General features: G+C 41.5%; 2 protein-coding genes and 1 long non-coding RNA gene across 3 annotated transcripts in view; all 3 read left to right on the top strand.

Moving 5' to 3' along the window:
• Positions 1-28406: 28406 nt before the first annotated feature.
• Positions 28407-51934, top strand: kcnj10a (potassium inwardly rectifying channel subfamily J member 10a; the record flags this gene model as incomplete). The annotated part of the gene is made up of 6 exons (XM_084042488.1): positions 28407-28781; positions 41698-42075; positions 43360-43571; positions 44825-44956; positions 45610-45787; positions 51546-51934. Exons 2-6 carry the CDS (start codon positions 41700-41702, stop codon positions 51932-51934), a joined length of 1287 nt encoding a protein of 428 aa, XP_083898614.1. The 5' UTR covers positions 28407-28781; positions 41698-41699.
• A 3657-nt stretch (positions 51935-55591) lies between these two features.
• Positions 55592-61773, top strand: LOC311034904 (uncharacterized protein). Its single transcript, XM_084042936.1, has 5 exons — positions 55592-55963; positions 57680-57976; positions 59201-59455; positions 59848-59996; positions 60262-61773. Exons 1-5 carry the CDS (start codon positions 55930-55932, stop codon positions 60688-60690), a joined length of 1164 nt encoding a protein of 387 aa, XP_083899062.1. The 5' UTR covers positions 55592-55929; the 3' UTR covers positions 60691-61773.
• A 9250-nt stretch (positions 61774-71023) lies between these two features.
• Positions 71024-72089, top strand: part of LOC311034797 — a 1584-nt gene continuing 518 nt past the window's right edge. The window contains exon 1 of the long non-coding RNA XR_014599633.1: positions 71024-71061. This is a non-coding gene — a long non-coding RNA (uncharacterized lncRNA). The remainder of the gene's footprint in view (positions 71062-72089) is intronic.

Raw genomic sequence — 72089 nt, 5'->3', positions numbered from 1 at the left:
CGGACAAGCACAAAAACTCATTGGTGGCTGTATACAGACTTGCACAGACAGCTATGGTAACTCACTTCTGTCACTCTAGGGTAGGTACCCTCACAAAAATATGCAGTAATCCTGGTCTCTATACTGCCTTCCCCTGGTCAGCTGCGGCGCCTGATGGAGGGGAAAGGAACTGGTTGGAATAACGTGTTCCTTCCACGCGCTACGTCTAACCAGTGAACCTCCCCCCTGTCGGGTGATAAGAAGCGGCTTGCTAGCTCTCATGCATTGAAGGAGGCATGAGCTCGGCTCTAGGCTCTCCCTAGACTGGCAGAGGGAGTGGAGCGCCCAGGATTACTTAGACAATTGGCACTGGGTGAAAAAAACTTCTGTCACTCTAATGTTAAATAATGCACAAATGTCATGAAGATAATATAAAAATGATGTGCTCAGCTGAGAGACTAATGAATAGAATTGATAACGAGAACTATAATGAACAACAGTTTAATGATTTTTTTTGTCTAATTGAGAACCAATCAATGCTCACATGACTTAGGAAATGGCTTAATGTGTTTTTGTTATTGCTATTAGATAAGACATTGTAAAATGATTTAGCACATGGCACAGTGGCACACACTGTATTGAGTGTGGGTTGTTAGTCATGTGCCAGTCCGTAATGAATCCTCAGTTCCCTGTTTTGATTGTCGGGTTCTTTATGGCTTAGAGGAAAGGATGGAAGGAAAGTCACCTGGACTCAATGTTCTGTATGCAAAATGCCTCAATAAATCTTGTGTAACAGTGTAACAATGTGTAGTACACATGTGCAATTTTGTAAAATAGGCATTGCAAAATGGGCATGCTCGAGGCACAAGACACAAGACATTCTACTCGTCTGTACAATGCTCCGCAAGCAGCTGACTGTTTCCTTCCAGAAACACCATGTCATAAGTGATTTGCAATTGCAGAATTTAGGGAATTACGAAGTTCTTCTGAATATGTTCAAATTCACAGTCATTGTTGGTTGCATTTCTATAGAGCACCTTCTCAAAAGCACTTTACAATGCGCAAATACATTCACTCATTCAAGCACACATTCACACACTGTGGGAGGAAGCAACCGTGTAAGGCACCAACCTGCCCGTCAGTAGCAGTTAGGGGCTCCTTGTCTTGATCAAGGGCATTTCAACACAAAGTAGGATTCCCAGAAGGCCGCCCTACCTCCTGAGTGGCTGCTGCAGTCAGTCTAATGCTTATAAGTTATGCTTATGGTGACATTGCCAGGGCAGGCAAACAAAATCAACAAATACACTTTACAATGTAAAGTGTGTACATACTGTACCACAATGGCAGAGCACAGTTATACATTGCGTGTTACACACGGTGCACATTCACACATTGATGCCTGAGGCAACAATGCAAGGCACCAACCTGCTCATTGGAAGCAGTTATGGGTTCAGTGTCTTGCTCTTGACACGCAGTCAGGAGGAGACAGAGATGGAACCGATGACCTTCCCTTTTGCATGGGTGAATTCTTCCAGCTTATGGGTTCAGTGTCTTGCTCAAGGACACTTAAGTTTGACACGCAGTCAGGAGGAGACAGAGATGGGAACGATGACCTTCCAGCTCGCAGACGGCCACTCTACCTCCTGAGTAGTCTTGTGTAGCCAGATCATCAGAGATCTCCACCAGCTGATCATCTGTGCAGATTCATTGAATGGGTGACACCATAATAGGCAGCCTTAAAGACTTTGCATTAGTTCCACACAGTAGTAGCCCATTCACAAAATTTAGATTCCATTTATCAATAGGCAGAGACTCTGATTGTCAGGCTACTGAGACTACACATCTAAAGCTGTATCTGTTTATTAAGTAAAAAAAATGGTTTCCCCAAATGACAAGTCATCCTTCATAAAGAATAAATAAAGATGTATTCCCCTCCCACTCCCCAGAGATGACACAAAATTACACAAAATAATAATAACAACAACAGCAACAACAACAATGCTATAAAGCGAGTACTATAACAATATGTAAGCTTTTTCACATTTATGTGTCTATCAAATGAAAAACGTTCTAGCAGTAGTACTGTTGGTGATGATAGCAACATCAACATTAATGGCAACTGCACCAGCAGTAGTCATTGTTGTTCTAAATAATGAAATGAAAATGATAATGACAGAAAAACCAAAACAACTACTACAACTACAACACTATTACAACACTACTGTTTTTTTTTGTTTGCTTCTCTGGCAATCTAAAAATATGTAGTTGAGAAGGAAGCCTCTGAGTGACAGATGTATTCTTTTCCTGTTTAATCTTCTCTCTATAGCAATGTATCTCTCAACAGTGGGTCAACAACACCCTAACGGTGCGTTTTAACAGCGGGCAACTCTCGGGCGATGCCGGCAACATCGCCCAAAAGATAATGAAAGTCTATGAGAGCCGGCGATCGGGCGAAGTGGGCGGGGGGGCGATGAAAGATGGATTTTCTTTATATTTTTGGGCGATGTCGCCCAGTATTGCCCGCTGTTAAAACGCACCGTGAGTCAGGGGTGGGCAAGATTTCTTTCCAGGGGACCATACTGACTTCCATAAAGTGAGTGAGGGGCCACACAATTGAATTGAAACTTCTAACACATAGTGCTGAATAGTGTTAAAACTGCATGGATTTGGTAGACATTTTAGACTACTTTACAATAAGGTACTTGCTTTCACAACAATAATTTTCAGTTTCAAAATGTTGTAACTGAAAATTGTTCTGTTCTTGTTTTTTTTTTTTACAGCTGTACTGTATCACTCTGGTGTACTCTGGCCTTACAATGAAAAGATGACTTTCATAAAACAATCCAGCTTCTTATCTGTTATGCACCACTCCATAGGTCACTGATCAAACACATTGCATTATGTTATAAATATAGACTCAAGGTTGACTGTTTCACACTGTTACAATATAAACATAAAACATTCAAGTACATACGGATGGAGGAATGCAGGTAGGTATAGTAGGCCTACTCAAATGGTAAACATAAATTACTATTAATTGGACATTCTAGAATCGTTTAAAAATGTACCCATAGGGGTACATTTTTACACTCTCAAAGTTAAATTAACACTCAGGATTTTACAGTGTATGCTATTTGCTTGTGATGTTGAAATGATGTTTTGGTCGGTCCTCCTCAGATAATAGGTGGCCTGAGTTCTTTGAAAAAAAAAGTTTACCCACTTTTTGCAAAAATGTTTTGATAATAAACAATTATCAAATAACCTATTATAATTAAATAACCTTCGCGCGCGCGAACGGGACCGCGCGCGTGCACGCGGGGGGTCGCGGGAAATAATATCATTATTTTGGGGGTCACGGCCTGAAAAGGTTGAGAACCCCTGCACTAAGCTACAGCAAATAAACAAAAGAATAAATCCATGACAATCCTAAGCATAATTATTCTAAGCTGAACTTGATGTAATTATTACGTAAGCCAAAAAAGGCAACAATTGCAGTAAATAAAATCCATATATTACATAATATTACACAATTGCACGTACACAGGCCTACTGTATTTACAGTATGGGGCCCTCCTGACTGACCTGTCAAAGTCTAATGTCAGGATATTGCAAGTCATGATGCGTTGTTTAGTCAAAACATCCGTCCACAACAACACTGATGAGGTCTATTCTGACGCGGTTGTTGGACCTTGGGTTGATGTATATACCACACACACACACACACACACACACACACACACACACACACACACACACACACACACACACACACACACACACACACACACACACACACACACACACACTTTATTATTACTATACATTTTAGGATGGCAATTTTTTTTTTTTTTTTACAATGACATACAGTTTTCTTGTACCCTAATCCTAAAGCTTGAGTTGTACTGTACTTAGTTGCACACTGGTTTTGAGCACCAAAAAAAGCCAATCTACGATGTGTCAAATGCCTAAACCTAAGCCTAACACTAAACCTTCTACAGGTGCTACTATTATTATTGTTGGCTTATGACTATTTTTTTTAGATTTGTTTTCATGTTAATGTTTTTGTTTTTACAGTTCTCACACACTCACTCTCTCTCACACACTCACTCACTCACTCACACACTCGCACACTCGCACACACGCACACACACACACACACACACACACACACACACGCACACACACACACACACACACACACACACACACACACACACACACACACACACACACACACACACACACACACACACACACACACACACACACACACACACACACACACACACACACACACAACACAGTGGTGATTGTCACTGTGTTATGACTTCCGTCCGGTTGTTTTTCCAGAGTCAGGAAAGGTCATATTTGATTAGCATCAATCAACAAAAAATTGGAGGCAGGGTCTGACCCCATTATCCCACCCACCTCTCTTCTCCTCCCCCTCTCACAATTTGACCAATGAGAACTCACTACGCCTCTGGCTGGTCCAATGTCTGACCACTGCGTGATGCCTCAAGGTAACCCGTTTGGCTTTTTTTCCCGCAATAAGAAATCAATAAACCTAACCTGCAAAAAAAAAGTTGGTTACATCAGAGGCCGATAAGAAAGAATGGGTCAAATATGCTTAGATAGGAATACAACTGGCTCAAATGTACTCTAATGCATCCTCTGTCTGTTTGACTCAATTAAGGAAATTACATGTTATTGAGACTCATTGCCCCAACGCTGTGTTTAAAGGTAGTGTATTAAAGTTGTTTTTGTTCAAATATGTGTTAAATAGCTCTATATTCTGATAGTAATCATTGCTATATAGACTGTTTGTTCAGTAACAGACGTCTCTCCAGCTTTTTAGAAAACAGAAAATGCCTTTTCAGGTCGGGATACCAATTTTATCCAATCAGGAGAGAGAACTCACACAGGATAAAGGATAAACAAGGGAAATTGGAAGTGATGACAAACTGGAACACTATAAAAATGAAGCTGATCCTGATTCTCGCTCCTGATTGGCTGAAATTTGGCTACCCACCGGAAAATGTATTTTCTGTTTATTAAAGAGCTGGAGAGACAGGGAGACCCCTTTTACTGAATGAACACTCTATAGCAATGATTACTATCACAATATAGAGCTTTAACAAAAAAAACTTTTGTTTAAACCAAAAAATATCACTTACCCTACCTTTAAAGCGGTACTAGTAACTTTTTTTTAATGAATAAAAGTTAATTTTGTCAATATAACTTATACAATTAGGGTGGTTGTATTTTGTCTCCCTGCTCTTCTATTGAGACATTTAGTTCATATCAAAGGCCTAGACACAGGATCTGACGCAAATTTTTACCTGATGGTCAAGATTCAATTTATCGCCTGAGCAAGTGGACAGGCTCTATTAGCTCAATGGTAAGAATTTCAGGACTTGCGCAGGAAACCGGGTTCAAATCTGGGGTAGAAGAGGAAAGTTTCATAGCGCAGCTTTAACTGAGAATATATAATATATGCTTTCTTTGTCCTGTAACCAGCATCGTAGTCTTTTCTCCTGCCTAGCTCTAAAACTGTGGAATCACCTCAGTCAGGAAGGACTGCAGACTCAGGGTATGTTCACACTAACACTGTGAAAAGCGCTGTCTAGAGCACCTTTTCTGCTGAAAAAGAAAAGAAGAATAGCCCTTACATATAGCCTGGAGGTGTGTTTGGGGTCATTGTCTTTGTTGAAGAACAAATGATGTTCCCACTAAGCACAAACCAGATGGGATGGAACGTCGCTGCAGTGCCTTGAATTTTGAGTCAAAATCACCAACAGTGTCACCAGCAAAGCACTGCCACACCATTACACCCCCTCCTCCATGCTTCACGCTGGGAACCACACGTGCAGAAACCATCCACTCACTTTCTCTGTGTCTCACAAAGACACGACGGGTGCAACCCATAAATCTCAAATTTGGAATCAGACAAAAGTGCAGATTTCCACTGGTATAATGTCCATTCCTTCCGTGTCCAAAAAAGGGACACTGCGTGACATATGTGGAATTCACATAATCGGAACTCATACTATTTTTCAGTACAAACAAGGCTAATAAATCATAAGATAATTATATTCATGCCACTGCAGGTGTCATTCATAAGTAGCCTAAATGGAGTCAGAGTGGTAGTCCATAATAGAAGTGCCTGGACAATTATTCTAGCAACTGACAGTTGCTTCTTGAACGATTGGACTTTGCAAAGGAAGAAGTAGAATTATTTGCCAGGCGAGTAGTAAAAATTGTGCTAACAAGTTCCGGTAGAATATATATATACTATATATATATGTAATAAAATGTTGCAGTAGTTTGTTAAAGGTAACAAAACATAATGCCTAGAAGAAAGAGAGGGAAGTGGATATCTCCCTGGTACAAAGGTGAGTCTTGTAAGGCATTATATTGCCACTGTGGTGACCAGCAACAGTTCAATAAATGGTTAGAAGACAGGGGTAAAGAATTTCCACCATAAAATGTCAAGTTAGACTATAAATATAACTTGGAAAAGGAATAATTTTATTATGTTAATAGTGCATGTGTAGCTTCTGAACGGGAAATAAATAATATCAATCAGGTGATTTGCACAATGTTTGAAAAGGCAATGAAAGCATCCTTTGGCCCATGGCCAAGACCCAATTCCATTTCATTTGAACAACAACGCTAAGTATTTAAAGATGCAACTTTCAGATACAAAGATTACAGCGAACGGCAGTTCCCATAAATGGCCTCACTATGGAAACTCTTGTTGTGTTCATGAGATATAATCTTCATGTAAAGCAGGAGAGGGATTAACATTGGGTTACCCCCAGTAAAGTTACCACGGGAATGAAAGTGCATTCCATACTGCTTAATTGTGATGTGTTGTTCTCTACCCTGGTCGGGTTGAGGAGAAACCTAGTGAAAAGGGGGAGATTCCAATGGGAAAATACATGTAGTGAAGGCCATCCCCTCTGGATACATGAAAAAGGGACAACAAATGCTGTATCACTAGAGGGTACCAATAAACAGACTCTGTGGCTTCATTTCAGGTCATTAGCAGCTAGTAGAAAAATCAGACAAGGGATTAGTAGAGAATAATTTATCATTAGACAATAAACTAATTGAGGGGAATAAATTATCAGCATAAGTTTGACTCAATACAACTTAATACAACAAAATGGGAACTATTTGTTGCAGCCCAGTGATAGAAGTACAGCTCAGCTATATATTTTTTATTTTGACCAGAAAACAGTCTAACTTAAACCCTCTAAAGACTTATGTAGGGTCCATTTTTATGGTTAAACACACTCAGGATTTTCTGAGGCCATAGTACTGCACCTTGTCAAATGACCATGCTGTATATTAGACACAGACATGAAAGCTTGATAGTACACTGTATGTACAGTATCTACCATAAGAAATGCAGATCTAGGTTACAGCGATGTACAATTAAGATAAAGTCACTCCCACAAGCCCATATCATATTGAACAGCTCCATGGCAAAAGGGTTCTTTGCTCAGCTTTCATTCCTTGTATCACAGCAAAATCCTCAGTGTTATTAGTAAAAAAGTTGACCCTCTCACGGGTTCCTCACGGGTCAATTTTTACACTCTCCGAGTTCAAACTAATGCTGAGAATGTTTCTGTATACAAACATTGGTTAAGCATGTAATTATGACCCCATCAAACCCAGCTGGGTGTGTGTTATGTATTACTGCCCTGCATTCCCAGATACTTCATTGGAGCCTGTTACATAAAGGCACAACAGAGCCTCAGTCCCTGTTTAAATGCAGGAGAAAGGGGAAGTGATGCAAGCTGGAATGTTGTCCCAAAGCAGGTGAACTCACTGTAAAGCCTCTTTCTACAAGGAATGACATTGCTGGATAAAAAATAGCCGGCAATGGCCGTGTATGTACTGTATAGTCTCTCACACATTGTCCTCCTTAATGAATAATTTCCTTATAAAACCTGATTTATACTTCACTATGCACCTGTGTCCCAGAAATGGAAATACTATAACAGATACAATTTTGGCATGGGACACCATTGCAAGAGTTTATCAAATCATGTTTTCGACTCAAGGACATGGGATGATCTAATAGCTGAGTGGTAAGATGGGTATCACATGGGCTCTAATGCCTGACAGTAATTCACCGGTTCGATTCCCAGACCGACGGACCATTTTCTGCATGTCACTCCCCTATTCTCTCTCTCCGCTATGTATCAAATAAAAACGGTGTTCTTGTGGGGTGCTTGTATGTCTGTCTGCGTGTTGATTTAGGGGCAGCAGTGGCTCAGTGGGTAGAGCGTCCATCCTCGGAAGGTCCCTGGTTTGATCCTCGGCTTCTCCGGGTTTTGTGTCAAAGTGTCCCTGAGCAAGACAATTTACACCTAACTGCTCCCCTGTGAAGTCACCTGAGCACCTCACTGCTAGGTCTAATGCAGAGAAGTAATATCCCCTTGAAATTCACAACAAATACCCAAAAATAACCAAAAAAATACATTTCTTTCACCCTGAAAATAAAAAAAAGGCTCCAACACCCTTATTCTTCTTATTCTACAAATACCCTTTGATGTGGCTTGGATGCATGCATGCATGCTCGCTAAGGTTGCATGCATGTGGTTTTGAATTGGCATGTATTTCGTATGCGGTGCATGTACTGCATCAGTGCACACAGAGGGCTGCAAAGGTTCCTTTATAGCTCAATAAGCTCATAAATTATCTGTGATTTCTGACAACGAGGGTATCATCTGATTTAAGTCACATGGTGGATCACATGACCAAGTAAATTTAGACTAGGTGATTCAATCTGAAACGTAACGATATAATCGCGACACAGCCAGAATGCTTGTCCCTGATTTTTTGCAGCCCAAGCAACTTTAAAGGCGAAATCCTAAAGGGTTTCTGAATTCACTCTGTGAGACAGACAACCAGTTTGCAGGGTTTGGGTTGTTTTCGTGCGTGCGTGCGTGCGTGCGTGCGTGTGTGTGTGTCTGCCTGTTTTGGGTTGACTTTCTACCCATAAAAAATATTTCCTCCTTTTCATAGCAAAACGTTTTAATAATAATCACAGAAACCTTTCAATTTAACTCTTTCTTTCTCTTTCTTTTCTTCTTTTTACAAATCAAACCCTTTTCCTGCATGTCCCTCCCCTTCCTCGTACCTAGGGTACAGTTGTACAGAAGTTATTGTCAAGTTAAGTTAATGAGAACAGAGGTTATCATCAACTCAGTCCACAGGTTAATGAGAAAACAACTGTTTACCACTTCATGAACAGATCAGGTGTGGGGTTTATCGCTAAAGGATAGATAGTTTTAGGCTCATGGTCAACTCGGAAATACTTCATTGCATTGTCTGATCTGGCAAAGCATCAGCATCAGAGACTGAACATTAACAAATAAAGTGCGTGATGATGCCTTTTCACAAAGGCCTGCACCACAGCAGAGCCTAACGGGACATAAAAGAACAAGGGACCATTTCCAAATATGAAAAACACGAAACAAAAACCTCACATTATGTCCCTTCATGATGCACACACCTCTGTTGTTGCAAGATGCGGAAAGAATGATGCAAATAAACATAATTATGTGCCACCTAGGACTGACAAAAATCCATCCTTGAGCGTCTGTGGCCTACAATTTCCCATCGTTTTTGCAGTGTGTTCTACACCATTTGCCGGCCAGTCATCGGCCATTAGCTTGTTGAATCAGTGGCTTTTTTTGTGCCAAGGACCCCCAAAATGATATGTATTTGGCTGCGCGGACCCCCCCATCTGAAAATGTTTTGTGCCAGGGACACCCCCTCCAGAACAGAAGATTTGTGTTAAATTAAATTCAAAATTATTCACACTTTCAAGATTTTTCTAAAAAATCCCAAAATAGCAGATGTACAAGCTTCCATTACGGCACGAAGCTTGTATATCTGCTATTTTTAAATGACCAATGCTAAAATGACATGGTTTTAATGGGTTAAAATGCTCAGATTGTTTGTTTTTCCTTTTTCTTCCCATGAAGCTAGATCTTCTCATGCAGGTGAAGAACATACAGTATTGTACATGCAAGTCCCCCAACAGCTGACCATCAGCTGTCTTTACAGCGTTCCAACGCAACCTTTACCAGATTGGCTTGTGAGTGTCATTGCCCTGAAGGACCATGTCAGTATTCTGGCATGTTTAGCTTATTGATTATGACTCACCGTGTACTTGACAACATTCCAAAGCATACCGTGCTTTGCTTGGACTTTCAAGGAAACCAATGTTTTCCATTCATTTCCAGTATGCTATGAAAATCTACTTGCAGAGATATGACATTTGCTAACTTTCACTAAATCATAATTTCCTGTCAAAGTTATGTTATCATTGAATTTTACTGCATTTATTGTGCAGAATGATTGGAAAGGAAGGTCTAGTCCCTGGAGAAAAGATTGATTTACATATTATGCAATTCCAACATAATTTCTTATTGCTCAGTGATGTTTTGCCAATATTGACCCATTTATTCACGTGCATTTGGCAACATTTTTATGGGATTTTAAAGAAAATGCATAATGTAAGACGGGGTCTAATTACAGCATGACTTCTATGTGGATTCGATACGATGCGACTGCCTTTCAATTCCGGTATAAATTAAAGTTTTTAAATGTTTACTTTCAATTTAAAAAAAATGGAAAAAAATAAATAGATACATTGGGGTGTTACTTCCTTGTCCTACTGGCAGTGTACACCTGTGCACAATTGGTCCTGTGGTTTGCGACATTAGGACACACCCCACACCGGGGTTTATGTTTATGTACGATACATGGCCAAAGCTGTGAATAGGCACTAACATGTTCGGGTGGTGGTATGGTCCTTTGAGGCAGCGGTTCTCAACCTGTGGGTCGGGACCCCACATAATTTTGGAGGGGTCCCCAGATGACAGTGACCTTTTTAATACCAAAAAAAAAAAAAAAAAGACCATCACTGCATCAAAAGTAATCAGACTCCTCTGCTCTGGAGGCAAAAGGTCATGAGCTGAATGCTCATGGCCATTTTATCTGCAATTTGAGATGGATTATCAAAGCACGGTTTGATGTTATCTCAGGTCACATGTGAAGGGAACAATGACGAAACTGTGTTCTCTACACAGTCCGTGGTGTGAACAGCTGTGACAGAGAGGTAGCCTAAGTGATCCACGTGCTTTAATGCACGCCACTGCATTTCTGGGGGCGTCTACTCTAGCAGCATATCGGAAATAATGAAATATGAAAAGGTTGAGAATTATAGAATGCCAAGAAAAAGGAATGAAAGCATTTTCAGGGCCATAACATTTATTGTGAGATTTATCATTGTAAAGAATAACATTAAAAATTGTATTAAAAAATGTTGGTTCTCAATCCCCTTGGCTAAGAAACTCGGTCAAGGGGTCGAGAACCAAACAATTAACATGAAAATGGAAGCGAGAGCACACACGTACCGGCCTTCCTTCACTAGCTCCCTGTAAGTTAACAATCGATTTAAAGATAGTTTTGTTTACCTACAAATCATTAAGTGGGTTACGTCCAACCTATCTCTCTAAGTTTTTACAACCACTTGATGATCATGGTGATCATCAAGGTCACTCAGGTTTGATGACCAATTGCTTCCGGCTGTCCCGTGAGGTCAAGGTGAAGCCTGTGCTTTTGCAGTTGTAGTCCATAAACTCTGGAATGAGTTGCCTCTGCATGTAAGACTGGCCTCTACGCTGCCTGGTTTAAAATCTCATCTTAAAACCCAAACCCATTTAGTCCCAACCCATTTAGTGTGTACTGTGTGGGCTTTGAAACAAAACATGGTCCAGTAACAGCCTTGCTTCCCTGTGCAGTAACTTGGAGTAACTTGGACCATTCATGGTGATCATGCTGACTAAACTCATTGCTTATGAAGCATGGTGTTGACTCACAGTTGATGCACCGTTGCAAGGAGGGAAGCCTGGCTTATTCAAGACACAAGATTCATCTCAAGAAAACGGCGGTGATTAAGATATTATTGTAAATGAGATTCCCATGCTCCATCACTTAAGTCAACTGAGGCCAATACGGAAGCAGTAGTATCTTCAGCTGAAAGGAGAGAACGTGGCAGAAGGAGCTGGTGTTGACCCAGGTTCATTCATGATGCTGAGTGAGTCATCTCTACTGGTAAAGAGCAGAGCCATTGACCTATGAATTCTACCACCATTATACTACTGCACAGATTATGTAAATGCCTATAAACTTACTTGGGTCACCTCACCTCATCTTGTTTTCCATTCTTTACAGCAAATTATTTTCTTTTTGCTCCCTACAAGAGAACAAGAGTGTCACCTCAACGTTACCTGTAATTGTTTTGTGACAATAAAGTTGGCTACTTGTTTCTTCTGCCACATTTAGTTCACTATATGTTTTTGATCATAATATTCCTTGTTTGTCTCTTTGGGTTCGCACACACCTAAACCAGCCATGTGTGTTGCTGTGTGCTGCTGTTGTGTAACTCCACCAAAGTCAGCAAGTCAGTGGCCTGTAGTGTACATTTTACTGTAATTGGCAAACGTTGTTTGTGTTTGTGATTTTGACACTAAGGTGAGTAATTACAGATAAAGATGACTAACAACCTACACAACAAATACATGCTGTATTATGCATGATGTACATACTCAGTGAAAGTCAGAGCTGGCATCCACTGTTCTATGTCTATAAAGCAAGGTCACACAAAGAATACAGTACCGTAATTTTCGCACTATAAGCCGCACCTGAATATAAGCCGCAGCAGCTAAATTGAATGATTTGTACATATATAAGCCGCACTGGACTATAAGCCGCGGGTGTAAAATCCCTAGATTTAGGAGGTCCCCTAGTGGCCGTTAGCTATAAAAATCCATAGATAAGCCGCACCGTTATATAAGCCGCAGGGTCGAAAAATGGGAAAAAACGTCGCGGCTTATAGTCTGAAATTTACGGTATATATATACTGTACATACAATGTAGTAACTATGCTATGTGCCGTATAGTGTCACAGCTGTCATATAAATAAGGAATGGAGCACAAGAGGGAACAACTAGTTATAACCAATAACCCCACGGCCATAAGGATCCTCAGTCAAACATGTTCCTCGTTCAAATGATGCCAGTAAACTGGTCGATGTACCACAGCTACCTCTGCTACATTAGCAGTAAAACACAAGTTGCATAAAATGACATAATGACATTATGACAGACCATCTTGTAATTATGTCATCATGGCCAATGGGTTTACTGCTGTGCTAAATACTGTGTCTGAGTGTGATGGCCGTTGTTAGCCTGACAGTACATTACATTTGACAACAGAATTCACCAGACAGACACCTCCTCCTGACCCACAGGACAATTTCAATGGTGTTAAAGTATGTACAGTAATTGCACAGGGTCCAAGGACCAAATTAAACACTGTCAGTTGACCACTTTCAACCTAGTGTCCCTATTTTGTACAATGGAAACAAGCTTCTGCTTTTTTGTGACTTGATCCAAGATTAGCGCTTTTAAGGTGCATTGTTTGCTTTTAAATTGATGCCAAAAGAATACTCTATTCTAATTATATACTCTAAATATCTATTTTCGGGATGTCATTATAGGCAACAAAAAAATAAATAAATAAATTATTTCAATACATCCACGAAATCACTGTGTGTGTGAGTGAGTGAGTGAGTGTGTCCCTCACACATTTCGAGACCCGAGTGACATAATACTAATACTGACATCATAGTCTGGCCTGGACTCCATATTTGGCCACGGCTGAAACAGAATTCCATGTATGGGCATAAAAGGGACAGACAGACGGGTACAATGGGCATAGCATAACAGAAGGGCGTTCCCAGTGGGTATCGTTCCAACGGGCATCATTCCCAACGGGCATTGGTGGCCTAGTGAAAATACATTTCACACATTTTCAAAAGGTTTTAAAAAAGGTTTTAAAAAAGTTAAAAATGTTCCAAATGCTTTCATTCAGACATTTTCTATTTAATTGTGGCATTACATAAGCTGCAGATGTCTTATCTCGATAAAGGAAAACCGAGCCAAAGATGCAGTACTGTTAACGAAGCTTAGAGGAGATAACAGAAATAAAAGATGATAACGCTGAAATGTCACATGTGGAATTCAGATGAGGTTCAGAAAGGTTCAATGCCGTGAAGTTGTTGAAAGAGCTTGACGTTTGTTTGAAGTGAATTAATGCACACTTTCACACACACACACACACACACACACACACACACACACACACACACACACACACACACACACACACACACACACACACACACACACACACACACACACACACACACACACACACACACACACACACACACACACACAAACACACACACACACACACACACACACACACACACACACACACACGATAGCATGCATTGATTACATAAGACCCGGGCCAAATATTTGCCAAGGATTCTGTTTTTGTTTTGACATGGTTAGGGGGTTACTAGAGTGGTGGCAATTACCAGCACAGTTGAAAGGCATGCTGATATTCACAGGAAACTACACGCAATACAGCAAATTAACCACTTGAACCCCAGCATCCCTATTAGGGGAACATTCACCAAAAAGTGTGACGAAGAGATATGGTGCAGACAGAAAAAAAAACATGTTTGGGTTGTGGACCAATATTTATGTGTTGCAAGAAAATGTCCCCTTTGTTTCTCCGTTTCCTACATTTAATATATGTTTCAAAAGATTAAAAAAAGTTTTAACAAAACCAAACTTTTCATCAATTTAAAACATTTTTCAAAAGTATTTCATAAATAAAATATTCTTTTTTAAAATAATTTCCATCTATTTTCACTAGTTTCCCGTGCAAACGTCTAATTTCTATTTTGGGTCACAAGCTAAAAGATTTGGGAACCACTGGAATAGAGGGTTTATGTGGCTAGCTGCAAATACTGCTATAGAGCCATGTCTGGTTCACAGAATACTGTACAGTACATGTAAAAAAAAAAACACAGGGGATTATGTAAGTGATCAACAGACTGTCACCTTACTGCTGAGAATACATGTGAAAAGAGCCACATGACTACACACACACACACACACACACACACACACACACACACACACACACACACACACACACACACACACACACACACACACACACACACACACACACACACACACACACACACACACACACACACAGTACATGCTTATTCAATGAACTTGAGAATGGTTACAACAGACATACACATGACATGGACTGTCTGTTCTTACTCAGGGAGTGTTCAGGGAGATTGAGTTGGTGCGTGTTCGTGTGTGCATGTTAATGTGAGCTTGTGTCTACACGTTAGACTTGGCATGTACTGTAGTATTGTCGATCAAATTAAGTGTGTGCTCGCGTGTGTGTGTGTGTGCGTGCATGCGCGCACACGTTTGTGTGTGTGAGGATGCACAGATAATGTGTGTCAGTGTGTGCGCATACAGTACATGCATGCGTGCATGTGTGCGAGCGTTTGTGTGTGTGAGGATCCACAGATTGTGTCAGTGTGTGTGCGTGAGCGTGTGCATGTGTGTGTACAGTATGTGCGTCTCTGCGTCTGTGTACAAGGATAACATGCGCTATTTGTGCAGGTCAGGGTTACTTAATGGTTGACTGGTGTTTACATTGGTCATGTATTGCCAAGGCTGTGTACTCGGCAACATTTATCGGAATGACCTGAGCAGGATGTGAATGACCCAGGGATGGTAGCTAAAATGATATGACTGTGAATGACTCAGGGATTAATATAAAGTAATTAAGTTACATGTACATAGTTAGGAAGTAACCATGGACATACAGTGTTAATTTAAATCTGAGAGTGTAAAAATGTACCAGTAAGGGTGAAAAATATTTGAAAACAGTGAAAATATACCATTTATATTTGGCCCCTAGACATATTTTTTTCACAAATTTTGCCAGAAAAATGCGAGCAGATCCGTTTCACTAAGAATAAATGGTGTAAGTGGTTAACCCATTAAAACCGTGAAAGCATCTGTGTCATTTTAGATTTTTGCGTTGGCTATTCAAAAAATAGCAGATTAACAAGCTGATTTACAAGCTCACAGCACGTCACTTCGTGCCAAGCTACAAGCTTGTATATCTGCTCCTTTTGAAAAATCATGAAAGTGTGAGAACTACTGATTTAGAATGCATTTGTAGAATCGGCCTCAGGTCTTAATGGGTTAAGTGGTTAAATACATATTTTTGCTACTGTATATAGCATGTGTGTACTGCACATTATGTGGGACACCGTCCTGCACAGTGACCCTGTGGTAGACAGGTCTTTGTCACATTTGGCAAAGCAAAATGTTTGAACTTCAGTCATGACCTGATGTCCCTGTGAAACTTCTACAGTGGTTGCCATGGGCCATAGAGAGGACATAATGCTGTACCGCCCTCCCTTCAATTCTTTGTTCTTATGTAATTATTTGTTCTTGTTCTTTTTTATATTTGTTCTTATGTTCTTATTTATTCATTTTCTTATTTAATAGTTTTAAAAAAAGGCATACGTAAACAAGGCAGACAAACACAGAGACGCGCACGCACGCGCACACACACACACGCACGCACGCACGCACGCACGCACGCACGCACGCACGCACGCACGCACGCACGCACCACACACACACACACACACACACACACACACACACACACACACACACACACACACACACACACACACACACACACACACACACACACACACACACACACACAGACAGACAGACAGACAGACAGAAAGCAAACACAGACAGGCAAATGTATATGTAATACAGGTAAACATGCACATAGGGCACACACAGCACATACAATCAAGGGCTCGTGGGCTCTCTCGCCAAGCCAATTAGGCTATAATAACGTGCATTGAGAGCTGCAGAAAGTAACGTCTAAACTGATGCCATTTAGCTGCAGTGAAATCTAATAGACAGGAATGAGGAGTTTCTCAAAGGCCACCGCTATACTACCACTGGTCATGTTGCCTCACTGTGGCTTGGATCTCTCACAGGATCCAAGCATGCACCTCCTCCAGCCCGTATTCACTTGAAGGCAAGGTAATGAAACGTCACACAACAATAATGATACACTCATTCCAGGCTCTTGTGGCATTAGCAGCTTGAGAACAGTGGTGGAAAGTAGCGAAGTACATTTACTCAGGTACTTTACTTAAGTACAATTTTGGGGTATTTTTTTATTTTGCTTGAGTATGTTCAATTTTCTGTACTTTTACTTGTACTCCACTACATCTCAGAGGCAAATATTGTACTTTTTACTTTTAGTTACTAGTTACTTTGTATCTAGTATTATTACAAAACATAAATTAACCACCTAGATACATTTCGTCCATTTGAAAATAGCCGATCTACAAGCTCACAGTATGTCGCGATGCGACACATTGTGAGCTTGTAGATTGGCTATTTTCAAAAGGTTTTTACACATTTGAAAACTTGTGAAATGAGACATTCGCATAATTAGTACTTCTACTTTTGGTAGCCTACTTTCAGTACATTTTGATAACAATTCTTATACTTTTACTCAAGTACATTTTTTATTCTGTACTTTTACTTGTAACTTGTTCACTATGCGTTGTGATGTGACGCGCTATTTTTTTAATGTTTTGAAAATGTCTGAAAATGGAACAAAAGAAAGGAAGGGGAAAAAACAGAACATTTACTAATAAACAACGCAACCCAAAATGGACCTTTGCAGCGGCAAGGGGCATCATGTGTAGAGATGTAAAGAGCAGATCAGATGTTCATTGTGTGAGGTTGGCCAGACCTCGTGCAGATGGAAATTAGATGAGCTATTTGAAGGAGTCCGTGACGCAAGTTATTAGGAGAAACTAACTGCAGGAAGACGGACTATGTGTGTCTTTGTGGTGTGTGTGTGTGTGTGTGTGTGTGTGTGTGTGTGTGTGTGTGTGTGTGTGTGTGGCTTCTCCACGTGGGACCAATGACCAGTTTCATTTCACCGTTGCGATGGTTATTGACCATTCACAGCTGTGACCATCTGCTTTCCTCATGGACATAGACAAGACAAAAAGTTATCATATCTTTTTTAATATCTGGAGGATGGTCTCCCACGTCTTTTCAAATTAAATATCCCCTCCAAATGAACCCACATTCAATCAAGCCTCGCTCTCATCATTCTTTTGGTCTAACCCCAAGGTCCATGGGTAAAATCCCCTCTTACTGTGTCGAGGGAGAGCTAAAGGTGTTCTTGTTCTTGTTCTTGGGACATGTACATGTTTGAGGAAGATGCACTAAAATCCTTTGAAAAACAAAACATTTATCTGGCCAATAACCGATTTTGAAATTATTTACAGCTGAGGTATCTCCTCATAAGCATGTGGGGTTCTCCCTATAGTCATGGGGGTTGAGCATGAGGCTTGTACTATTCAACAAGAACAGCCTGGTCACATTTGATTAGAAGTGGGTCAAATTTCCAGGGTTTGCCAAACATGTTTCTAATAAAATATAAATGATTTAATTCTGTTTCTAATGTGGACCTCCTCCACATTATTTAGGTTGGGTTTGGAAGATTGAAGTATATTTATATGGGGAGGAGGGCAATATGTTTGACGATGGATATCTTCAGGGTCCATGAACATATTTTGGATATCTGCAGGGGCAGAGTACTAGTTTTGGCCTAGGTTTATCCGGTATATTTTTGGACTTCCCCCAGACCTTTGAGCCATATTATGAAAGCCCTGGCAGACTGTACACAGATGAGCATTATGGTAAACAGTAGTGATGCGTGGGTCAGGTTTTTTTGTAATACTCTTACCCACCCACGTATGAGAGCCAATCCAACTAGGGTTGGGATCTGTTAGGATTATATCGATTCCGTTTCCTCCACGATTCCCTCTTAACGGCCTGATTCCTTAACGGTTCCATTTATATAAAAACAAATATATTCGATTTTGACTTTCATTCAAATTTTTGGAAAAAGACGAATTCAATCATACACGGTATTGCATACATATAATTGTAGTGAGGTCCAGGGACCCTCTGGGTTACTTGAGGGGGTTCCAAATGGACCCTTACAGGTCTGTAACTCTGAGCGTGAACAAATGGAACCAAATGGACCCATTTGTACACTCTCAGAGTTATGGTGAGAAGTGGTGTGTTCCATTTGTACACACCATTTGTACACTCTCAGTTATGTTATGGTGGTCCTTGAAATTAAAAAGTTTGAGAACCACTGCCCACTGACAATAAACCGGTTCCGGAAACTGTTCCAAATGTGATGGAACCGATTCCGGTTCCTCAATGTTGGATCGGGCTCCTCCGATTCCTCCGGTTCAGGATCCCACCCCTACACCCAACACGCAAAAATATGAGTTAATCAACCACCCGAACCTGATCCACAAACTACCACTACTTTATGATCTTTGGTAGTATCATTGTCAGGACTGAATGCCGGGAAGATGTACGCTAAATAAACAAATGAATACTTCATGTAAAATAAGTTACAAGGCTTTAGGTGGCATGGCAGCCGACAAAGACAGGACTTTGCCTTACTGTAAAGAGGTCGCAGGATCCAGCTTTCGATCAGTCGCTGACAACCTAATAAAGTATAAGTGTATTTCTGAAGTGTTCATGTTGAATGGGCTATAGGCACTACTGTACATAAATGCTGATTCAGGTGTGATGTACTGTAACGGTCTTATTATGGCCATTATGGTACGTATTCAAAATATATGTAGCCTATATATGTGTGTTTATGTAGGGAGGTACATGTGTATGTGTTCATGTATATTGTTCCCTACAAAATGTATCATTATGAACAATAGGGGTGAAATGCGGTGATGGTGAAGTTATAGCAGCATACATTATTCCGGGACACTTTGCTTACAGTTCAAGTAAGCTATTCAAATAATGATACTTGAGAATAACAAAATAATTTGTTGCCATTTATTAAAGTCTGTAATAGGTCAATAGAGTACGCAATGAAGGTATGAGATAAAAATAATATCAGTTGTTTTATGAATACACAGTCCACTACTTTTTACGACATTGCGCCAAAGGGCCAAGCCATGTAGAACAAAGTTTGTCTGTATCTCTGTCTGTCCAGACGATCTTCATGTTATCAGCCAATAGATTGGGCTCCAAATCAGCACAAAACATCCCATACATTTGGGTCAGTTGTGTCCATCTACCCATCTAGTTGGGTCTATTTGGGTCTTATCAGCCTTTTCTTACGGTTATTCCATGTTAAGGCATGTGCTGTCACGTGACCTGTCAAAGTCCCAGAAAAGACGCGTTGTGATTGGCCGGAAAAGACGCGCTGTGAAATCTGGCCAATCACTGGCGCTTTGATTGGCCAGTAGTCACTTTGATTGGCAGTTAGGACGAACGCTCACCCCAAAATATGATTTACGATTCTTCGGACTTCGCAACGCTCGGCGACTCGCTCGGCGGTGCCTCTCGTGGCTCAAGTCCAGTTCTGACGGCGCGCCTCTGTCGTGATTCAATCCCAGGAGGTTGGTGCTGAAAGTCTAATGGTTAGCAGGGCACGCTGCCGAGGCAGGTGCTGTAATGGGGTTTCGTGCTGTATTTCAATGTGACGAATCACCCAAAGGAATGGCTGATAACGGGCCGCACATACGTTAACATTGAATCACCAAAAGAAAAGGCTGATAACACCCAAATAGATCCAACTAGTTGGGTCTATTGGGCCCAACTGGCCCAAGTGTATGGAATGATTTAAGTGCTGATTTGGAGCTCAATCTATGGGTTGATATTCTAGGTATCAGGTGGTGCAGCCTCTGTCTGTCTGTCTTTCTTTCTATCTCTGTCCCCACAAAATTAGGCCAATCACAGCAAACCACAAAGCTCAGATCAGCCTACAGTGAACCATGAGGCCAAGCCCTGAGGTGGCTTTATCAACATTAGCACACAAAGCTCATGTTAGCACATCATTGATATGGAGGCATTGTTCAAAAATAAATTCATATTAGTGTGAAGCCCAATGTAAAAAGATGAAGGAAGGCAATTCTCCCTATATAGTAAGATTGTAGGAATGCTTTCAATTGACATTTTTTCAAAGCAGGCTATTTATATGTAGCAGGAATCAAGCCAGTTAGCCAGATAACTGCTAATTAATTCATTTAATTGCACAGGGAAGCCATAGGGTTATTGACTAGTCTTGTTTTGCTAGACATCATTGTCATTGTCAACTTAGATCAAGGGGCTTTGCCACATCAAGCACCATCTATTGGCATAAATTATTATTACGTTAATTTATTGTTGAGCTTTGATGCAGGCCAGTTGAATAAAACATTCCATTTCTGGAGCCCTTTTCCCTTTTCACACTAGAAAATACAGAATAAAGCAGAACACGGATCTCTATTTATTTTAAGACATTTGCCTTTCTACAACAGCATCAATAATTAAATCTAGTGTAGGCTAAATGAAATTTAGTTTGTTTTTTGTTTAAAAAGTTAGAGCTCTATATCAGGAGTCAGGAGAGTGTACCCATTTATCAGCTTAAATGTTTTATGTCTGCCAATTTTTGGTTTCATCATCTCCAATTTATTTCACTTGTTTAGCCTGTGTCCTGGATTATTTTGGAATTGGAGTCCCAACCTGAGAATGTATATTTTCTGTTTACTAAAGAGCTGGGGAGATGACTCCTGTTATAGAACAGACACTGTATATAGCAATAATCTTAAATCGTAATATAGAGCTATTTAACACTTATTTTAATAAAAACATATCACTTCAAACCTTTAAATGTCATGATTTGGCACTGAGACGAGGTTGCCTGACAAACAGGGTCAAAATAATTTCTGAAACAGCCTAGGCCTACAAACTTGACTGCCTATCACTATCACTGTGTTGGTGGCACTGGAACTGGTCTCAGGTGTGAGTGACGCCCAATAGATGGCAGTAGAGATCAACATCAGTGTCCAAAGGTTGTGCTGTAATGCTGTGTGTCTTTCAGTTTGTTCTGCTGACAAGAAGAAAGGATCTGTGCTGTCCTTTGTGATGGGTGCTGCACTACTGTAGAACTGTGAATGTAATTTCATACAATGCAAGAAACAAGTTACAGTTACAATAATGCACCGCAGCACGCCATATAGCATACAGTGGTGTACAGTAACTAAGTACATTTAGTCAAGTGCTGTACTTAAGTCCAATTTTAAGGTATACAATCATGAAATGGGACATTCTGCATAATGAGTACTTCCTACTTTTGGTACTTTAAGTACATTTTGATACCAATACATTTGTACTTTTACTCAAGTAAATTTAGAATTTCTGACTTTTACTTCTAGTATTTCGACATTGCCGTATTGATACTTTTACTTAAGTAAAATTTCAGAGTACTTTTTCCACCACTGATAGCAAATGCATTTACTGTATTTGGGAATTAGTACTCTAGTTGAGCGGCCCCCCTGCAGTATCCCTTAGGACCCCCTAGGGGTCCCGGACCCCCTGTTGAAGACAGACCCCTGGTCTAAGTGCATGTCTGCGCTGTAAAGAATATAGACTGTACAGTATTGTGTACACACACATAGATCTGAGTGCAAGTATGTTTATTGCATGGGAGAATGTGTGTTTGTGTGCACGTGTATGTGCATAAGATGCATGCATGTGTATTCTATCCGTCCATGTGTTTTTGAATGGGCGGATCCTCCAGACTAACAGGCCTTGCCTTGTTCTCCTCTCTTTATACATGCTACCACTCCTCAGGAAGAATCATGGTCAGGTTGGTGTGTGTGTGTGTGTGTGTGTGTGTGTGTGTGTGTGTGTGTGTGTGTGTGTGTGTGTGTGTGTGTGTGTGTGTGTGTGTGTGTGTGTGTGTGTGTGTGTGTGTGTGTGTGTGTGTGTGTGTGTGTGTGTGTGTGTGTGTGTGTGTGTGTGTGTGTGTGTGCGTGCGTGCGTGCGTGCGTGCGTGCGTGCGTGCGTGCGTGCGTGCGTGCGTGCGTGCGTGCGCGTGTGTGTAGTACTGTGCATGTGTGCAGGGTTTGGGGTGTTTTTGTGCACACTTGCAAGAGACATCCCCTTTCCGGCGGTCCCAAAAAAAAAAAGAAAAGAAAAAGAGAGAAGAAACACAATCGCTTAAGGGTGTGACAGAGAGAGCAACCTGGAACGGAAGACAAGAAAGACAGAGAGAGAGAGAGAGAGAGAGAAAAGGAAGAGAGAGAGAGGAGTACAGAAAGAAAGAGTGACGGGGGGGGGTGGGGGGGGTGGGTTCGTTCGCACCATGTGACGGGAAAACTGCCAGAGAGAGGGATCACAAAGAGGTAGATAGAGGAGGGGGGCGGAGGGTCGGAGATGAAGGAGAAGAGAATCCTTCCGAACCACTTTCTGTGCCAAGAAGTGCACTGACCCGCGCACGTGTTATTTTATTCTTTTCCAGGCTGCTCTTCTCCGCCTCTATCCGTCTACCATCCGTCCCTCCACTGTAATGGAGCTCTTCGTCTAATAATACCTGATTTGTTTGCATGCCAGTGTCGCACGCCGAAAAATACCAGATCTACAAACTCACAGTGCGTTTCAGGTGTGCGGCACCTGCATGCAACTATAGGTATAAATCACACTCGTCCCCCCCCCCCCCCCGGCACCTGCCCCTGCCCCTTTCTCTCATTTCCTCAGGGTTTGTCTCTCTGCCTGTATCTCATGGTCTCCTCATCACCCAATAAGCTACTCTTTCTCAATTCATCTCTCTCTCTCTCTCTCTCTCTCTCTTTCTCTCTCTCTGGTGATATCAGTCGTTCGGTTGGTTGGTTAGTCTTGGATTTAAATGAAATTGGCTGTACACCTTCATGCTCCCCAGAGGATGAACCCTACTGATTTTGATGACCCCATGGCCTTAAGATTTATTTATTTCATTATTGTTTACAATGTGTTAATGTTTAAATGAATATACTGTGGTCGTAAACCCCTTCCGCCCCGGCCTGCCCCAAATAATAATTCAAAAAGGTTTCCATAATTTTTCCACCCACCAAGCCTAGATTTGTTTAAAAAAGAAAGAAAAAAAAGAATTGAAAACATATATATTGTGTATTTTATTTATAGAACACATCATCTGTTTTTTACATCCGGAGACCCGGCCAGGCTTCAGACGCGCCTCCTCAGGACACTTGCCTCAGATCTGAACCCATTTGATTTGGCGTTAGGAACCCGTTGCGACCGCATGCCCTTAACGACGTCAACCCCAGGCAGTATAATGAACTGTCGAATTTGTACATTTTAAGAATTTGAAAAACGAATTATGTGCGCCCCATCAATGCACCCCTCTCTTTCGTATACGTTTTTGGTTTCGCCCAGCCATGTGTATCCAGACGGCTCTGCGTTCAGTTTCAACAGTGTGGCAGAATCAGAGTTAAATTAACTTTTAGGATTTTTACTGTGTTCTACCTTCTCGTTTTTTCACTCATTGTCGCAGCATAGACAGGTTTCTTGTTTACAAACATTAGTGGATGCGACAGGTAAAATCCTGCCTAGGGCACCAAATTGCTCATGGCCAGCACTGATCTGCTCTCACTGATGCCATGTGCAGGTTGTAGTGTGTCATTTCAGATATTATTATTTGGACCAGTTTCCCACATGATTCAGACATTCCAGAAACCAAACTTTCTTGGAAGCGAGTTGCTTCCTTCCATCTTTCACTACTGCCATTCATATCTTTTGATTCATCTGGAAGCCCCATACGGCAATATACATTTCCTCTATTGCTGTTTCTGTAACAAGGATCTGTTTATTTTTTACGGTACTGGGTTGTTAACCATGTGCCCGACGCCCACTCACCCAGACCCCAACCTGGAAAACAAGTGGATCGCTCTATGTCTGGCCTCTACCCTTTGACCTGTCCAACTTGGGTTAGGATGCTCCTGCTGGCATAGCTCTGGGGGACCCTGAGGCACGCAGGCGAGATAGTTATTAAAGCAAATATGGGCCTAAAAAAGTATGTTTTTGTCTTAGGAGTTCTACGTAAAGTAGTAGGGAGAAAGCTGCTCAAGGATCAGCATATACTTTACACGTAAAAAATGTTTTTCTCACTGTCAATGTCCAGAAAAATAGAACCATAAAGCGTGTGATAGACCATTTTATCCCTCACCTTGCCCATACACTGTACACTGCCCAGCCATAGTTTGGTAACCAGAAGACTCGCCCCCATTTTTTTTCGCGGACCGCTCGCCACCAGCGGTTCTTGTACTCTTGCATTCGTTTTACTGAGGTTAAGGTTAGGAATAAGTTTAGTTTTAGGCCTATAGTTTTACTGAGGTTACCTTTAGGAATAAGGTTAGTCTTAGGCAGAGTTTTACTGAGGTTACGTTTAGGAATAAGGTTAGTCTTAGGCATAGTTTTACTGAGGTTACGTTTAGGAATGAGGTTAGATTCAGGCATAGTTTCATTGAGGTTACATTTAGGAATACCTGGTCGTCGGATTTGGCCTGGGGTGAGCCTGTTTTAGGGCGAGCGTTCTTGTATTCCTAGATATCACAGCATTGTTGTCTCTGAGCCGACCTCTGAGACACTGTTTCCCTAAAACGCCAATCCAAAAACACAATCACAATCAGAGGCATGCACGCACATCTATCTTGATGTCTGTACGTATTCTTTCACGTGTGTCCTATGAGTTTAAATATGACACAATGTTGATACCGGGATAAATCAAATCAAATACATTTCAGCTCAATTCTGTTCAATTCAGTCCGGTTCGGTTATGTGATGTCACAACACAGTTGTTGTCAATTAAAAAGGAATTTCAGTCGCAGTTCAGACTAGACCAAATACTGTAGACATAATCAGGTTCTGCTTATGTCTAACCTCAGTTACCTGCAACTTTGTATGTGTATCTGTGTATATGTACATATCTTAGATTTTTCTTTGACCTGTTTCTTTGCTATGTTTTTCTCCTTTTTCCTCACCCTCTCTGACCCCCCCCCCCCCCCCTTCTCATCTGAAAATGACGGAGCTGACATATAAACAAATTTCACCCAGTTCTTTACACCTGTAAACCAAAACAAAATGGATTCTGCTTCTGGTTTGTGAATGAATGTATCTTTTTCTGCCTTTCTCTCTCCCTCTTCACTGCTCTCTGTCTGTCTGTCTCACTCTCTCTCTCTACCTCCCCATGCCTCTCTCTTTCCTTTCTACGCACCCACTTCTTGGAAGAAAAAAAGCAGGGGGGAAAAAAATGCCTGCCTCCTCCTCGGACGTCCGCCCAGGAAACCGTGGCTGACCCCCACCAAAGGGCCATCCTCATGCTGTGAGTAAACACACATAAACGGGCTGACACCTCTGAGGGGGCCCCAAGCCTGGCCCCGGATATGGGAACCCCACACAGCAGGACCGGAGTGGAGCAAGTGCAGCCCCTTGTGATGCCTGTTGCAATGCTGGTAGTCAGTGTTGTTTACCTCATTCAAGATGAGGGAACAGCTATATCGTTGCTGTCGGGTGGGAACCTCATTATGTCCAAAACTGTTACTTTTAAGGATTGAAATTCAAAAGTAGCAAAAGTAGCAGATCCACAAGCTCAAAACGCGACGCGAATCTGCTACTTTTGAAACTTTTGTGAGACGCTGTAGAATGATCAAGTAGGGCATTCATTTATGAAAAAACACAAACATTTAAAATATGGAGATAATATAAAGGTTTCTGCTCAACAGCAAAGAAAAATGTCCTTTTTTAATTTGAAAAGGTTTTCACCCCCCCCCCCCCCCCCCAAAAAAAAAAGAAGCAAAAAATAGCAGATCTACAAGCTGTGAGTGTTGTGAGCTTCTAGATCGGTTCTTTTTGCTGTTTTTGAAAAACTTTGAAAGTACTGTATGAAATAGGGCTTCAGTCATTTAACGTTGTATTTGACATTAGCAAATAAAAATAAACCTCTACAAAGCGATAAATCGAATACACAGGACCACAATGGAAAAAAGCCCTCATGGCTTTTTGTGTTATCCTTTTAGCATTATTGTATAACTACCTCTGTACTTTAAACAGTTAACAAAGTATTCAATCAATCAATCAATGAAGATGATGTTAGAGGCTATTTTTTGCATATTTGCATACCTATATAGCTGAGATTATGGTTTACAGCATTGTTGTCCAAAGGCACACGCCTTTGGGCACAACAAGTTTGAAAACCACTGCTTTGTGTGAGACTTATTAGCCTTAATTGGATCAAGACAATCATATGCATTTTATCGAGTCTGACATTTGCTATGATAAGCAAATGTCAGACTCGATAAAACACATCTATGATAGTCTTGATCCAAGGCTATGTGGGACTGTGAGTAGGCTGCTATGTGGGCTACATGCACATGTGTACAGCCCAGGGGACACCGGGCCCGGGGGGTTGGGGGGGTGGCAGGTGGGAGGCGAGATTGATGCGCGTGTGAATCCGGGCCAGCGAAATATCGCATTGTGCCGCGCGCCTCAGATGCGTCTGGCCCCCCCACCGCCCCCCGCCGAGCTGCTCATCAAAGCATGCGGTAAATCTGACTCCCCAGTGCCGACAAAACAAACTCCACATAGGGGGGGGGGCATGAGTCTACAGGTTTCCCCTCTAACTTTTCGAGGAAAAAGAAAGAATGAAAACAACTGTAATAGACAGAGTTATAGGCAGTTATCTGCTATATAGTGGGCTAAGTTGAAAAGTTGAGAGACATTCCACCACGCGTGGTAACCAACGGTCTAAATGGAATTGTTGTTTTGTGTTTTTATTGAATTATTATTCAAGACTGTCATGTGCAGTCCAACACAACCTCAGCATGAACATGTGTAAAGCCCCACGTTTCTCTCCTCAGCAGGCGGACATCATGGCACTACCTCACAGAGATCTGTGCCGACGACATTATTCAGTCACGGCAAAGGCCAACTTTTTTTAAGCCGACGCAAAATTGCAAGTGGCCAAGAAGTTCAAAGCACAATAAAGGCCCTTTATTGTTTGTGTGTGATTTGTAAATACCTCTGTGTTACAGTGAAATAACTTCCAGGCTTGTATCTTATAACCATCACAAAATTTACATGACAAAGTTGACAAAGGCTGAACAGTTGAAGAGCCACACAACAAGGGTCCCATTTATAGTGTACAGTCAGAGAGAGAGAGGGAGAGAGGGAGAGGGAGAGAGAGAGAGAGAGATGTCGCACAGAGAGGGTAGGTGGGAGGAGGCTGGGAGGAGAGTTGAATTAATGAATTAAAATGTCCTCAAACACAGTGACCGACTGAATACTTTTTGGTTTATATAGAGGAGGGGAGAGACGGCAGGCCTTTGCGCACAGGAGGCGAGGAGGATGAACAAGAGCGCCTCTAAACTTCTTCTTCTTCCCCTGAACTGAACAGAACACAGAGGGACTCAACAAGTGGGGATGCTGCGAGCCGTGAAGAAACTGTCATCTGGTTACATAATGGCCCACTAACGCTCACCCCGAACCAACCGGCACCGCCAGTGTTGTCACTGCGTAATTCTGCGCGTCTTTTGGCTCGATCGATTATTAACCTGATTTAAAAGCTTGTTTTCTTTTTCTTTTTGATGATTTTTGACCTTTTTCCTTTTAGAATAGTAGGCTAACATGACAACGCGCAGAATGAGTGTAGGCCTAATTACAAATGCAAAACGTCTTGTCAACAACACGCGCTTGGCAGAGTTGTCAACAAGTGCGCAAATCTTCGCGTCGTGAGGTCTGTTCATTCATTAAAAAAAAAAAAAGAACTTTAGGCAACAATTGCTAGGCAACAATTGCTTTGTGTTTATGTATTCATCTGGAGCATAAAATCAACAGACCTCGAAGTATCAGAGCTGCATTCTGCGTGAACGCCACAACAAGGTCAACAATAAGGTAAGAGAAAAACCTCAGCACAATTTATCATAAAGGCCTCAGTTTCAGTTTCAGGGCTGAACTCTGTTTAATGTGTTATAGGATTAACAACAACAGCAAACAAAACATCTTGTCTTGATTTGATTGAGAGTGTTTGGCTATGTTTCTCTAAATCCTAGACAGCAGTGAATAATCTTTCGGTTGATTATGATATATAAAATAGGACAGATTGGGACAAAGGTGCACTCAAAGAGGAAGACATAGAAACAAGTGTGATGATGAACATCTTTAGATTGAGTCTCTTACAGAAAATCACAGGCCGTTATACACCTGCAGACGTACAGTAGTACAACTTACTGGTTTGTTACTGGGGGCACACGTTCTCTCAAACATGCCCACAATACAGGAGAGTAGAACCACATACTAGTAGGATTATTAGCCAACCTGCTACCTGTGGAAAGACCTCGCAACACACAATGTGCATCATCATGACCAGTGATGGCTGGTGGTCATATTGGGTGGGTGGGCTAACATAATGCATGTTAATAGTTCACACTGCTGCTGCTGCTGCTGCTGCTGCAACAACAGCATCACATCCCAGATAAAGAGTTTGACACTATTCACTGCTCTATAACAGTGATTCTCAAACTTTGTCATGTCAAGGATCCCCAAATCAATATGTATTTGTAGGACTCTCTGCAGTAACCGTTTTCTGCTCCTTGTCGACAAATAAAGACACAGGAGAAACCTTATTACCACGGACCGGTCTCTCTTTGTTCTGCATCTTCACTAAAGGCTTGCGTTCTTTCCACGTTATTTTATCCACGGTGTGTTACACAAAAGATACTTCATATCTGAAAATGTTTTGTGTCAGGGACCCCCATACAAGATTTGTGTTGCTAAAATGTTTCACAAATATTCAAAATGTGTCATATTTCATGTTTTAAAAAAAAATACAGTACAGTACAAGCTCATAACACATCGCATCATGACACGTTGTGAGCTTGTATGTAGACTATTTTAAATAGCCCATGTAGACAGGTTTAGAGTGGTTTCGATGTTGTATTAACTCATTTGGCTGGGGACCCTCTGGAAACCCTTCAACCCCTGTGGGTCCATGAGGGGGTTCCACTGCTCTATAACAATATAGATAAGTACCCACAAAAATGGGCTGTTGCCAAAAAGCTCTCTCACTCTCTCTCTCTCTCTCTCTCTCTCTCACACACACACACACACACGCACACACAAACACAATTTGTACATTTTTCTCCGCACACATTCGCAGATGAAAGCAAATAATGCAGGATTGATGGAATAGGCTATATGACTGAACAGATAATGATCTATATAATATAGCCTACAATGCCATACAAAATGTAATACTAACGGTCATTATAGAAGAGATACTGTATATGTAGACAGGAGAGGTAGAGACACATGAGTGTGATGATCCAAGTGTGTGATGATCTTTTAACCACTTGAGCCCTAGCATCCGACACATTGTGACATTTTTTAGGTCTGTTATTTTCTGTAAAGAGATTCGGTGTTGAGGGAACAAAGAGCAGACCAATAGAGGCTTTAAGTACAAGTTTTAACCACATGAACCCTGATGAAGGTTCGAGCGAGTCGCGACCAAAATGTTGTACCTGCAATAAACCTATTTTTTTCTTTTCTCTTTTGCTTCTCAACCACATGCATCCCTAGCATCCCTATTCTGGCCATGTCATAACAGGTGAACATTCAGTGAAAATAGGAGAACATTCGGCAAAAATTCAGCTTCTAGAGCGGCTATTTTGGGGTGAAGAGATTTGGCATAGAGTTTAAATAAGGAGGGGACCAAGTACAGAGCCCTGGGGGGACCCCCGTCAACGAAGTATACAGGGCTTAAAGGACGACTTCACCCATGTTCAACCTATCTTCATATAATAGGTCCTCACTAATGCTCATGATAAAATTGTACCATTTTTGTTTGTGTCTCAGAGGAGGGCTGTGGACAGTTCAGAAACCCACTTACCAGTGACATCATCGATGGGGAATCCAAGCTAATAGAAACTGCAGGCTTTCTATTCCTAGAAAGTTAGCGTGATAAAATGAAAGCCATTGTTCTTGCGTTAATATAAAAAAAAAAGTAATCTTGAAAAAATAAATACACCTGGCTAACGATGTCGTCACTGGTAGGCGGGTTTCTGAAGTGTCCACAGCCCTTGCAGAAGAGATGAACGCTGGAGCAACACGGACAATTTAAGCCTTTTATTGTTTAGGTGCAAGTAAAAGTTGACTAAGCGTTAGTCAACTGTCCACAGCCCTCCTATGATACACAGACCGAGTAGGAAAAAATAGCACTATTTTATCAGGAGCATTAGCTAGGACCTATTATATGAAGATAGGTTGACAATGGGTGAAGTCGTCCTTTAAGTGGTTAAGTGGTCTTGACCGACTGTAACTTATTTGAAGGTAAGCTCAAATCGATCTTTGTGATGGAAACAGGTTAATCACCATGTCATCGACCATGTCATCGAAGTCCGGTGATTTGTGGACGAGAGAGTAAATAATCGTTATGCACCTCGTTATGCTAATGCCATTTAAAACAATCAGGAGAACTCCCACTGACATTTCAATCCATTGACTATAGTTCCACTGATCTAATTGGAGGCATTTGGAGACGGATGATGACGCAATCAGGCCAGCGATTCAAATCATTTATTTCAAACACGTTGTATGAAAAGAGTTTTAGTAGAGCCTTTAGATCAATTTCATCACCCAGGTAAAAGTTATATAGCAGTGGTACTCAACAATGGGTTCTGGGGACACCCAGGGGTCCTTGAAAGGGTTCCAGTGGGTCCCCAGCTAAATGACTGATAGTTTGGGACCAAAATGAACACTTATGGGTCTGTAACTCAGAGAAGACACATCCTTTTTGTGACCAACTTTTCCTGTGATTTCATTAAATGACACATGATTTATTCTGAGAGTCACATTAAAACACATGCTTACCATAGATCATTGGTTCTCAAAGTGGGGTCCGGGGACCCCAGGGGGTACCAGGAGGGGTACCAGGGGGTCCCCAGCAAAATTAGTTAATATAGCGTCACAATCATTTTAACCACTTTAACCATATTTTATACTTATTCAAAAATAGCAGATATACAAGCATATAGCTCATAGTGAGCTTATAGATCTGCATTTTTTTAAAATCCCTGGCACACAATATTTTTGAGATGGGGGGGGGGTCCGCAGCCAAATACATATCATTTTGGGGGTCCTTGACATGAAAAAGTTTGAGAACCACTGCCATAGATGAAGTCTGATGGGTTCATTTGGGTCCATTTTTACACACTCAGTAGTAGTAGTAGTATTACAGTAGACTGGATGGGGTGAATGGAGTTCAGTGGAAGAGGTACAGCACAGCAGTAACAGTTGTAATAGCAGGGACCGACTCAAGATCCCACCCATTGAAAAAAAAGAGGGTCATGCTATCTTTAACAGCAGTGGTTCCATGTTTTTGTCTTTTAGCTTTGCCTGGGAGGTGCTCCTGGTGCATAACCATATGCGTATTTGTATTATCATATCTATTTTTTCATTTATGTATTCGTGTGATCATGTTATTTTGTCGTGTCATGTGATTGGTGACCCTGGATGGGGGGGGGACAATGAAAATTCAGCTTTAAAGAATTTGAAAATAGCAGTTGTAATAGCAATCGTTTTTTTGATTGTTTTATTTTTTCCATGTAGCACTGGTTCAGCAGAACCCCTGACAGTACAGTATGTCAGCGTCGCTACTTGCAATAGTCCGGTCTTTCATTGTTTTTGGTCCGGTGTCTAGATTTGGTGCCCATAACACCCCCCCCCCCCCCCCCGAGCTTGGTGTCCTGGTCAGCAGCCCCTAAAACCTGTTCACTAAGCCGGGCCTGTGCATAGACAGTGGTAAATGTCTATTATCGTTGAAAAACAGCAAGGAAAACAAAAGAACAGTGACATGTGGGTTTGACTGCATGGCCCTTAATTCTCTGTAGAGTTGGAATTAAAAGTCACAGTTGGGCCCCTAAAATGCACTCTGCTACTAACAAAACACTACACACAGTCTCATTGAGAAATCCCAAGTTTCCTTCATCCACACACACACACACACACACACACACACACACACACACACACACACACACACACACACACACACACACACACACACACACACACGTTGCACACACACACACACACACACACACACACACACACACACACACACACACACACACACACACACACACACACACACACACACACACACACACAGAGAGAGAGAGAGAGTCATTCAAAACAGTAGTGGAGTAGTGGCTTGATTTACAGTATGGTATAAAAGAAGAGACAGATCATTTAGTCGGTGCCAGCTTGGAAGAAGATGCTAAACGTCACGGTTAAATCACCTTCCTGGCGCTAACAGCTGGTGCTGATTGTCTCATGTAGGTCATCACAGTAACTCTTACTGCTACAAACTCTGGCTGAGGATGAAGGAGGATGACTGCCAGACACAGACACACTGAGACAAACACCTGGTTGCCACGGCTCCCGACACACCAACTTCCTGGCGTTAACAAATATTGTAAATCTTGTAAAAGCCCAGGATGGCATTGAACACAACATGAAACATTTTATAAGATTGGATTTGTTTTGGGGGTCCAGAATCCGTGGTGGGGTTCAGTTTTTGCACATGTGACGCTCACATTGCGTTGCGACGTGAGTGACAGGTTGTGAGCTTGCAGATCTGCCATTTTCATCGCGCGACACCGGTGTACAACGGACTATAAGCATTTAGGCCTAAGTTTTTGAAGAATTTTCACCTACGGTATAATGACATGCCTAAAATAGGGACGACAGGGTTATTGTGTTAAATGTACGTTGCTGTATATCACCAGCAGTACTGTATATCACCACTGGATAGAACTGTAAATGTTTTCATGTGAGACATACTGTACAATGTGAGCTTCAGATCTCTGCATTGGGAGAATCCAGGGGATCTTTTCCTAGACAGCAGAAGGGATTTGGTTTGTGCATGTTGATTTTAGTGCACATAGCACATGGTGTGCAAGTGCTGAATTCATAATGGCCTTACACTGAATCGCATGGCACGATATCTCAACCTGTGCTCTGTGCGTGTGTGTGGGGAGAGAGAGAGAGAGAGAGAGAGAGAGAGAGAGAGAGAGAGAGAGAGAGAGAGAGAGAGAGAGAGAGAGAGAGACACAGACAGACAGACAGACAGACAGACAGACAGACAGACAGACAGACAGACAGACAGACAGACAGACAGACAGACAGACAGACAGACAGACAGACAGACAGACAGACAGACAGACAGACAGACAGACAGACAGACAGACAGACAGACAGACAGACAGACAGACAGACAGACAGACAGACACACACACACACACACACACACACACACACACACACACACACACACACACACACACACACACACACACACACACACACACACACACACACACACACACACACACACACACACACACACACACACACACACACACACACACACACACACACACACACACACACACACACACACACACACACACACACACACACACACACACACACACACAACCAGAGACACACGTGACAGATATACGGTACAGAACATGACCTAAAGACTTCCTACCCGGTCTATCCAATCCCTGATAAGATATTTCGAATAACAAGAACAGCAGGTAAATGGCATTAATGTCATGGCTGAACGGAAAACCAGCAGTACCAGGAATCCTAAGAAACAGTTGGTACCCAACTGGTTTGGAGTGTAATACACTACACTGGTTTTGAACCTGTGTGTTAAGCTCACTTAAACGGTTTTCAACGGTTTGCAGCCCAGCAGATGTCCTCCAGTGTGTGTTTGTTGTGTGTGGAGGTTCTGTTCTTTCAGTGTGGCGCTGTGGGCACTGAGTGGGTTTTGTTTTGGGTCTGTGGGGTTCCTTTCAACAACACAGTGCTCTGACTCTTGTGGTGTGTGTTGTGGTGGCCGCTGTGGGCACTGTGCATTTTGCGGACAGAGGGCACATGCATTGAGGTTTGTGCTGGGTCTGTGTGGGGTCCTTTCAGAGCACTGTGCAGGGTGCTGGAGGGTTCTTTGTAGATGTGGACAGTGGATTGGGGCGCCGGTGTACAGGCTAACCCTCCTCTGGAATACTAATGACCACGCTTTTGTCAGCAATCTGTTTCCTCTACCTTTATTCCACACAGCTCCTCTCCTCTTTTCTCCTCTCTCCTCTTTTCTTCTCTCAACTTTTCTCCTCTCTCAACCTGTCTGCCGGCTTTTTTTTTTCTCGTTCTTTCTCTCTCCGCTTTCTCTCTCTCCCTCCTCTTATTCTTTTTTGTACGTTTTTACCCCCCCTCTCTCTCGCTCTCTCTCTCGTTCATCTGCTCTCCCTCATTCCTGTCTCCTCCTTCCCCCCCCCAGCCGCCTCTGTCCGTCTTATGCCCCCCTCTCTCTCTTTCACTCCAACCAATTATTATTCCCCTTCTCTAACCCCCCCCCCACAATGTGAAGCATTACATACTCACACATGATCAAAAAGGCTTACACACACGCACACACACATTTTAACCAAAACACACACACATTTTAACCAAAACACACGCACGCACGCACGCACGCACGCACGCACGCACGCACGCACACACACACACACACACACACACACACACACACACACACACACACACACACACACACACACACACACACACACACACACACACACACACACACACACACACACACACACACACTGACGTGCACTCCTCTCCCTCTTTAACTCTCTCTCTCTGTCCTGCTCTCTCTCCTTCACTCTAACCCAGTCGTATTTTTCAATGGTGGCTTTTGTCTCTTTCGTCTCCGCCTAAACAAAGGATTCTTGTACACACGGGACAGAGGGTTGGAGAGGGACGATGTGACGGATACACAGACAGAAAGAGAGGAAAAGACACCAACCTTGACGTGCGTCGAAAACTACTGAGTGTGTTCATTTCAGTTCGAGAGTGCATGTGAGAGTGACGGCACGCTTCCCCATCCCCAGTGTCTTTTTGGGATGCATTAATGAGTAAACAAGCAAGTAGTGTTGTAATCAGTGCTTGCTCATGGGCACACCTACACCTAACACACACAAACATTGTTCATTTATTATTATCCATACCCACAGATGTGCATGGCCCAACTACAGTATGTGCAGATTTGCCAAAAATGCTAATATACATCTTAAATGTCAGTTAACTCTGAATTGTTCCCTCGTCTTAATGTAAAATGACCATTCAAATAAATCCTCTTCTAATTTTGGTACAGAGACCATAGTCCAAGACCATAGTCACCATGTAACTATATACAGTAAATGTCCTCGCCAACATGCTTTGATCTGCGCCAAGGCATGACATAATTGCCATTCACCTTTCTTCCTGATTCCTGAGACCCTGGAGCCTGACTGCTGATTGTTTGTGATCTCTCCCTGACAACCAAGCAACAACCAATAAAACCCACAGCATGGCCGTCCGTCCGGGCTATGGGATCACGACAACAGATCCCATAGTCCGGCAACCCAACTACATGCAGACTTGCCAAAAATCACAGCTGACATTTGGGATAATAAAAATCTACGTCTGTCTGTCCCTGCCTACTCCAGTGCGCAATGTACAATTTCAAATTGATTGGCAAACACATTGAGGAGACAAATTGATGCAGACAGTGTTCTTAACTGTATTGTAGGAGTTTATAGTAGGGCTAATAGGATGTATCCATATATGCTTTTCATCACAGATGACTAGGATCAGCCTTTAGAGGGTAGTAAAGCTCACAAAATTGGTCCAGGGTTAAGTTACTCTTTAGCGTTGCTCTACCAGGTGTTCCACTATTAGTATATACCGCAATGCCCGGTTTCTTTTTATTCTGCAGACTGTGGTTCCGTTTCTCAGAGGAAGTAACCTTGCTTCGGTTTGTTGTTATGCTAAACGTTACTTTTAAGAGAAGAAATAACTTTAGAAAAAAAAAACACAACCAGGTGCTCGCAGGAGAAGCTTTTAACTCATTCACTGCCAGAATTATTCTGGCTGCGTTTGAACACTGCCATATTTTTCATTGAAAAAAAAAAGTACTCAGGAGCCGAGATACAGAATTTTTAAGTTTTAAGTTAACAAGGAAGTGGATGGGAGTCTATATCTTCGAAAAATCATATCTCCTTGGTCTTTGGGTCAAAAAAAAAAAAAAAAATCTAAAAAAAAAAAAAAAAAAAAAAAAAATATTTTTAATTTTTTAAATTTTTTAAAAAGTCGTTTTAGTCGTTCTTGGCAGGCATGGCTTATGGACAGAAGTCGTTTTAGTCGTTCTAGGCAGTATATGAGTTAAGTTAGAAGTGGTTTAAAGCATTCGAGGTGCTCCTGGATCAAACGGGATAAAACATGAAAAAAAAGAAAGGATCAACAAGGATCAGGCACTCAATAAAAGTATTGAGTGCCCGGATCCTCTGTTTTTTCAAGGAATAACTTGCCTTTAACTTTAATAGCAAGGCCCAAACTATTTCTGCTGCGTACAGCTACTTCCTCTGAAAACTGCAAACCCTTGCTCAAGAGCAAACTGGCCCCAGCCTAGCATCAACGTGTACATGATAGGCCTACACGTTTCACCCAGTTACTTAACGAAAGTCCTTTTATTTTCTGATACTTTATACTAATCTTTTAGGGAAATGTACTTTTTACTCCTCTACATTCATTTGATACCTTCAGTTAATTGTAGATTGAGATCAGCTATATAAAATATTATCAACAAATACTGTACATTAGGATGTATTATTATAGATTAAGACTATACTATAGAACCTAGCCTACAACTAGCTGCTACTTTTACTTAAAGGGCAACTTTGCCGATTTTGAACCCAAACTCTATTTAAATGTTGAGGACATAATAAACATGATGTTGGAGCTGTGTGTTGGATGATGTGTATTGTGTGTTTTGATATTTTGAACATGATTTCTGCGACTGTGACATTATCGTTCGTACAGAATGGCAGTTCTTCCTGGACAACAATGGACTACAGCACGTTTCCTATAGTTCCAGTCAGACCTTCTCCTCCAGCTGATGTCAATCACCTTGTTAAGACTGCTCTTACCTTGTCTACCAGCACCTCCACAGTGAAGGGCACCATGACACTCCTACAATAACTTTAGAATATATGTAAACACCATACAACATTGATATTGGCAGACACAAAACAAATTATTATTTACCTACTGTAAGACAGGTTAAAAGAAATGCATAAATAACTAAGAAATTCAAAACAAAAGCCAAACTAACAACAAAAAAAAACTCCAGTCACACCCCTCTCTTTTCCCTGACCACTTGGTAAAGTCTGACTAGGTGTTTGACAGTCTTAACAAGGTGATTGACATCAGCTGGAGGAGAAGGTCTGACTGGAACTACAGGAAACATGGGCTGTAGTCCATTGTAGTCCAAGGAAAGTTCTGAAAGGAAAAGACGCGCAGTCCGTCCGTTCTCTAGATATATTGCGGCCAAAGTATCGCGAGACTGTCCGCCATTTCCTGTCTGGCAGCCAAATCTCGCGATACCTCCGAGACAGAAACGATACCTGCTGTTTAGATGCCTCAATAAAATTATGTGCTTTGTACATCAAAAAGCAAGTGATTAGAAAACAACCTGTGACTTCTTTTATATTCCTGAACCGATTATATGACAACGGTTGTAATCGTTCATAAACAATGTTTGTTCATGAGCTGGTCCAGCCGGCTCCATCCACTGCAATGTATTTCATTAAACTTCCGGAGCGAGGTTTGCCACCCATGAGTATCATCAATATATCTAGAGAACGGACCCTTCCTTGTTGTAGTCCAGGAAGAACTGACATTCTGTACGACAATGTCACAGTCGCCAAAATCATGTTCAAAATATCAAAACACAGAAAAAACACAAAACACACTCCAACATCATGTTTATTGTCCTCAACTTCATTAAAATAGGGTAAACGCTAATTCCACCACTGCACAATAAGTCGTATGTATTGAGAGGCCTCAGACTGTATACGTTCAATACATGAGCATGTGTTTACTGTATGTGTAGGCAGAGCAGGGACTGCATGGGGTTCAGAGTTCAGCTGTGTATGTGCACGGCCAATCACACGCTCTTCCCCCTTGACCCCGCCTCCTCTCACCCCCCCCCCCCGCCCTCCTTTCACCTCTTAGTATTCAGAGCACAGACAGCCACACAGATCTCTATTCATTCACATAGTGTGAGGCAGCTCTAGTGCAGAGAGAGAGAGAGAGAGAGAGAGAGAGAGAGAGAGAGAGAGAGAGAGAGAGAGAGAGAGATAGAGAGAGAGAGTGTGGAGGCACAGAGAGACAGAGGGGGATGAGAGAAAATATTTAGGAAAGGGAGTGAGAGAGGGAAAGAGTAAGGAAGTGGGTAGATAGAGAGGGTAATTCGGTAAGCTATAGGAACAGTGAGTGAGTGAGTGTGAGAGAGAGAGAGCGAGAGAGAGAGTGAGCGAGAGAGAGAGAGAGAGCAGAGCAAGAGTTGGTCGAGAGGAAGGCTCCGTGAATGAGAGAGAGAGCGAGAGGTCAGAGAGGAGAGAGCGTAGCCGAACGCCTTAGCTTTCTGGCTTTTGTTTTAGTCAGCTATAATTTTTCCTATATTGGGTCCGGAAAGCAGAGGCAGGTTCAGACAAAAGGACCATTTAACCAACGCACGAGTAGACAGAGAGAGAGAGGGAAAAGAAAGAAAGAAAGGAGGGATGAAAGAGAAAAGATTAGGGTGAAGTTGCATACAGTATACACCAACATGTTTGATATCTGCTGCTAAATGTCTCGCCTGCACAAGAGAATGTTTCTAGTCTGCTGCTATTTTTCCTGCTACAATATTCCTCCAGTTCATTTCTGCCTCATGTGATTGCTATTCACGCATGATTCTATACCTGCTGCTATTTTAAATGCTATGTTTAAACATGCACTTTGCGTATAATGTATCGCCATTGCTCATATTATATTAGGAATATCAGAATTGTTGTTTCTTTTGTTTTTGTTTTGTTCCTTTCTCTCTCTATTCTAACCCTTTCTTGAAACTGCAAATGTTGTGCGCTTTCACAACAAAGAATTTCACCCACTCAAAACAACTGAAGTTGAATCTCAAGTTGAGGACGCACAGAGGATAGCCCTGCAGTGACAATAGGTGTATATATACTGTATATGGCATTCAGGGGACATTTGGTATAGACACTCTTGACATTGTGAATCCCAAAGACTTTGAACCATGAGATCCCCTGACACACCAACATATTCACTGTAGTAAAGTGAGCTTGTACTGTATTTGCAATCAGCAATTTTTCAAATTCAGACACAGTGTTGAGCTGTTCAGTGTACAATAGCCCTTACTAGCAGATCAGGATGAACGAAAAATAAAATAATGTTTATGGTTTGCATGAATATATTTCATCAATAGAAAACATATTTTTGTAATGCCCATCATTAAATAGATTTGATTTCACTTGCCGTTGCTGATTCAAACCATAATGTATTTGAAATTCTGTGCACAGATTTTGTGCAGGGGTGGTAAGCCCAACCACTCTGCCACCAATTTTTTTGTGAACGGTTTTGCAGATACTATCGTTGTCTTTGCATTTAATGCATTTTAAAGTGCAGATTCATTTGACAAATCTAGCCAGTCCCCAGTGAAAAGCTTGATTTGCGAACGAAATGAAAATCACCATGACTATTAACCGTAAGGTTTAGTACAACTTGTCCAAGTGTGTTCGGTAGCTTTTTAATGACTTTGGACAAAATCGAAACAAACATATGACAGCCGCAACCTCTAAAGATTAAGAAATTCATGTAAAATGTGGTCTACTGTATTTGTACTGTATATACAATATGTGGCTGTTAGTAGACGGTGGTCCTTTAAAACAGTGGTACATGTTACATTGGTCATGGAAAGGAGACAGCAGAGACTGCTCCCAGAAGTTTCCATTCAAAACTGAAAGGCCTCCTTTCTTGATTTTTTTTTAAGGATCATGAAAAAGCCACACTAGTGAAGCCCACATCTCAAATTCAGCTGCCGTCCTGTGTGTGCTATGCATCAGACACGTGAGTGAGCCGGCAGCGCTGCACTTTTAATGTGAAAGAGCAGCTGTGACGCCTGGCTGAAAGGGTGTCTTTTATTTTGAAAAGGCCAGCTGCTATAGCGATGAGAGGAGAGTGAAAGGACAACAGGTCCTAAATTGACCACCTTGGACAGGCACAGCACTGCTTCTGTCTGCTTGAAAAATGTTTGTCACTTATAATCCCTCTCTCTCTTTTTCTCTCTCCCACTCTCTTTTCCTCTCTCTCCCTCTAAATGTTTCTCTCCTACCAAATGCCATTTGTTTGTGTCATGGCTTGGCTTAATGAAATGGTTCCATTCCCTCTATGTCTCTTCATTCATTTCTCAATAATGTGTGCTTGCATGGTTTTACCCTCCAATCTAAACTGCGTTCTTACCTTCTCCTTGTCTCCTTTCTTTCCTCTCACTTCTTTAATTCCCTCTCTCCTTTTCACCGTCCGTTTCTCCCTCATTTCCTACCACCATCTCTTCCTTCTTCCATTCTATTTTCCCTCGTTTTCACCTTGTCCTTCTGTCATTTCCAACCTCCTTCTCTCCTCTATTCCAATTTCCCTCTTCATTGGCTATTGTCCCTCTCTTATTTCCAACCACCATCTCTCTTTCTTTTTTCCTCCTTCTCACCTATGTCCTCTGCATTTCCTATCACCTTCCTTCCTTCATTCCATCCTTTCCCCATTCTTCTCGCCTACTGTCCCTGTACCTCACTTCCAACCACCTTCACTTCCTTCCTTCCTATCCCCCTCCTCTCCTGTTTTCCTCTCCTCACTGCTCCAGTCATGACCACGGCCACCCCGCCCTCGTCAGAGGGCTCCTCCCCGCAGAAGGTGTGCCACTCCCAGACGCAGACTGACATCACTAAGCCCCTGCTGGGGACGACGGCGGGGGGGGCCGGAGGGGGAGGAGCCGCCGGGACTTTAGGGCCCTCGGCGCTGCGAAGGCGGCGGCGCGTCCTCTCCAAAGATGGCCGGAGCAACGTGAAAATCGAGCACGTGAGCGGACGCTCGGCGCTGTACATCCGCGACCTCTGGACCACCTTCCTGGACATGCAGTGGCGCTACAAGCTCTTCCTCTTCTCGCTCACCTTCGCGGGGACCTGGTTCCTGTTCGGGGTGCTGTGGTACCTGATAGCCCTGGTGCACGGGGATTTATTGGGTGAGGGTTTACACAGGACTTTAACTCGTCTTCGTTCACCCGACAGAGGGCTGGCTCAGATGGCTTTTTGATGAGCTGTTAGGGGTTAAGTGTCTTGCACAGGGAACACTTTGACACATATGTAGATGGGCGAGCCAAGGGTCAAATCAGTGACCTTACTAGACGGCCTCTCTACCCACTCAGTTACGGACGCCTGTGATAGAAAGACAACTCTTTTACTGTTTTTCCTAATAAAGTAGACCCCCCCCCCCATGTAAAGCGTCTTTGGGTACTTTAAATTTGAATTTGAGATATTATAACTATTATTAAAACCTGTTGGTCAACAAGTGGATCTGTGAATTAATCTAATGGCGAGAAGTATGTGTTTACTTTGATTCCCATTCTACACTTGTAGCAGCTTCTCTTCCTGGAGTGCACAAACTAGCACTCTATACATTACATAACAGTATAAGACAAAAAACTAACATGAGACTGAGACTCTCAACATGGATTCAACCTATTTTTCACATGTCATTATAGGCGAAAATGTATTATTTATTGTATGATAAAGTATAATTTCCAGAGAGGACCTATTCGTTTGAGGGAAAACTAAAAACGTGTACTTCATGTGCACAACAAGGAGGATCATTATGGTGACAGACACACAGATGCGTAGCGTGTTCAGTGGTACATCATGGTAGATCAGAGTTTAGAGTCCGGTGCCAGAGGGAAAGATGCCAATAGGACAGGCCAAGACGCAACAGAGTCTCAATGTTCTGTGGTAGCTAATTGAATTAAGACTCCCCAAAACCTGACCCTTTATACTTTCACATGCCCTCGTCCTGTACACTTCCCCCGACAAGTCAACCATCTTGTGTTCTCCATAGAGAATCTCGCTTTAGAATAGAATAGATTGTAGCGTTTTATTGTCCTGAACTGTGGCGATCTGCCTTTGGCTATTCAGTGGTTGATTCAGAAAATCTTTTCAAATGTGTGGGCACAGGGCTATGACTATCAATTATTTTCTTAGTATTTTTTTCATCGATATAATAATAATTGAGACTCGACCTTAAGAGCTTTGATCTACTATTTTCTGTATTTTATTTCATTTGTTTACTATAAAAAAAACACATTCTCCCCACATAATCAAAACCGATTATTTTATTAAAATCTATTCATTTTAAAATGATTTATTAAATCAATTAGTTCGACGAACTGTTGCACCGCTATGGACAATCACATTTCTTTTGTATTGTATTGTATTATGCCTTGTGAAAATTATGAAATCTAATTTGGTTTGTCCAGAGTTTGACCCTCCGTCAAACCACACGCCGTGCGTGATGGAGGTGAAGACCCTGACGGGGGCCTTCCTCTTCTCCCTGGAGTCCCAGACCACCATTGGCTACGGCTTCCGCTGCATCACGGAGGAGTGCCCCTTCGCCATCATTCTCCTCATCCTCCAGCTGGTCATCACCATGGTGATGGAGATCTTCATCACCGGGACCTTCCTCGCCAAGGTAACCCTTGTGGGGGAGGGGAGTCCTTTGGTTGGACTCACACTGGAACTTTAAAGTACTGTTCACAAATACCACTCCAAGAATTTGTGATTCAGCAACTCTGTTTATACAGTATGAACCTTATATTGGCTTTTAAAAAATCTTGAACTACTTTCAACCTAGCGTCCTTATGTTTGGTATGTCATTATATGCAAAACCATTTTAAAATGTTTAAAAGGGTTCAGAAAGTTTCAGAAATGTAAAAAAAGAAAACGTTTTTTTTAAAGGTTCAAATTATTCTGAAAATTCCAAATCCTTCCAGAAATAGCCGATCTACATTGCTAGCTTGCAGATCAGCTATTTTAGGTATTTAGGTATTGTTACACCGTCGTACGACAAAGTATAAAATAGGTTTGTAAGGTAGGTTTGTATTTTTGAACTGGTGAGTTCCTGCACAGTTCTGTACACAATGTTGGAAAATAAATGTTTTGCTGTTACATCTGGTGACTGCCACTAGTTTGGCTTTGCATGCATTTGACAGTTGTACAGTGAATAAGCAATCATTGGAATTGCTCAGAATGTCACACCTGTATGACAACACACAGCAACTCCTTGTCAACATTGTGTAAACATTATCTCTTTCTTTCTGACTTTTCCTATCTTATCTGTCAATCAAGGCTATCAAAGGATAGAAGTTATCTACCACCTAGTCTTTAATCTTGTGTCTCCCTATCAGGTGATACGGTTGATTGCACATCATTACCACAGGTTATGTTGTGAACATTATGCAGTGTGTGACATATTGTTGGCGAACATTAAAGACCCCACCTGCCTGCACATATAAGACATGTGACATAAGACACACCCACACACACCCATGCACGGTGCGGTCTGACAGGAGACAGAGAATACATGCTCCGTTTCAGCAATGCTCTCCTTAGCGTTCTAAACAATTATACAAATAATCTATAGCCTTTGGAAGCAAGTAACAAGTAACACAATGGGGTTACCAAAATCAATAGGGTGCATCCTGCAATCTACCTATTGGATCATGATATCTTCTGTGCAAAGGTGACATTAGAACCCCTTTGTCAGAGGAAAGACCATGACGATCATTAGGGGTCATCCATCGGGAAGCAGGGAGGTGCACAGCAAATACCATGGCAAACCAACCAGTAGTTTAAGAGATATCTTGTTTGTCAATCAATCAGTCAGTCTCTCTATCTGACAGTGGATATTTTGAGTGAATGTTTCTGTCTGTTTCTGCCTTGTAGGTGGCAAGGCCCAAGAAAAGAGGAGAAACAGTGAAGTTCAGTCAGCATGCTGTGGTGTCCAGTCATGAGGGACAGACCTGCCTTATGATCAGAGTGGCCAACATGCGCAAAAGCCTGCTGCTGGGATGTCAGGTGTGTGTGTGTGTGTGTGTGTGTGTGTGTGTGTGTGTGTGTGTGTGTGTCTGCAAGGAAAGAGTTCCATGCTTTGCACATACATATTGTTCATAGAATGCTTCAGAATGCGAGGAACTTTGCATCGACATTAATAATTTATCAGGATTTCTCAATAAATGAAAAACAGCACAGCACATCTCCAACAGCAAGTTACTAGGTGTGCAGTAGACTGTGAACGAAGCTGCATAAATTACAATGTGGTGAAGTCACAGGCTACATGGCATCATCTTCACATACAGTACAGTGTGTATGTTGACAAACTGCCTGCTTGTGGGCGTGGCAATTTGTGGTGATGGTCTACATTTTCTTTCACCAAATGAAAATAGCCTAATTTATAAATTCAAGTAAAAATGTGCTTGCAAGAATAATGTACATGTAGTTGTAACTTTCACATGCATACTGTACAGTGGTTCCCTTTTGCCTCTCCCTGAAGGCCCAAACTCACTCTGTTATGTGGCATGTTTAGTTCAGGATATTATAAGGATATTTTTTTCTTTCCATTTTTCATTTATTTTATCTTCTTTCCTTTCCTTTCCTTTTCCTTTTCTTTTCATTTGGGCTCAAACGCTCTATTCTGTGTTATCTGACTCCCAACTTTCTCTGCTCTCCAGGTGACAGGGAAGTTGCTCCAGACCTCCTTGACCAAGGAAGGGGAGACTGTACGACTGGACCAGAGGAACGTGCCCTTCCAGGTGGACACATCCAGTGACAGCCCCTTCCTCATCATCCCCCTCACCTTCTACCACTTCATAGATGAAAGAAGCCCCCTCAGAGCCTGGGCTGCCAAAGGTCATACATTAACCCCTATGTTAAAGAGTATATAGTATACTGATATTGACCTGCCCTCTTGTCTCCCCTTTCCTCAGCCTTCTTGGTTCCTCCTCTCCCTTCCTTCCCTCTTTCCTTCCTCCTCAATTGCTTCCTTCGTTCGTTCTTTCCTTCCTTCCTTGCAAACCGGTCCACTCCAAACACAAATCCAGCACATGCTCCATGTTACTTCATCTTCCATGTTACTCAGTTACAAATACCTCCAGTCACAGTTGTTGAAGTTGCAAGGAACGATACAATTCAGAGGTATTCATCATGTTTACAAACCACAAGTATCTCACATCCCACAAGGTAGTCTGCAGTGCACATGCAGGTGCATCCTTTTACAAAAAAACATTTCCCCTTTTGACTTTTTCATAAACTCAACTTCCTGTTCATTTTCTAAAACATAAGCCATCTCTGTGTCGTTAAAGGAGCACTCAGTGCCTCGCGGCCTCGAGAGTCGACGAGTGTTGGCAGGGCGTAGGCGTAGTAGATGGAACAGGTTATCACATGAACCAAAACAAGAGCACCCCCCACGTGATCCTTCTGCACGTCTCTGACAGTTACAGTGATTGGGGAGTGTGCGCCTCAAATACATGCAGCGTATACATGGAGATGCAACCGCAACAACAAATTCATAGCCTGTTGCAAAAATGCTAATAAGTACAGCTTAATTTTTGGAAAAAGTGAAAACTGATGGCATATACCTGCATATGCCAATGGTCAATGCCCAAGTGGAACCAACCCACTAAGGAGAAAGTTCACACATTGGTGAATTCCTGTCAGTCCCTGCATATGCCATTGGTCAATGCCGATGTGCAGTTCCATTGATTGGTCAACCCACTGAGGAGAAAGATTTGAAGAATGGACTGAGGACAGTTTCCTCTATTTTATAGTAGGATTATAGTCGGATAGTAGGATTTGAGCGCGTGTGTGTGTGTGTGTGTGTGTGTGTGTGTGTGTGTGTGTGTGTGTGTGTGTGTGTGTGCGCTGTGTGTGTGTGTGTGTGTGTGTGTGTGTGTGTGTGTGTGTGTGTGTGTGTGTGTGTGTGTGTGTGTGTGTGTGTGTGTGTGTAGCTCCAATCACGTGCCGTACATTTGCCCGCCCATGGATATCCATGGGCTGTGTTGGCACAAGAGTAGAAGAGGTCTCTCTGCATGGAATGTGTGTGTAAGAGATTGCCAGAGACGCCCCCTCATTAGAACACAATGGCACACAGTCCAGGGTGCAGATCTGCACAGATCCCGTTACAGCACTACAGACATCTCAGTACCAGCTGATGAGTGCTGAATCTGCTGATTGCTCGATTTCCTACCCATTTGCTGACCCGGCCCATTTGGTTAATATTGCCATTTAGTCTCCGGGTCGAGTTGACTTGACTTTGTGGTCTGGCGCTGCACTCTTCATCCCCATGCGGACCCTTTTCCCAGCAGCCATTTTGACAGGTAAACGCAGCCTGAAGGTAATAATGTTGACTGGGTTTCATTTAGGTATTTCTGTGTGTGCCAGCGTGAAGTTAACTGTACAGGAGCTGTTGTACACACAGTGTGAATGAAACCCACAGTTAATGTCATAACCTTCAGCTGTTTCCTTGTTAATATATCTGCTGTGAAAAGGATCAGTAGGCAAATCTTTCCCTTGTCTCTTCTTTTCTACGGTACATCTCTCTTCTCTATACACTTCCTCTCATCACCGTCTCCGCTCCTCTCTGTAACCTAAACTTCCCTTTCCGCCCCTCCATCTCTTGTTTTCATTCATCTCACTCCATCTCGCTATGTCTCTCTCTCTCTCTTCCTCTCCCCGTATATCTCTCTCCACCCTCTCTGCATTCCTAGGTACAGCACACTCGTTTTGACCCACTCTGGTTTACAATGCATCCCTCTATACTTAATCCACAATTTGAGTCTGTTCTCCTGATAGTATCAATGATAATAGCGTATGTCTGTTCTATACAGTAAATCCAAATCCCTACTCTAAAACTGTAAGCTTGATGGCATACCACATCTGAATCCCTCATTTGGTCTGGTTTTCTATTATAAATCTACAATAGGAAATTATGCCGAAAAGACACATTTTGAGAAAGCAGTTATTAACCACTTTCAACCTGGTGTCTCTCTATTATAGCGACATAAGTTTAACAAAAAAAAGGATTTAGAAGACATTTGTAGAATCTCCAGAAGCAAAGATTTGAGGTAAAATATTCGCTTTTGAAAATATTAAAAGATTTGCACACATTTTCAGGATTTTTCTAAAATTGCAGATCTATAAGCTCATAGCGTGGCACTCGGTGCAGCGCTATGAGCTTGTATATCTGCTATTTTTTAATACCCAAAGAAATCTTAAAATGACACATTTTGTCCAACTCTACATTTTCTATTCCGATATCAACCGATACAGATATATGCAGGCTTTTTTCACCAAAACTAATGTCAAGTAACAACATCACACATCTCCTGTGGTGGAATTAACACATTATGCCTAATTTTACTGTGATGCCCAACTGGATGCATTCATAAATGCAACAAGGCTTTACAAATGTAAACATTCTCTGTGCAAAATAAGAGAATGACTTCAACTTAAGTTAACTAATGAATAAAAAACGATACTGATATTTTCCGATATAAACTTTTATGTTAGTACCGGCCGATAATATCGGGGGGCATCTCTATTTATTAACATCCTTAACCATGCAGATTAGTTAAAATAAAGCTGTATCTATTAAAATAAGCCAGAGATTATAGCTTTAAATGCATATTTGATAGAATTGTACCATCTTTTATAAAGTACACGTTTATAAAGCAGTTAGCTCTAGGTCAGAATAATACTATAATGCAATGATATCCTCAAATTCTAGTATGTTATGTGCTACATGTGCAGTATTATTTATGCAATTCTACCCCTGCAGGACTGCTCTAGATTTAGAAAGTTCCCTTCAAACATACATTTCTGTTTGAGTATGATTTCCTGCTGTGAATGTATTTTGATCATTGTTCAGCAAGAGCAACTTTCACCGGTTGAGCAGCTCTCTCTCTCTCTCTCTCTCTCTCTCTCTCTCTCTCCCTCTTTCAAAAGTAGCGAGAATAACTGATCTACAAGCTCTTGTGAGCTTATGGGCTCTATTTGTGAACATTATTTATCGCTCCTTTTACATGACACTGTCCTAAGAGAAAGTATGAAATAGGCGGGCATTAAGTTATGAAAATACATGAAAAGATTAACTATGGAGCTACAAGCTTTCTGCTGACAGTGATGTTAGTCACAGCTACTACAGCATGGTGTCATGCATGGTGTCTCTCTTCGTTACGGGTCGACCACCATCACTACACAATAACGCACAATGTAAAATGTTTGATTCTTGGGGCGCGCTTTGATGCTGATGTCCTTGACTGGTCAGAATTCTGTGCTAATCCGCTCAGGGGCTTAGCTCTCCTCCTCCCTGTGAAGTTACTCTAATGGTGGGCACCCCATACGGTTGTGTTCTTGTATGGAGAGACTTTGCATTGCTGTTAGGAACACTGAACGCTAGCTTAGTTACACTGCAACCGAGTGTGAATGTTTAGGACACATTGTGGTGAAGTCATTGCGTCAGAATGGCCAGGGGACAGGAGAGAGACAGTCTATAAGAGCGCTGTTAGGGCTATCCAACCACTGGACTAGAACGATAGAACATCACTCTGTCGCCATGCACTGTAACCTTTATCCTTATTTATGGGAGGGGGGGGGGGGGGGTCGCGGCCTGAAAAGGTTGAGAGAACCATTGGTATATATTTACCTATTCATCTGTCTGTCTCAATGTGTCTTACGAAACCCTGTGTTTTTGCCTGAATGAGAGGAGTATTTGGTCCGGGTTAGACTAGAGGGCTGTTTGGACAGATGACCGAGTCTGGATTCTGAGTGAGGCCTGTTGATGCAGGTGTGTGTTTGTTTGAGTGCGTATGCCTTCTAGCATGTCCTTTGTGTAACGTGGGTTGTGTGTGATGATGAATGGAAAGTGTTCATGTGCAGCAGAATGCATGTAGTTTAGTGTGTTGCCTTTTCCGTGAAGGATGGGGGAGGGAGGACTCATGTGAGGTGGTACGTGGCTTTTTTTGTGTTTTGGAGATTTTGGGGTCAATAGGACAAAAACACCCTGACAGGGTACCGCCCGCCTACACACACACACTACAAAACATTCCTGTAAACCACATTATGATTCATTTAGCCTAGTTCTTAAACCTGCACAAACCCTTTATTTCCATCAAAACATCAAAGTCTTGAAAGATATGTTGAGTCTACACCAGAGGATTTCAAAGTGGGAGGTGGGCATCCCCAGTTTCAGGGAAAGCTCAGTGAATGGAAGAGAAACCAAATATTACTGTTATACGAGTTATGATATGAGTTATTACATGATTTATAATAAATAAATAGCGATCGTGTAGAACAGCCTTGTGTGTGATTTGTTTTGCGTAATTGTTCTGTTTTATCCACTTTACCATAGTCAGCAACTAATAGTTGCCTTAAGGCAGACCTTTTTCCATGTATTTGGTGGACTGGAGTTATGTCAGACGGGACGATTAGGCTGTGTCTATGGGATCAAATACCATAATCATGACACCATAGACATCCAGTAACGGACTGAAACAAAGCAAGTAAATTAAGGGGGTGAGGGGGTGAGATTTCTTTCCAAACTTTAACTGGGGGGAATAATTTCTCTGATTGTTTGCCAATTATTACATACAAAGAAAAGGGACACTAGGGTTCATGTGGTTAACAGAAGAATAATACGACAGGGGTGCCTAGTGGCTCAGCCGGTTAATGCACTGACCACATGCTCTTTGTGAGGACCCAAGTTTGAATCTGACCCCTTTCACATCTCACAGGTCTCTGACCTTGGCTTCCTTTCTCTCTCTCTCTCTCTCCACACTAAATAAACCATGAAATGCGATCTTAAAAATTAAACAGAGGACTTTAACGGTCAGATTGTCATACAGATTGCCTCTTGAACATTTGCAACACACTGGAATCAATAAAGGGTGGGAAAAGCCAATCGCAGTGGCACAATATGTTCTTTTTTTGCCCTTTTTGAAATTCCCTCTTGGCCCAGGCAGAATTCAGATCCCAGCATGAAACCAGTTGTAAGCCCCCCAAAGACCAGTACGGTTGAAAGACATGAAGTAACATATTCAAGTGTCTTCAACCAGTGTTGATTTTGACAGCAAATTTTGATTTAGTTCTAGGAATTAGTCTTTTGAATAAAATTCCATTTAGTTTTAGGCATATTTTTGTCATCTGAAATGTAATTTTTTTTGTCTAGTTTAAGTCGACTAAATATCATAAGATTATAGTCCACTAAATCTACAGTTGATTTAGTCGGCTAAAATGTGTTTTGGCGGGCCTTGATGGCTGATTTTACACTTGGTTGCATGCTGAAAATAGCCGATCTACAAGCACACACCGTGTCTCAGCGTGACGCGTTGTGAGCTTGTAGATCGGATATTTTCAGAGCGCAACACCCGAGCGCAACTAAACATAAAATGACTTGTCTTAGTTCTACTAGATCTCTTATCCACTCGTCCCTCACTAACATTTTAGTCTAGTTTTTATTTGTTGACGAAATTGTCAATATATTTAGTCTTAGTTTTAGTCATCGTAGCTTAGTTTTTATTTTGTTTTCGTCAGTGGAAAAAGGTAATCGACGAACATTGTTCGTCATAGTTTTAGTCGACGAAATTCAACGCTCTGCCTGTGTCCTCTATAGGCGGCGGCTGGACCGACCCGGAGGTGGCCGACTTCGAGCTGCTGGTGATCCTGAGCGCCACGGTGGAGCCCACCTCCGCCACCTGCCAGGTGCGCACCTCTTACCTGCCCGACGAGATCCTGTGGGGCTACGAGTTCCCGCCCGTGGTCTCCCTCTCGCCGTCGGGGAAGTACGTGGCCGACTTCGCCTTCTTCGACAAGGTGGCCAAGACCAAGCAGCCGGTACCGAGCCCCTCGCCCGCGCCCCGGCGCCAGGGCGTCACCAAGGAGGGAGGCGTCACGGACCCGGAGAAGATGCGGCTTGAGGAGAGCTACAGGGGGGAGGAGAAGGGGGGCAGAGGCCGGGTCAGAGATAGCAGCCCACATAACGTGCGCATTAGCAACGTGTAAGGAAAGACCACGAGAGACTGTGAGAGAGAGAGAAAGAGAGAGAGAGAGAGATGTGATTGTATACTGTATGGTGTGAGTAAAATGAACGCAAAGATGTGTGTTACAGAAAGAGGGAGAAAAATGATGATGATGATGATGATGATGATGATGTGTGTGTGCGACTGAGAGCAAGGAATACAGTATAAAGGCCTCAGAGATGGTATCAAAGTAAGTTTAGCGTGAAGGAAAAGAAGAGGGCTCGTGTTTTTAACAAAGGGAAACCAAGTGACTGACATCACAAAGGTGCTGCTCAACTCAAAAGTAACTCGCCCACGCAAACTGTCTGTCTCTCTCACACGTGACACACATGGACGTAACTAACCCCGCCAACACACACACATACACACACACACACACACACACACACACACACACACACACACACACACACACACACACACACACACACACACACACACAACACCCCTGCCCTCGCTCGCCTCTCAATCCCCCTGTGGAGAGCGAGGTTACCGTGTGGGTGATCCATTTCAAGATGAATAAAACTACAAAGTGAACCTGTACATAGTATGATTGTGTGTCTTTGACATACGGCTGACCACGAAGGCAGCGCCGCTATACTGTATGTCACATTATCCATGTGCTCATCCAAGGACTTGTTGTACTGTAAACTGGGACAAAAACAAAGCGAGAGTTGGCGGTCAGAACTGGAAATCATTGGATCATGGTACTGTCTTTTGTTTCCCCAGTTTGGGATCTACCTGTTGAACTTACTGGAAAATCGCCTACTTTTCTGTTGTTTATTTTCCCTCGAAGGATTTTTAATGGAATGTATCATGTTATATTATGTATAAAATAACAGTTTCTAACGATCATTACTTACTGGTTCGAACACATTGTTGTGTTGGTATGCTCTTTTGACGTGTATGTCTTCACTGGAAGCTATGTTTTTATGAACTGAGGGTAGATATTTAGCAATGTTACTAAAAGCACTTTAACTTTACTGGGAAAATGGTACTTTATCCAAGGAGAATAATTAAACTAACGTTGTTACTTGCATGTATGCACTGTATCAAATGATGAAGCCCTCACAGTAAAATCCAGAGTGTTAACGCTCAGCATTAAAATCTAATTCTGGGTTTTGCTGTGTTCTGGCTGTGTTTGGGAGGGTTTGTAATGTACGTTAGTCTGTACGTATGAGTGACCAATTGTTGAGAGTGTTTACACTGTAATGTAGGCCTATGTGTTTTATGTCTTTGTTTCTTATACATTCTCCCCTTCATTCTCCACTCATCTGTGCCTTCTCATTTGGTGAAACAACACTACCTTTTCAATATCTACAACCACACTGATAGCTCTTAACACGCAATGTGATAAATGAAGGCTACTGTAAAATACAACCATCAAGGTTTTTCTTAATTGCTGTTTTTAGACTCATGCAGAGAATAAGGAAGGCTTTGTTAGTTGTGCCAATAGATTAAATGTCTATAATTGACTGCCTATTCTTTTTCATGATGACTGGAAGTGTTTTTACCTAATGACAGTCATTATCCAAGTGACTGTTATAAAAACTAGTGCAGTGCCATTCTGCGCCTGGCTGTTCAAAGCATGTCCATTCGGAGAGCGTACACATTCGGAACAAGGCGCATTGGCTGATTGCATGGCCCCTGGAAGTGCTGCTTGCAGCGCTGTCGAGAACTGTGGTAGGCCTATATGGCTCCTTGCAGTGTTCTGGTGAACCGGTCATCCAATGGACTTCACACTCCACACTGATTTCCCTTCGGTTAGGCTACTCAGCAATACACGCGCCAAGTGTGAAGTTGACTGGATGACCGGTTCTCAAGATATGTTAAGGATAGACAGACATATACAGTATATATATTCCTGGAATATATAGACAAATGATTGCTATCACACAATAACAAGACATGCTACTTTTTATGTAGTGTTGTAGAAGGTGGTTCTCGGTTGTCAAAATGTCAAAATGCTGACAGACTTTATTCTCTATTTTAGAAATATTAAATGGTGATCTTCAGGTAATTTCTTTATTATTTTATTGTTTTATTATAATATAAAATGGATGCAGCTTTGAAAGTGAATTATTTTGGTACTATTTGCATCACAGTGCTTTCATCTACTTAGCTTTAACGTGACTGGACATTTCAGAGAGTGTTTTTTTGTTTTTTTTTTACTTTCAAAAAGTAATTTACGAGAAGTTCATCATTTAATCATTTCAAAATAGATAGACTGTATAAAGCAGGGACTCACAGCAGGTGCTTCCCATTAAAAAAAGTAGTCATATCAATAATTCCTAAACCATGTCGCCATTTTAAAATCAAAATCTTCATATGTGAAGCTCTTCAGCTCTGGTGTTTCAGCCAGAGATAATCCTGTTTCAGATCATTCATTTCTACTTGATCTGTGTGTTGAGGAGTTGTGGTTGTTTATACTGTATGTAATAGCCAAGAGTGAATCAGTCTCGATTCTGGAAGCCTATTGATCTAACAGCTAATGTACATGTAAAGTGAACCTTTTAATAAAATGTATATGATTTACATTTTGTATATGTGTCTGGATTGTATAAAAACTAAAAACTGAACTTGGCACGTATGGTCAAACAATTGTACAAATCAGCAAATCAGCAAAAAATAAAGTTTACAACAACACAGTGTTTAAAACCACAGGGTAAGAAGAGGTGGACATAACAATAAAATCAATAAAACTAGGGGGAACCATAATGCAAGGAAAAAATATGGGTTATTAGCCTAGATTTAAAAATGTCCAAAGAGTCAGCTTCTCTAACAACTGCCGCACAACACCAGATAGCAGAAATGAGCACTCACTTCAAAGCTAAAACACTTATTATTGTAGGTTTTATGACAAAACCCAATTAACCACTTAAAAAACACTTATATTTCGTTGACCTTGTCCCCCAGGGGTCTATACTTGGGTCCCTCCTATTTTTCCCTCTACGCCAAATCTCTATGCCAAAAATAGCTGATCTACAATCTCACAACGTGTCATGGTGCGACACATTGTGAGCTTGTAGATCTGCTATTTTTGACGAATGTCAATGTTTGCCTGTTATTACAGTAAATGACCAGAATAGGGATGCTAGGGAAATAACAACCTTGCTCATGTTGTTGGTATCATCTTTCAGGAAGTGAAGCAGGAAACAACAGCTGAAAAAAGATTGTGCAGCGGTTTGATGAATGATTGTTACCATGGAGACGAATTCCACTTGTCGCACCAGGTAGCCTACAAAATAAAAGCCACGAGAAAGGTTCTCACATTTACAATAAACAGAGCGCCTACTGTACATATACAGTAAACGCACGCACGCACGCACGCACGCACGCACGCACGCACACACACACACACACACACACACACACACACACACACACACACACACACACACACACACACACACACACACACACACACACACACACACACACACACACACACACACAGTACTGTATGGCAGATTAAATCAGGTACTACTGTATAATTCAACTATTAATAGAAGAGAAACCCCATGATGAGCACAGAATGATACACGCATCACAAGGACTGGCTATATTTATATAGCTAGTAAACATCATTCTCAAAAACTATGGATGGAATGGAAGGCAAAACTTAAAAAGATACAAGCAATGAAAGTACCTGTTGCTTGACAAATAATTAGATTAGATTGTTTTTATTTTTTTTATAACAAAAAAACATTTCCTGGATGAGTATAAGCAAGGAAATGGAAATAAACAAATCTATGAAAATGAAACAAATGACACGATAAACCCAGTCCCTCTTTCAACAACATCCCTGGTGTACAGTATAACCAAAATACCCTTTTATTTCATACCCACCTGTGACCTGACTTATACTGTAGCTGAGGTTGAAACCTTTTTGGTTTCCTGTTTTCATACAGCTGAGAGAGTGTCAGTAATGTGATCTGTGAAGAATATTGATCAACCAAACTACCCAGAGGAACAAGAATGATTCTGTTTCTGAGCTGTTTTTTCATTGCCGGTAAGACAAATAATTTCTATTTATATTTAAAAGCTAATTAAATCCAGATTTTCTTTTTTTCTTCCCCACTATTTACATAATGTGTCACACATCAAGCAGATTGTGTGAGGAGAAGACACTTTAAATGTTATTATTGTAACCCATTGTACATCTGATACATTGATTGCTCAGTTTGGGGTAGAAGTCAAAGATTGAAAACACTTGTTGTCACTCTTTGTCATTTAATGACAACATCTAGATGACAAACAAATGTGCCTTAAAATACATTTAAATGTCAAGGCCTTAAAGGGCTAAGGTTTGGGTTGTGTGGTTAATCTAATCACCTTGCCAAGATATTAACTCCAAAGGTGGACAAGTAATACAAAATAATTGCTCCATTGATTAGAAATTTATCATTCAAAATATGCTCCCCATCCATTGTACAGTGAAGAGGCTCTGGAGGCTCTTGTTTAGCCTTTTAACGAACGGAAAGCTGAGCTGATTCTCATTTGTATTTTAAGAACAAATAGTACCGGGTTTGGTGATGTTCTATACAGTATAGTCAGAATCAGCTTTATTTGCCTTTCGTTTACGGGCTAAATGGGGGGCATATTTTGAATGATCGATTTCTAATCAATGGAGCAATTATTTTAGATTTCTTGTCCACCTTTGGAGTTACATCATGGTCTACCAAAGTGTCCTAGCCCTTTAAGTAGTAAGCTTTAAGTGTTTGCACCCTGGGTTTTAGTAATATATAGAAATACAGTAGTAGGCTTCTAATTTTCAGCAGGATTATAAATCTCTCACTGTTAGTCAAACATACTTTCCTGTGATGTGAATTAGGGTAGTGAGTGTAGTAGTGAGGTCCAGTCTACAAATACCTTCCTGAGATATGACTAATGTGTTATTACAACGATATTATCATCATCATCATCATCATCATCGTGAGTTTGAGTTTATAATAGTTGAGAGTAATATACTGTATTATATTATAATTTTAGACCCTAAATTAATCATCTCTTTAGGGCAGCCTATTGATCATTCCCATCAAGTGAAAATCTGTACTGTACTGTAGTAGTAAGATTTAAAATTATGTGTGCCGTGCAATGTCGGAATAATATCCTCATGCCAAACAGTACATTGGACAGTAAACCCCATGTGACCTGTAATGGATTCTAATGGAGTTGAGAAACAGATGAAATGCATAGTGATTCCAGATCACTGTTTAATAGAACAAACTCAACTCACAAAATCAATGATTTGTTCCCACAAGATGAGATGATGAATGAATGGATTGTTGGCCTCATCCAATATTAAAAACCCCAAGCTGTAAATTTGCAGAAATTAGGTGCCATGTGGGTACTCATCTGAGGTGGAAGAAGTACTCTGTCTCTGATTTGATTCAAAAGTGGCCTACTGGTAGCGTGCACAAGAAATGTGTCGCTGATCGCTTCAGTGGTTGGAGATTAACCCTGGGCAAACAGACAAACAGACCCATTTGTAGACAATTGCCTCTACAGAGTCACAAAGTTAAACAGACACCAATATACAGCCAGGGGGTACAATGTCACATTATTTACCGTCCCTACGGACAATAAATATGAGGGCCATATTGTTATTTGGGGGTTTACCCCATTCAAGAGCAAAATGGCCACTACTGTATGTTAATCTGACAAGTCTCCTTTGTACAGCAACACAATGTGAATCATGGATTCTACTCTATTTCTTTCTCTCCAGAACTCATGGCAGAAAACTCTCCAATTGTGTATTATGGGCTGAAGGGTGGCTCAGTATGTCTGCCAGGTAGACTATCTTCAACTACAGTGGAATGGATGATCAATGACAATGACAAAAATGTGATTGTTGATAATAATGGCGCCATCAACCCCAGCTACACAGATAATGTGGATTATAATATTGGCAACAAATCTCTGTGCATCAGGGAACTAAATGATAAAGACAGTAACGTCTATACTGTTACAGAAACCAGTGGTTTTAAAAGACCGACAGTTACCTACAAGCTGATAGTACAAGGTAGGTTTTATATTTGAGCTGTGTGGGCTTCTCTGCTAATGCTAATCTGGTTGATGATTATAGCTATGTTACAGTGAGGTGGTCATCATTGGAAAAATAATCCTGATACAGGTCCTTCTTCACCCCAAAGGGATTTATTTCTTTATTTTAAGGGATTTTGTCCAATAATGACTGACTCAAAATGACATGGCATTGAGCAAATTACTTAAAATAAGTCCTGGGTTGTAGCTTTAAAGGGATATTTCACTTTCAAACATGTTTGGGGTCATTTTAACGTCTACTCGGGCATAAAAGAGCACCCCAGACCGTTTTTAAGTTGCTTGATTCAGTATTTAGACATTTGATATTCATTTTATCGGCCCCTTCCTATACAAACTACACAAACAAAATATTGTAACTTTAAAGTCCATTTTAACCATGTTTGATTCATTGACAACACCTGTCCTTGGTTCTGGTGACTGATATTGTCCTTCTAATGCGTGAGTAGACCATGTTTTTGCAATTACTTTTTTATAGTTATTTGGGTCTGGGCACTTAGGCTCTGAGTAGCCTGACGGTCCCATTCCTGACGACCTTTGTGCTGCACGTCTCTCCCCATCTCTCTCTCCCCGTTTCCTGTCCATCTCTACTGTACGCTATCAATTAAAGGCAGAAAAGCCTCAACAAATATCAATATCAATATCAGACACCATAACCAAGGACGGGTGTTTTCGATTAATCTATCATGGACATGGTTAAAATGGACTTAAAATGGAAGTTTCAATGGGCTTGTATAGGAAGGGGGCGTGTCTGATAAAATGAATATCAAATGTCTAAATACTGAATTAAGCAACTGGGGTGCTCTTTTATGCCCGAGTAGACGTTAAAATTACCCCAAACATGTTTGAAAGTGAAATATCCCTTTATGTTATCATACAGTACTATAGCACATATACAAACACACACACACACACACACACACACACACACACACACACACACACACACACACACACACACACACACACACACACACACACACACACACACACACACACACACACACACACACACACACACACACACACACACACACACAAACAAACTGTACAAACTGTGCACTAAAACAAACTGTTAAAACATCAGGCTATGAGCTGAGCTACTAAGGGGACAGAAAAGTACAATTCATGCATTGAAAAAATTGGTGAACACAATGTATTATTTCTTCTTCTCTGGTTATTGTAGAGGCTGTATCTAAACCAGTTATCGAGATGATTGTTCTCAACTCCAACGCATCTACTGGACACTGCAAAGTGACGGTCAACTGTTCCGTTCATGACAACTGGCTGTGGTCTGCCTGCACTGAAGGTGGCTGTGATGGTGGGACATCTCAGAGGTCATTCAACAAGGTCAACATCACCATCTCTGTTGACAACGGGACTGTAGTGTGTCATGGCAACAATCACGTCAGCGCGAGTAATAACTCTCAAAGCATGACATGTAAGAGACATACAGTACATAACTTCTTTATCATCAGCTTCCTGTCTCTCTGCAGTCTAAACAAAGCTAATAATTAAAGTAATTATTATTCAAAGGAGCACTAAGTGATTTTCCATTGCGTTTTCCCTAAGATTCTAAAACTACTGTTTTTGGACTGTATACTGACACCTACTGGAATGGTAGCAGCTCAGCTTTCTTCTCATATATTGTTGAGATATAGTATTCATATATTGTTGTCCAGTTTATTTTTGCACTAGCTACTGTAGATGTGTCTATCATTTGATAAAAATCAGATGAAGCCCTTGTCACTGCCATGCTGAAAACTTGGTTTGTGGGGAAACCCATGTTGAATTTGTGTTCAATTACTGACAATGTGTATTATGTTCCTTCAGGTTTCAATGAAAATAAGACTGAAAACACAGAGACATTACCAGTCATAGTGTACATCATTCCAGGTGTAGTTCTGATACTAGTATGGATCTGTGGGTTAATAGTTTACTGGGCTAAAAGGCGCCGCTTCCTCCAAGGAAATAAACAGCAGGTAAGGTTATTTGTTTAGTACAACATGTAAAATGTGTACACTACATGACAGCTAATCTTTTCGTTTGCACACATGGAAAACATTTGTTTAATTTTATTACGTGACAGTGCTCTTAAACAAATCATTTTGCAGTATACATCTATTGGCGGAAATCACAATAATTCAAATAAGTTTAACTTTCACCCTGACAAATGTTTTGTAAGAGCATGTGACCTCAGTTTTGGAACAAAATCATTATTATTATTATTTTTTTTTCTCAAATAAGTGCCCTAGTCCTGACAATGGGTTGTCACCTCCTCAAGAAGTTGAAGGGCCACCAGTGGAGGCTCGACACCATCTTCCTGCCCACAGCGTATCTCCTTCCACTGAGGTCGACACTATGTATGAAAATGTAAACACACACCAAGCCACTGTTACAACAACCACGGCACCAAAAGCGGCAGCGAGGTCTGACCTGTCCCCAAGTGCAGACACGGTCACGGTGTACTACTCTTTACAGTTACCGGTCACCAACGTCCTGCCGGACGGTCGCAGCAAAACAGAGGACAGTCAACATGCAAAAGCCTGCACTTCTGAAGGAGAGGATGCACAGCGGCACAACACAGCAGCACATGTTGAGTCTGTCTATTCTACCATTCAGCCGGTACGGACTCACCCAGAGGAAGCAGACAGCGCTACCGGGGCTGATGTCTGACTAGTGTCAATAGTTGACGCTAAAATTGTCATGCAAGTAATTGCATTTAAGCTTAAGTAAACAATGTGTCACCTTGTGAGCTTGTAGATCGGCTGTTTTCTTATTTTTTTCTAAGATTTGCAAATTCTAAATATCAAAAACAGGGACACCAGATGGTTAAAAGAGCGTGGACAACGAACGTGGTAATAATTATGTAAATATGACATTTCTGTTCATTTCATCAAGCTGTTTTTATACAGATGAACGTAAACAATCTATTACTATTACACAAATACTCTATTACAAAAAATAATTATTAGCGACAGGCAGGTGTTACAATTGTGACAGCCTAGCACCTCATCAGAAAAAGAAACAATCAGTTGTTGGAGATGTGTCAGTCGACTGTGACATAATGGCCACAAAGCATCACCAAGATGAGAAGAGAAGCAAACACTCTGAGGTGTGAAATGAGACCACGCTGTATTACATGGTTCTCAAACTTTTTAATGTCAAGGACCCCCATATCTGTGAGAGTTGGAACACATGGAAGCAAATGGACCTTATAGACCTGTAAGGGTGCATTTGGAACGCCCTCAAGGAACCCTGATGGTCCCTGGAGCCCTGTTTGAGAACCACTGCTGTGTGGCTCAGTGCAGAAGCCAAAAGCTCTGGCAGAATAAGAGCACCATCAGCTGGGCAAAGAGGGGATTGCAGCTGAAAAGGTGTGTAAATAAGGCAGGCAAAAGACATTCAGCATCACCAGATGGACTCTTCAGGGGACAAGGGTTTAAATGAGTAAATGTGATATATCTGAAGTACTTTAATAATAACCCTGGGTTTATTGGGGAATTCAGAGATGCATGTGTGTATCATAGGCTTATATGAGACAATTTGCAATGTTGTAGTGAACATTTATTTTGGAATAGTTTTTAAAGCATAATGTTTCACCTCATATTCTTCCATTTATACAACCTCTTTTCGTGTTTCAGTGAATTTGTAGTGTGGTATTGTAGAGAATTTGCTGCATAGGATGTCTGTCTTCCTCTCATTCAGTGTTGTGACTATTCTATGTATTACATATGGTTGTCGTAAAAATAATGCATACATCCTTACCAGTGATGTATGACATTTTTGTAGTGTACATGTTTGTGCATATTATGTGTCTTCTAAATTATATATCTTATGAGGGTTATATGGGTATAACAGCTCCATTGTTAACTTCAAGATCTTCAAGAAAATTTGATTAAGGAAACAACCTTCTCATTCAACTGATTGGGAAATTCTCTGAACATGACACGCAAAAATGGTTTCACAATTTAAGCTGCACTTTTATGCCGTAGCGTAGGAGGCAAGCTGACTAGAAATGGGGTTGTCACTCTTTGAGTTTGTCTGTCTCTGAATCCCTTCCACATGCCATTGATGTCCTAAACTCACCTACTAAAGCTGCTACACCACCCTGCTACTAGAAACTACCTTGAAACCCCCAGTAAACAATCATCACCTGGCAACTTGGCTCCCCTACTATTCCGCCCACTGATTGTAAAATGCTGCTGTAGGTTTGCCTTTAATTCCAGTTTATTCACATCACATGTAGCAACGCTACAGTACACATACAACAAAACAAAATTATAAGTGTCATCAATGCAGTACAGTACAAAATGTGCAATTCATAAAAAAAATCACTAATAACCCCCCCCCCCCCCCCCACACACACACACACACACACACACACTCCCACACTCAAAGGTATAGTGCAGGCCATGCCGCAGCAGTTATACAGTGTTCAGTTAACAATCCGTTGATATAGCAAAGTGTATGTTCCAGTTCCTAGCTTCCTACCATTAAGGACAAGGTTGTTAATAGACTACACATTAGGTGTTGAATCTCCTCTCTATAGGCGGTGCCGTTGTCAGATATCACGCCTACCACTGTGGTGTCGTCCACAAATGTAATGATGGTGTTGGGATTCGTGGACAGGCACACAGTTGTGGGTGAATAGGTGGTATACTGTAGCAGTGATGTTGCTAGGTTTTCAATGCAATGGGTCCTGGGATGCAAGGGTGGTCTTTTAGATGGGTCCCAGGGACATTTTATGGGTCCCACAAAAATGCACAGCGTTTAACTCGTGTTTCATCTTATATGGTTATATTCATGTAGAACATGTATCTGAAAGAAAAGTACACAATTCCAAATCCGACAACTAGTACTTGTAGTACTTGTAGTACTTGATTTTTTTTTTACATTAACCACTTGAATCCTAGTATCCCTTTTCTGAGGAGAACTTTAGCCAAAAATAGCAGATCTACAAGCTCACACTTGTGAGCTTGTAGATCGGCTATTTTTGGAGTTATAGGTGTGTAAAGGGAAAAAAGAGCAGCAAAAGTTTATCTGAAACACAATTTTATACAATATAGAGGGGGTCCCTGCTTCATCTCTCTCTCAACTAGGGGGTCCTTGGCCTGAAAACACTGAAGACCCCTGCTCTACGGGGAATTATTTGATATCTGGCTGCACGGAAAGACACAAGAATCACAGCTGCCATTAATTAGTGCTGTTCAGTGTTGATTGCCTAGTGGTCAAATTGGGGTCAACGAGCCATCATTAACTTGCTTAGAAGTTGGGCTGTAAGTTGCGCAGCACTTTCACTCTCTCCCTCTAGCAGCAGCTCGCAATGCCCTGAGACAGAGAGAGAATACTTCTCCATACGGCGGTGTTTTACCGAGATTTTTCTTGTTTCCTGCACTATGCCTTGTAATCCGCGGACGGCTTTGAAATCCACGGATGGCCTTCAAATCCGCGGTAATTTCCGCTAAATTGTAGTGCGTCCCATGGACGCAACGAGGGTGCCGTGAATGCGTCCTTTTTCAATATGGTGCGTCAGAGACGCAGGACGCAGGCCTATGAGCATCTCTGCTGTAGGACCGGGCTCAATACACAACCTTGGGGGGCATCTGTGCTTAGGGTCAGGGTACATGAAGTTAAGTTCCCCAGCCTGACAGTTTGGGGGCTATTAGTCAGCAGGTCCAGGGTCCAGTAGCAGAGTTGAACTGATACCAAGATGGTATAGTTTTGTGACCAGCTTGGTGGGGGTAAGATAGTGTTGAATGCAGAACTGTAATCAATGAATACTATTCTGGCATATTATTGTCCTTCTGGATCAGGTGAGTGAGGGTGAGATGAAGTGCAGTGGAGATAGAAATCCTCGGTCGGAACGATAGGTGTACTGGTGTGCATCGAATAATGGGGGGATGGTGGTTGGTTGGTTTAACGGCAGCAAAGAAAATGCTTGTAATGAGATGGAAACCACCTCATAATCTCAATATTCACTGTTGGAAGTTGTCCTTCTATGAAGTCTTGAGATTAGAGGCATCTAGTGCTAGAGCACAGGGCGCAAGGACAGAATCGATTCAAATATTACTTACTGCGGCCCAGAAGGTTAAATCAGTACTCCACCAGGTTGAAACACATACTGACATCTGAGACTAAACAAAAATAATGTCTTATTTATTTATTCTTTTCTCTTTTCTGTTCTCTGTTGTTGTTTTTTTTGTTCTGTTTTTGTTTTTCCCTTCCACTCACTCTGTAACAAGATTAGAGGGTATCTAACCAACACAATTATGATTTACTTTGGTCTTTCACTTCATTGCATTATCTAAAAAAATATGTATATATACAGTATTGTATTATTTACATGTATACATCATGGTTTTACCGTTCCTATAATGTCTGTGCAAACCCGGGGGTCTGGTAGGGGGGTAAAGAAGCGACCTGGGCTGTTTAGGAGCCTCAGGATCAGAGGAAGCGACTGTCACAACTGCCAACAGGCAGATTTTACAGTACATGACTATAATGACGGACAATCTATGTACTGAAAAGACACTTTCGTATGTCATTGCGGAAAACTGTATGAACTGCTTGCCCACACAGCAATGTGTTGTAATGTCTGTCACCTCTGAAAGCTTGTTTTAAAAAAGACAAAATAAAATAAAAAGTTGGTCACAAAAAAAAAATGGGGGGGTGGTGGCTTTGATGTGGGTTCAGCACAAGTTTCTCGAAGCTCTTCGTTATGATAAGAGTGAGAGCAATGGGACGGTAATCATTCAGAGAGCTTACTAATGATTATTTGGGCCCGTGGATAATGGTGGTAGTTTTACGCACATCAGCACTGTTGCTAAGGCCAGTGACAGTATGCTACTAGTAAACAACCCAGCCAATTGGTCACCACATGCCATGCCGTCGGGGCTGGCTGCTTTGTGTATTACTCTATTTAGAGGACATAACCTCAGAGGTGGACAGGGTGAGTACATGGTCGTCTGATGGAGGCAGGACTTTGGTGGCAATCTCTGTGTTGAGTCTGTCCCAACGGGCGTACACTTTTACTCCGTTCCAAAAGTGATCATAGCAAATATTACAATGCAATGACTTGTCAGATAGCATGTTAATTATTTTGGATTTCTCTTTTGTCTTATACACAACAGTGTTAACAACACAGGACATCATAGCTAGGCAGGGAAGAGGCGAGCAAACCACAACAGGATGCACTCCCTTATAACATAACTTTTACCAGCTCTGCACAGCACTACAATGTAATGCTCCGATTGATGCGCATAGACATGTCAGATTACACACCAACACTATGAACTGCCACAACATACCAGTGCTCATTCTCAAACACATTAACCCTGCTCTACTCACCCCTGCCACAACATTACAACTGCTCACCTACACAAGGCAGCCTGGAGTTAGAGTCCTAGCATCAAGTACCATAGACTGCATACAGTATACATTCCATTGACTTGCCCCTTGCCACTGTTGTTGTGCTACTTTAGAAGTGGGGGAGCGGCCCATAACACACGTGCGTACGCACATGCACGTGTATTCACACGTGCGCGGACACACACACACACACACACACACACACACACACACACACACACACACACACACACACACACACACACACACACACACACACACACACACACACACACACACACACACACACACACACACTATAAAAACATGCAGACGTAATATGAAAACACTAGTGACAGCGCACCTTGACCACTACACTACATTACATTGCATATGTTATGAATAGCATTAAAATGTGAATTACATCAATACATTTGAATGACAAAAATATACATGTGAGCCTATATGCATGGCAACAAGTGCATGGCAAAGGGTGTATTTCTTCCTAGCAAAAGTCTACATTTGTGTTGGAAGTGAATAGTTTCTAGTAGGTAGAACTACAATTTATATAATTTATCTGACGCGGGGAGATTACACGGGGAGATTATCTCGGCAGCATTGCACTGGTCAATTTGTATGTCCATTCCATAGCGTATGCATATAAGCTATGGATATCATGGAAAAGTGGAGATATTTGACTAAATACACGTATTCTGCCGGAACTTTTAGTTAAAACAGCTGACCCAAAGTCGTGCAATTAATTATGGAAGAGTAGCCTATCCTACACAAGGAGCACTGAAAACCCTCTAGGAAAATGCATTGTGTTTTCTCTGGCTGTGTATGTATTTAATAAATGCAATGTATGGAATTTAAGCTGCAACTCTACTGACGAACGGTAAGACAGAATGTAGCCTGTTTATTCTGCTGGTTTTATTTTACCAGGCCACTAAAACTGCAGAATGAATTAACTGCTGAATGGGGTTTGACCAGAGCGAATTTCATTTACTTTCATAGGCGCTGACGCTGACAAGATCGTCAGTCAGATGAGGGGATTAAAGCATTACCCTTACCTTGGGCCGTTCATTTTGCTCTCAACAAGACATTTTTCACCATAACTAAGGACACAGTTTTGTTGTGCGCACAGCCCAAGCCCCCAGAGCCACAGTAGAACAGTGAAGCGGCCCAAATCTGAGAATGCAATACTTCCGCATTTAAAACGTCACTGCGCATGCTTCTACCGTTTGAAACCCCTGACGCGTCTGTTTCTCAGGTGCCATTTTGGAGAAGACAAGCTTGCTGACTAACTGGCCAATCACAGCATGTCTTTTCCAGGACTTGGCAGAATCTAGTTGTATAAGAATATAACGGGATATTTTTAACTAGATTCTGTCCCAGAAAAGACGCGCTAAAGCAAAGCAAAGTTTGTTGTTTACCCAGGGTGTCGGACTAAGCACGAAGCTTGTTTCCAGCCGGACCCTGCATGGAAGCCTTGCTCAAGGGCTATTCAGCGGTGATTCATGATTGATGTGATGAATTGGGGAATCGAACTAGGGACCTTCCGGTATCAAGGCCGCCCCTCTAACCACTAGGCCACCGCAGCCACTAAATCGGCGCTGTGATTGGCCAGTACTCAGGAAGCTTGCCTTCTCCAAAATGGTGGCCGCGATACAGGTTGCTCCAATAAACTGCATAGGCCAATGTCAAAAGGTATCAAGGTTTCTATATCTATGAGTGCAACTGCTCGGTGCTCAAATAAGTAGAGCGTTCTTCCGAGTGCTTCTAACACCAGTGAGCAACTTTCATTGAAATAAATAGCCGGGGGTGGGACAGTCCGCCCACTATTATTAAAACTCTATGATTATAAATCTATGGCACAGCCTGACTCGAGTTTTAGGATCCCATCTCCAGGATACCGTATTTAGGACAGATCCTATAGCCCGAAGGGACAGTCAGCCGTGAGTCAGCCGTGGATTTGATTGGTTGCTGTTGGTTGTCAGGGCAATATCACAACCAATCGGTGGACGGGCTCTGTCTGGCCTCGTCCGCTGCAGGTTGCGCTGACAGCTTTGCGTCAATGTAATACGAAAACAAACCAAATCAATTGACCAAAACGCAAATCCTATTTTTAGAAGTGAGGAGACGCGGCTCCCACTCCACTACACCCCTGCCCCTTTGCCTTTCCAAAGCTGCTGCACCTACAGTACCTGTTCCATGGCCCCACCCAGAATACAGCAGATACCTACTATAATAATCACCTGCCAAGTCAGCTACAGTACATACGCAGCTACATCAACCTGCTGCTTGTCACTATCTGAAAGCCACAGTTGACCACCATCACCTAACAGCATGGCTCCCCTACACTTCCATCTACTCATATTACAATGTGGCCTTAAATTTGCCTATTCTTTATCTACATCACACAGCTATAGTATAGCCCATATTACAATTCATACAGTTCATTGTTATTTTTACTTTCTCTTTTGTCTTATCAACAACAACCAGGACAAGATGGCCGAACAACCAAGTTACTCTCATACTTCACAAAGAGCATGTGGTTAGTGAACACACTTACTGCACAACCTAACGGATGTTTTTCAATTCACAGCTTATTCTCATATGTTTTGCCATTGTCACACCACCCTACATTTATTTCCTGCAGATGTTCTCTTAGAGAGGACATGACCTCAGAGGATGACAGGGTGAGTAAAAGGTCGTCGGATGGTGGCAGGGTTTTGACAGCTATCTCTGTGTGGAATCTGTCTAAACAGGCATACACTTAATCCTTTTACTACATTCCAAAAGTGATCATAACAAATATTACTATGCAATAACTTGTCAGATACAAAGCTTATTAATGTATTTTGGATTTCTCATTTATCTTATACACAACAATGTTAACAACACGGGACATCATGGCTAGGCAGAGAAGAGATGAGCAAACCACAACAGGATGCACATCCAACCACACGTGTCCTTGCTATTGTCGTCTGCTTTTGCCTACTCACAAGGCCCAGACAACTGCACTACTTATATACATTATCCAAGTGAGCCATAGTCGTCTATTAGACCTCTGTCTAAAACTGGGTTATAATTGGTCTAAAAGTGAACGTTTTTTCAACGTCTATTCTTTAGACCGTCTATATTATAGACGTCATTTGCTCAAAAAAACAGCTAATCAACGTCTAGGCTAAGAATAGACGTTGAAAAAACGTTCACTTTTAGACCTTTTATAACCCAGTTTTAGCCTAGCCCTTAGACGTATTTTAGACGTCTAATAGCCCGGAAAATGCTCAGTGGGATATGTTGCCGATGAATTTTGTTGTGCCTTTGCTATTTGTATGCCTTAATTAGTTTTAAACCCTGTAGCACTTTGAGATTTTTTTAATGTAAATTGTTACAAATACAATGTATTATTATTATTATTAAAATATAACTTTTACCAGCACTGCAATGCAATGCCCTTATTGATGTAAATAGACACATCAGTTTAGACACTAACACTATGAACTGCCACAACCAGCTCTCACTGCTTATCATTAAACACATTTACCCTGCTCTGCTCATTACTGCCACAACATCACAACTGCTCACCTATACAACACAGCCTGGAGTTAGTATATAGACTGCATATTCAGTACATTCCATTGACTTGCCCCTTGCCTTTCCAAAGCTGCTGCTGTAATAATCACCTGCCAAGTCGCAGCTACATCACCCTGCTGCTTGTCACTACACTGAACGGCATGGCTCCCCAACACTTCAATCTACTCATATTACTATAACCGTACATTTACCTTTTCTATTCCTACATCACACAGCTGATCATAGCACATATTACAATTCGTACAGTTCCATTGTTATTTTTCCTTTCTCTTTGTCTTATCAGCAATAACCAGGAAAACACGAACAACCAAGTCATAAATTATTAATAAATGCGGGACCCGCGGGATATAAAAAACCCGACCGCGCATCACTAACTTAGGATATAGGAAATTTAAGTAGCAGTAGAATCAGGGCTGGATTAACACCTCACAGTGCCCCTGGGCACCACCAACTGCCAGTGCCCCCCCCCCCCCCCTCATGCGGCCGCGCGCAATTTTTTTTGGTGTTTTTTCCCTCTAATCTAGCTAATTTTACACTGTGTTCGTATTAGATAACAACAAAATGGGAAACATTTTCGTGACAAAAAAAATATTTAATTATTATTATTATTATTATTATTTTTTTCCAACCACCTTGGGGTGCCCCCTGATGCCCAGGGCCCCGGGGCACGTGCCCAAAGTGCCCATATGGTAGATCCGGCCCTGAGTAGAATGAGGGGAAATTGCTCAAAGGACACCTGAAACACAGTTAAAGGCTGAAGTCAAGTATTAGTTGGCGGGAGGGTAGAATTGTTCAACATCTGCAGGAAATAAATGTAGGGTGGTGTGACAATGGCAGAACATATGAGAAAAGGTGTGAATTGAAAAACATCCAGATAGCATGTGGGGGCGTTGGGTTGTGCAGAACGCTTCCTTTGTAGACAGTGAGGACTCTAATACCAGCCTAGTCTTCAGTGTTTAATGTAGGTTATTTTATAACTGTCTGTTTTTATAATGCTGTTCATAATGCTGTTGAATGTAAACAATTTAATAATAACAGAATAAGTCAAGAGATGAATTCTCAATGTCCCCCACCTGTATGAATGAATGAACCATTGTAAAACGCTTTGAGCACTTGGAAAAGCGCTATAAAAATGCAATTCAATTCATTATTATGAACACAGACATCTCAGGCTCAGTATTCACTACAGTTTGTGTATCTCATTACCAAGTCTAAAGACTAGAACATAATCTTGTAGTACTTCACACTGATATGAATGGGTTTTCTGGGTGACAACACATCACACTGGACTCCCAATATTGTTAAACAATAGGCCAAGCATTTATCAACCATGAGGTCTTTGACAGCAACTTGCCCTTGGAATCTTCCTCATTTTCTCACTAGAGAGACTGATTTCTTTCACCATTTCGCATATTCTAAAATATTCTTTTTCACACCTACTGCACTTGAGGTGCACAGGAGAGAACAGCTAAGGTGGAGAAAAAAGCAAATGTCCCGCAGAACGTCTTCTCTTAAAATATATATTTATTTAGGAACAACGTTTCGGTCCAACTGACCTTCAGGTCATGTATCTGATGATGTCATAGTCAAGTCATCATAAATAAAAACTTCCATACTACATACAATAAATCTTAAGACCTGGAACGCATCTCTGTCATTTTTCGGTTTGAGCTAAAAATAAGTATCCGTGCCGTGCTATGAGCTTGTAGATCTGCTAATTTTGAAAAATCGAGAAAATTTGTGCAAATCCACAAATATATATTTTTAAAGCGAACATTTGTAACTCAAATCTTTGCTTCTGGGGTCCCTGGAACAACATATTTTGAGATGGGGTCCACGGCCAAATACCTAATGGGTTTATATTTTTTTTTGTGAAATCTTAAAATATTAAATATTAAATTATCCATTGGATTCCTCGTAAATCAAGTGATGTAATCAATTACTGTATGAGACATCATACTGTGTCGTCTCTCTCTCTCTTATTTCCCTGTTTCACACAGCAGTAGTTACAGCTCACTGCATAGGAAGTAGAAAAGGTTTTTCAGAGTCATTCATCTGAGGAAAGGATGGGGCACACGCTGCCCTATGTGCTCCTCTGTGAGTATATCACTATTATTACTAGTAGGTCTATTGATCTAGTATTTGAACAATTACTTCTATGAAGGAACACAACACAATTTTGTTGACAACACAAAGTTAAGCTGCTGACAGTAAAATTGTGTCAATATAATCAATGTTGTACTTTTTTATGTAGGATCTCCACCAATATTTTCACCTTTATCATTTCAACAAATATGTGAATTTACTATTAACAGTCATGATGCAACTATATACAGTACAAAGACACTCTATAGCAGGGGTAGGCAACCTTAGGCACGGGTGCCAACATTGGCACAGGGGAGGGTGATCACTGGCACACTGGCATACAGTAAGTGAGAGAGAGAGGATATTTATTTTTAAACTAAATATTCCAAATAAAAGTTTAGTCAGTTAGATTAAGTCTCCTCACATCTATATACAGATTACATCCTGCACATAATTCTACATTCATTCAAACCTAACTCTGACTGGGGAGGAGTCTAATGATCATTACATCCTGATGTGAAAGAAAATGTTTCTAGAGAAAAAAATATATAAAAGGTTGCTATGTATAGCCTATGGACAATCAAAATCGTGGAATATTTATTTATGATGTGGTGTCATAATTAAAATGTATGTTGATACGGCACACTGACTATCAAGACATGGCACTTCATGTCTAAAAAGTTGCCGACCCACTTCTATAGCATAACACCATTTATTTATGTTTTACGTATTACCGAAGCTGCAAAACATTTGATGGATATTAGAATTTTATTGCAAACTAGACCAGTTTTTTTAATTTTTAAAGCAGGTACTTTTGAATACTTAAAGGAGCACTTCACCCATTTATCTTTATCGTATCTTCATATTAATAGTCCTCACTAATGCTCATTATAAGATAGCACCATTTAATGATGTCATCATTTATTAGGTGTTAATAACATTGTTAACATAATGGACAAATGATTGTTGTTTGTTATTTGTTGTTATTGAACTTGAGTCAACTGTTGTCCATGTTGGTATCGTGTTAATTAGGAATAAAA

Source organism: Gymnoscopelus microlampas, assembly GCF_963454915.1.
Source record: "Gymnoscopelus microlampas genome assembly, chromosome: 19".
Lineage (NCBI taxonomy): Eukaryota > Metazoa > Chordata > Actinopteri > Myctophiformes > Myctophidae > Gymnoscopelus > Gymnoscopelus microlampas.
This window is presented reverse-complemented; position numbering and strand designations above follow the sequence as displayed.

Coding starts and splice junctions, on each gene's coding strand:
- LOC311034904 (XM_084042936.1), top strand. CDS start 55,930: ATGATTCTGTTTCTGAGCTGTTTTTTCATTGCCG. Junction 55,964..57,679: donor GAGCTGTTTTTTCATTGCCG/GTAAGACAAATA, acceptor CTTTCTCTCCAG/AACTCATGGCAGAAAACTCT. Junction 59,997..60,261: donor TCCAAGGAAATAAACAGCAG/GTAAGGTTATTT, acceptor TTCTCAAATAAG/TGCCCTAGTCCTGACAATGG.